General features: G+C 39.4%; 1 protein-coding gene and 1 pseudogene across 1 annotated transcript; one reads left to right on the plus strand and one right to left on the minus strand.

Annotated features, from left to right (window-relative positions):
• Positions 1–1,698: 1,698 nt before the first annotated feature.
• On the minus strand, positions 1,699–28,456 carry LOC140230047 (uncharacterized). Its single transcript, XM_072310254.1, has 4 exons — positions 28,215–28,456; positions 5,442–5,729; positions 4,257–4,514; positions 1,699–3,916 (listed from the first exon to the last, which is right to left on the minus strand). Exons 2-4 carry the CDS (start codon positions 5,704–5,706, stop codon positions 3,609–3,611), a joined length of 831 nt encoding a protein of 276 aa, XP_072166355.1. The 5' UTR covers positions 5,707–5,729; positions 28,215–28,456; the 3' UTR covers positions 1,699–3,608.
• LOC140229672 (uncharacterized) lies at positions 21,572–22,826 on the plus strand (annotated as a pseudogene).
• Positions 28,457–60,138: the final 31,682 nt, after the last annotated feature.

The following is a 60,138-nucleotide window of genomic DNA, read 5'->3' on the forward strand; positions in this document are numbered from 1 at the left end:
TCAGCTCTGGTGTGTCAGGCCCCGAAGTGAAACGTGTGGAGGAGCAGGAACAAAAACGGCAGCGACGGAAAAGCAGGGCGACCTCTCAGCTTGGCGTACCTCCGGCATTTCCATGTCCACACTGCACCAGGCATTTTAGGGCGAGGATCGGACTGATAAGCCATCTTCGCACTCACGGAGTGTAGTGTTACTAGAAGTTGTGGTCGTCTTCGCCAGCGAAGGATGAACATCATCACTAATGGATATTGCAGCATACCTTTGTCCAAAAATTATTTATTTTTAGGGGGTGAATTTTTGTGTGCGGCCTTTGACAGAAGTGGGTACTTTCTTTTGCTGTCCAGTGTTATGTATATATATGTATACAGATACTGTATATATATATATATATATATATATATATATATATATATATCGTGTGTGTGCGTGTGTGTGTGTACGAACATACATACATATGGCAACATTCTTGCACATTTTCTAAGAACAAAGAACCTATCAGTTGTCAGTAGTGGTAATGCAATGGCTGGTCTTGGTTGGGTGTAGACTGTCAAAAGCTCAGTATCGCTCCTATATGTCAAGCTTTACCAGAAGAGCGAACTGGAGAGGGCTCTCTCTTTCAGCCCCGGTCAGAGCCTTCTATTACAGAGTTTGGCCAGTTTAAACACAGGCGCCATTTTGTGCCCACCTAACTGCGCGCACGCACAGCACGCGCGCGGTCGCCCTATCTCTAAAAAGTAAAAAGTAAAAAGTAAAAAAGGAAAAGTAAAAAGAATAAAGTTACACATAGAAAACTGCCATTTATTAAAATAAAATCAGCCATGAACGAAAGGTTATCATGCATATTTTGAAAGAGTGTTTTATCCTAAAACATTTGGTGGGATTTTTGTATAACAGAGATTCACGCTTGGATGAACCTGAGGCTTTGTTTTTAAGAGTGCAAAATTCGACATGTGCAAAAGCATTTGCTTTTCTGAAGCTAAATCATCCACACATCTGACAGTGCGAATTCAAGGACATGTGTCTGTATGTGTGAAGGTAATTGTGTGTGTGTGTGTGTGTGTGTGTGTGTGTGACTGCTTGGTGTGACTCTGTGTGTGTTCAATGTGTGGCATGATTGATTTTATTAGGAATGTTATTTGGAACTGCGAAGGTCGAATTAGTACCCAAATCCCAATTGTTTTATTCGAACATCTCTCTCGTTGCATTGTAACAGACATACACATACACAAACACACACACATACTGGTACACACACTCACACACATTCTTCATCTCTCCCTCTCTCTCCCCTCTCTCTACTCTCTCCTCTGTAGCTACTACATGTACTTCCTTTCCTCTTTCTTTCTTCTCGATTTTCTCTTCCTCACTTTCTCACTTATATTTGCATCATTCTCACCATGCTCACTGCAAGATCTCTCTCTTCGCCCTCCCCTTTTTTTCTGCCTCTACTCTCCTTCTTGTTCTGCACCGTTGTGGGCATCCCCACGCCGAACAGCACGGCATTTTTATCTTAAAACTCCAAATATTAACCTACAAGAATTGATCAGCAGTCAGCAACGTTTCAACGTGTACTTCTATGGCGGCTCTGCTGTAACAGACGCCGAACCGTCGAACAAGTGGGCACACAATGGCGTCCGTAAATCACGTAACCACGAAAAAACTCATAACATGGTTGGCCAAACTCTGTAATAGAAGGCTCTGGCCCCGGTGCAGGTTAATCAGCCAATGTTTTATTCAGGACACCGCGTGTCGAAGTTGTGTCGCATGACAAGAACAAAACCCATCGATACTTCATCTTGAAACACCAACCAACATAAATACCTGTGTATCAAGTGATGACGAATGTACCGTTCAAGATACTGTGCAAAACTAATGTATGTTTATCCCGAATGAGGATATCTTTCACCTTAAATTGACTGCCTCTCATAAACAAAATGCTCGCTATGATTGTTACAGTGAACAGGAGCTATTGTACAAATTGTAGTCAATACAGCGTAAAACAGTAAAAACCAATTTTTGTTAATATCATCTTGATATTTACAGGCTGTGTTTGCTTGGCTATGCAATCTCCTATAACCATGTAATCACAATGTTCAAAACACAGACTGACACACGTAATCTTATGTTCCACATCTAAGAATTGTGTGGTTGCTTGACTTTATGTTTCTCGACTTAACAGGAGTAAAACACGAAACTGGTAGTGCCTGTCATTCTGAAGAAAATGCTTTCAAAATTAGTTCAATGTTTACAGGAAAGACCGAAAAAAAAAAAAGCAATGGGAAGCAAAATTGAAGAGCAGGAACACGTATCACTCATGATTTCGGTCATAATTTCAGGTATCATGCGATTGTATGTGGATCATTTAAAGGCCAAATGTGACCAACAGCAGAAACGGAATTATGCTAGGGACAGCGAAATCTACGTATATTCAGAAAAGGAACACAACGTAGATATTTAAAGCGACAAAATTTTGTTACAAGCATTTGCAGAGACTTGCAATCGTTGCGATGGGAAACTCTTGCGATATCCAAAGAAGGTGAAGAGAGGCTCCTTATCTGATCCGTAATTATTGTCGACGGCCCTGGCGCTGTTGAAGTTCGCACATTCCTTACGTGTAGTATATTTATATTCGTTAGAATAGATCGACATTTGCAAGTAATGACGAATCGGGGGGGGGGGGGAAGAATATGATACCCCCGTTCGGCGACAGATGCATCCTTCTAGCACTTCGTATATAACATGAAGAAGTTACATAAAAGGCCAAGGCTCGTAGATATACGTCATAGTAGATAGGGCTAATTAGATGATTTTAACCTACCCAAATTTGGTCACAATATTCGTCAGGTTGATCGACACAAGTGTCTCGGTTTATCTGTCCGGTCCCAAACAGGACGTGAGTTGACGACAAGAGGCTGTCAAATCCGTCACAACCGGCTTCCGAGAGCCTACTTTTTGAACTCTTTGGATTATTAGAAGGACAAGAGATGATCAAGGCTGAATGTACTATTGGAACATATTCGTAATGTAGTATTAATAATAATATCCAGAAAAAGCAAAATTGATGAGGATACTACGTACATTGTACTCGGCGCGAGATTCGCCACTGGTCTATTCAACGCGGCGCTACGCGCCTTGTTGAGTAGACCAGTGGCCTATCTCGCGCCTCGTGCGATATTCGTGCCCCATGCACTCACAACTCATAAATTATTCGTATAATATTAAATGGGTTAGTCAAATACCGGTTAGTGATTGGCTAAACACAGTCACGTGATTCAACACACTGATTAACAGTTACTGTACTTTTATTAACCATTATCTGATGTAGTAAAAGACAAAGCGAAAACCCAAAACGAATAATTCATTTTATAATATACAATTATTGTAAAACGAATAATTCGTTTTGTAATATACAATTATTGTATATTGACTAAATATTCATCATTGCGTTTCTTAACTGCAAAATATATATTGAATATGATTATAATATTTCAAGAAATTCAAGGAAGTTCCCCTTACACTTCAAAACGAATATTGTAGAACAGATTCTCGCACTACCAATCCCCTCACAAAATATGCGTATCACGACTTAAGACAATCTACACCCCGACTCATCATTTTTGGGATGGTGACCATTTTGACAATTGTGACAGTATATGGCTCTTCTCTTTTGAAGAGCTGGAGCAACTCAGGAGAATAAGCTCATGTGCCAAAGCCGAAAATCCCTCATTGGACAGTGTGTCTACCATCACGTTCCACTGTAACCTGAACCGTTCTTCGTCTCTCATTAGTATTTCCAGATCTGCAGTCTTGAGGCCACTGATACACAAAATGTCTGCTACTCTCTTTACCTCTGCTTTTGACATGTTGCTGTAGATATCGTTGATGACGTTCCGGTTTGGACCTCCCGGCTCATTCTTTCCTGCTCGAAACAAATAACACACACACAAAGAATAAGTAATGTATTTTTTTTTTTTGGGTTGTCTAATCATGATGCACTTTTCATTCAACTAATCAAAATCTTGATTACAATGGAATTATACACCCTGCCGGATTTCGTGAACCGGTAACATGCAATAACTGTCGGGCAAGCTGTATTTGTACCAGTAATAGGCCTACAGTATCATGCTGAATGTTCAATGAACAATCATCACCGCCCAAAACAAGGCGTTGTCATCACCTTACGTTACTATCTCACAAGGCAAACCGTAACTTTTGACGGTATAAGACGGAGTCTAGTCTTTGGGAGATAATTTCCATACCTAACAAAACCCTTTGTCCATGTTCTGCCAGGTTGTCCATAGACTTCAATGCCATGGCTAGCTCCAGACGGTAATGATAGAGTGGGGGATGGATCTTCCTCTTCCAAAGCTTTAGCAACTCGATCTTGATGTCATAACTGTCGTGACATGAATTTATGTCATCTTTCTTTAAACCGAGGCGAGAGGCAACAAGAGTAACTTCTCCATCATTCAGGTCTGGTAATTCGGCCAACAAGTCTTTTGTGCTCTCCTCAGCATCTGGAAGGAGAGTTGTACAAAATATGAAAAAAAAAAAAATAACTTACCGTCTTTTCATATGTACACCCATGATTTGAGACGCAGGGTTTAAATCAAGCAAGTGTTGGATGAAGTGCCTACAACACCTTGTTCTAATGTGTGGATTCATAACTGTGTAGAACTGACGATAGTTCAAGCCTGAGTCAATAAGAAGACAAAAATAAATTGCAACAAAGATTGCACCACCTCAAAATATACAATTCAAGACACTGTTTTGAAAGGTACCCGGAGACATCCCTTTTTAACAGAGGACACAGAGTGAGCACTATCAGCAAACGCATGCCCACTTCTTCAGAAGACACGTGATTAAACCAACAAACCAACAAGACAGTTCTTTCAATTCCCTGTCGACTTTGAAATGCATGGATTTTTTTCTAAACAGAGGAGAGTTTCATAAAAAAAGCATAAAACTCTAGGAGTGTACTTCTATGTAACTGCATATTTACAAATCAGACAATGGATGTTTACTAAAAAAAGGTCTGCTTACTAATTTCTTTATGATTTTGAAAGCTCAGATGCCGTTTATATGGAAGCAATTTAAACAAAAATATCTTATGTTAGGTCTTGATGGATGAGAGTGTAAGTAAAAATAGAATCTCACAAATGATCGACACTCACAGTGATGTAACGATAATTTCACAGGAAATTCATCGAAACTAATATACATGTACGGTATATCTTCTTTCTCCCCTACATGCACATTATCATAACTCGCGTATTCTCTTCACAACCCCCTTCTGCACATTTACGTTCTCATCATAGACGATCTGCATCATCCAACGGCCCCTAAAACTTTTTGTTGTGTCTGTTTTCCGTTCTTAATTTTGTGTTCCGTTCAACACTTTAATTAGAAACTACGTTAGACGCATGATAACTTTTGTTCCTTACGTGTTATATCATGTTCAACAGAAGGAACTGCGTTATCCTCCAACACCAAGCGCAGAGCTTCGTCAAGCATTTCTGCATAGTTATACGACGCAGGATGAAGCCTGTTACGCCACAGGCCAATTAGATGAATTCTAGGAGTTTGTCCTAGTGACGATGACCATGTTTTTTGCTTCGTCGCTGAGTTATAGTCCGCATCGCTGAGACCAAGACTTGATGTGAGTTTCTTTAGTTGTTCATCGGAGAGACGGGCCACAGAAAAATACATGTCCACAACATCCTTTTTGATATCTGTAAAAGTGCAAAAACATTTTGTTATGGTTCGAACCATACAATTACTTGCATAAAATTGAAAAGTTCTAGGAGAAATGAAATCATATTCCGTGGGGACTGCCATAAGTCCCTCTTTTAGAGGATCTGGTGCTCCTCCTCCATAAGTTTTAACAAGTGAGCTGTATTTATAACATTGTCTCGCATATCATCAAAAATAAAAAAAATTATTCAAATCTAGAAATTTGAAATCACAGTGAATACACTATTAAAATGCAGCGTTTTGTGGTGGTTAGACCCTTTTTGAGCACACCTAATACACCACGATTGTTCATAGATACAGTATGCCTTAACATGTTATTTTGATTCATATGTCACTACAGACTGATGTTGTTACGAACATGATATTTCCTGTATTGATTTGTATGTTAAACTCTCTCTCTCTCTCTTTTGCATACTCTGTTTTCATTTGTAATTGTATTTGGAAAAAGAAAATGAAAATAAACCAAACCAAACCAAGCCAAACCAAACCAAACAATAAGTACTCTTTTACAAGTAATGACTTTACGATTTCCGAATACTAATGCCTTTTCATGTCTTTTTTGGCCAAATTTGCAATGCTCATAACCTATAAGATTACAAATGAATCATCATTGACTATGAAAAATCATCAATTATTGTGCTCGAGTAGAAGTCGTTTCATAGTTTTTACTCCTGACAGTGTTAACATTTTTTTTTATTGTCACTCATGTTCTTAATGGAGCAAACTATTGAACCGTTTCTGCTAGATAATTTTCTTCTTTACAATTCCATTGGATGCAAAGTTTGACATGAGTTAGTAATGACACCATCAGAAAGTCTCCAGAGTATTTCCTTTCTGCGTGAAAGCATGAATTATCAAAAGTTAAATTACATCATTAGGGAAATCAGCAAAGAACACTGTCAGTGACTGTAAAAGGAAATTAAGAGGATAAAGTCGTCTTAAGGATGAAATACAACTAATAATGATAAGGCTATTCTTCAAAGTGAATGCTACGGAAGCTTTAAAGTGCCATTCGACTTGGAGACTTGGCGAGATAATTTATCTTGTCAAGTCAACATAATAGCTCTATCATGTCGACTTATCAACTTTATAAGTTGACATGGAGACAAAAATTATCATGCCAAGTCGATTTCTAAAAATTTAAATGTTGTCATGGCAACATAACATATCTTGCCAAGTCGACATCTAAAAAGTTACATGTCGTCATGGTGACATAATGTATCTTGCCAAGTCGACATCTGAAAAGTTACATGTCATCATGGTGACATAAGTTGTCTATCCAAGCTGATATCTAAAAAATTACGTCACTTTTAGGTCGTCTTGCCTCTCCTAACAAACTAACCTAGTCGCCGCCCCTGCTAGATGGGCACATGAAGTAATTGTATATGGTATCGAAAAGAAAGAGATAACGGACTGTAATGTCTTTTTTAAAGTATAATGACGAAAAATGCAAGGCAATCAATACCATACAGTATAGGCCTATGGGCCTATCAGCAAAATGAACAAACACTTTTGATAATACATAATATCCTACTAAATTAAAATATAAAATTATATAGGCCTAAATATAAAAAATGAGAAGAACAGGCTCGATTTTACTCGAGGAAATTTTTGCTTCAGCTGGACTTGGCCTATTTATAAAGCTTACGTCACATCATCCCAGACAGGGGCGGCGCCAGGGTATTTTCATGGGGGGGGGGGGGCAAAACGAACTATAGATGGCCTTAATTTTTTTTTTTTAAATTGAATAAGAGGGGTAATAGATAATGATGATGATAATAATAATGATAATCATAGTCATAATCATAATCACAATAATAATAATGATAATAATAGTAATAATAATAATAATGATAATAATGATAATAATAATAATAATAATAATAATAATAATAATAATAATAATAATGATAATAATAATCGGATTTATAAAGTGTCTTTCCAGCGCTGAATCATTTTTGCCCCAGCTTAGCACGAACTTCTGTTTTCAGGCATGGGTCGAGCGCAGCACAATGTACAGTATATACTAATCTTTCTTCTTCCTCACTTTTCTTCCTCTTATTTTTTTTTTCCCCTCTCTCTTTTCTCCTCTTTTTTTCTTTGCTATTTGAAAAATCATAAGGGCACTGCCCCTCACCCCGGAACCCGTATGGTTTGTAAAGTTCTGTCTGTTGTCTGTTTTCGTACAGAGCACTTCTTACGAACATGGACAAAACGTCTGATTTTACAAGCCGCAAGGGCCCCGGAGTGATTTGTAACCAGTGCTTAAGGATGGTTAGTCAACTCAGCAAGGAATCGAACAATCTTACCGCCCCCGCTAAATAATGTTTTAGGGATTTTATTCGATGAAATGTAAATTTCGTCAGTCCATAGGGTTTCGACGGTGCAAATGAACCGGGAAAATGAACGGACACATTTACCGACAGAATTTTGGTCATTAACCACCGGAATTGAGAAAATGACATTTCTGACTTATGTAGGAACATTGTCATTTCCTCCGTTCGCACCCTGAGAGAGGGGGATAGGAAATTATCAAGAGCAAGTAAAAAATGGTTCAGATTTTTTCTCGTTTTTTACCTAATCGCCCCCATGCAAATTCGCCTAAAGCTAAATGAATGAATGCAACTCATGCAACTAAAATGTTAAATCAACATTTAAAAGGGTCGAGGAGTGACCACACTTTCAAAATGTTAGATTAACACTTTGAATATGCTAAAGTCAATATAAACTAATCCAACATTTTGAAAGTGTGGCCACTCCTCGGTATGGGCGGCGGAACGAGAGGACAACACAATGGTGTGTGTGTGTGTGTGTGGGGGGGGGGGCAAAGCATTGTCCGGATACAATGCTTTGCCCCCACCCCCAACTCCATTGTTCGTCCGCTCGTTCCGCCGCCAATGCTCCTCGGCCTTTTAAATGTTAATTGAACATTTTAGTTTTAAAGAGTGAACGAACGCACAAGTGAATGAATAAATAATAAATTAATAAGAAAATAGGCCTACATAGATAAACAAAAGGAGAAAATACAACTTCAAATTACACTGACTACTTCATTGTGGTTATAGAACTCGTACTAATGTAAATTTCCGCAAAATTCTGCGCTTTTATTTTGTCATGTCTGATCTATGTTTAAATAAAAACTCTCATAAGCTCGAAGTGGTTGAAAGAGCGTTGTATTGAATAAAAACATAACATTTGTACAGTTACTAGCTCTACAAATATGAACGAAATGCAGATCAAAACATCCTCTTTCCTGTTAACTTTTTGGAGAAGTCTGCACATCACTGCACATAGGTTTAACCTTTGTAGGCTATGCCTATCAATACCAAGACCCCAAAACATTAAATAAGGCTATGCCTATCAATACCAAGACCCCAAAACATTGAAGGCCCGCTGTTGTTAACTGCATGGAAGATTAGAAATTATCAACCCCATCAAAAAATGTTGATAAGACAATGTAGCATTTCTGTGGCTTCTTCATGAGACTTTGGCATTGCGAAATTATCCAAATTGTTTCCAAGTCCATGAACAAAAGTTGGGGAGCATCCTTACTTGAAGCTCACTGCAATACACCCGCTTCACTTTTTCAATATCATAATCAGAAAATTGCAGTGGAAATTTGTTGTCCCTTGATCCATAAGTACGGAAGCTTTAAAGTGCCATTCGACTTGGAGACTTGGCGAGATAATTTATCTTGTCAAGTCAACATAATAGCTCTATCATGTCGACTTATCAACTTTATATGTTGACATGGAGACAAAAATTATCATGTCAAGTCCATTTCTAAAAATTTTAATGTCGTCATGGTGTGATAATGTATCTTGCCAAGTCGACATCTAAAAGTTACATGTCGCCATGGTGACATAATGTATCTTGCCAATTCGACATCTAAAAAGTTACATGTCATCATGGTGCATAAGATATCTTGCCAAGTCGACATCTGAAAAAGTTACATGTCGTCATGCCTACATAACGTAGCTTGCCAAGTCGACATCTGAAAAGTTACATGTCATCATGGTGACATAAGTTATCTATCCAAGCTGATATCTAAAAAGTAACGTGTCGTTATGGTGCCATAAGGTTTTCTTTCTTGTTTTGCTTAAAAAGAGAAAAATCAAATGTACTGGATCAGAAATTTAAGTGTAGAAATAGGAATCTTCTCTGCTGCACATACCCACCACACATTATACTGAGTGCCCTCCCTAGGGGTGCCTGAGGCATTACTTTATTTTTTTTTTATTTATATATATATATTTTTTTTTTGGGGGGGGGGGAGGGGAGTCGTCGATCTTTCTGTTCATTTGTCCTGTCTTTTGTAGTTGCGATAACTAAAGAAATGTGTTTGGATGGATCAACTTCAGACTTGGGTCCTGTGTGCATTTAGGAATAATGATTTGATCAGGTTTCTGGATTTGGTGATTCCATGTCAATTCACCCAATGGGTTAAATCGCACCATTTCAGAATTTGTTCAAATTTGGTATGTAGGTTATTTGTAATGGCCCAATGAAACATAATTGTTTTGAGCGCAGTCCGATGCACAGTTTTCGCGTGAGGACACACCCATTTGGGGTAATTTCAGCGAAAATGGGCATGACATCCCAGTTTTAAATGACCACAGCTCAGTATTAAACCAATGGGCCAAATTCAATAAAAATGGTATCATTGGAAAGGGAATAGAATGAACTTTCAGAAAAATATGTTATTTTTGATGATGGGGCAATTTAACGAGTGATGACCTTTTGACGTTTGCTTCAACCTTTAATTTCACCTTGTGGATCACGCGACCTTGAGTCAATTTTTAAATATGTGGATTCCTGACATTATTTCTACAAAATATTAAAAGACTGGAGGTGTATTTTTTTCTAGCCCCTATCAAATACCTACAGCAGAAATTTTCAATGCAGTCTCACAATAGCTAACTGTGTATTGTGATTATGTATTCATGTGTATACTAGGTGCTAAAAAAACATTTGACACTTTTGTTTGATAATAACTCAAAAGTTATAACTCGTATTGGACTGAGGTTTGGAAGTCGACATCCTAAAAGTTACATGTCGTCATGGTGACATAATGTATCTTGCCAAGTCGACGGACGGACGGACGGACAGACGCCGCAGACGATCCCTTAGTCACCCCTCACCTCCAGTGGGGTCGACAAAAACTGGAGATGTATTAATTTTTGTTTGTTTTCTAGCCCCTATAAAACTTGGTATACCTTCAGCAAAAAATTATCATTGCCGTCCCACACATAGCTAACTGTGTATATTGATTATGTAGTCATGCTTATACAACATAATGTCTACAGATGTTTACTATAGATTTATGATGTACTAGGTGTCAAAAAAAGATAACTCAAAAGTGTTAACTTGTATCCAGCTGGGGTTTTGAAATTGTAAAATTGAAAGATATATTTATTTGGAATAAGTTTTGTGAAATTTACTTCATTAATGTCTTAAAATAATGCTCGGAATATTTAATTAGGATTGCACTTTTTGAAAAAAGAGACCACAAAATCTGTGTGTTTCTGTGATTCATTCAAAACACAACAATTGCCACTGTGTATTGCAACCGTCATTTTCTGCCAACCTTTTGCTATCCAGTGTCATTAATGATTCATGACTGCGCTAAAAGAGGTGCTCTGGAATTTTAGCTGCAGTGCACAATGGCCATTGTTGTGCTCTGAATTACTGACTCACACAGATTTTTTGGCCTTGATTTTATAAAAAGTGAAAATCTAATTAAATATTCAGAACATTATTTCAAGAATATTAAAAAAGTAAACTTTACAAAACTTATTCCAAATAAATTTGACATCCTTCAGTTTTACACTTTGAAAACCTCAGTCCAATACGAGTTATAACTTTTGAGTTATAACAAACAAAAGTGTCAAATGTTTTTTTAACACCTAGTATACACATGAATACATGATCACAATACACAATTAGCTATTGTGAGACTGCATTGAAAATTTCTGCTGTAGGTATTTGATAGGAGCTAGAAAAAAAATACACCTCCAGTCTTTTAATATTTTGTAGAAATGATGTCAGGGATCCACATATTTAAAAATTGACTCAAGGTCGCGTGATCCACAAGGTGAAATTAAAGGTTGAAGCAAACGTCAAAGGGTCATCACTCGTTAAATTGCCCCTACATCAAAAATAACATATTTTTCTGAAAGTTCATTCTATTCCCTTTCCAATGATACCATTTTTATTGAATTTGGCCCATTGGTTTAATACTGAGCTGTGGTCATTTAAAACTGGGATGTCATGCCCATTTTCGCTGAAATTGCCCAAAATGGGTGTGTCCTCACGCGAAAACTGTGCATCGGACTGCGCTCAAAAAAATTATGTTGCATTGGGACATTACAAATAACCTACATACCAAATTTGAACAAATTCTGAAATGGTGCGATTTAACCCATTGGGTGAATTGACATGGAATCACCCAAACCAGAAACCTGATCAGATCATTATTCCTAAATGCATACAGGACCCAAGTCTGAAGTTGATCCATCCAAACACATTTCTTTAGTTATCACAACTACAAAAGACATGACAAATGAACAGAAAGATCGACGACCCCCCCCCCCTCCCCCCCCCAAAAAAAATAGATAAATAAAAAAAAAATAAAGTAATGCCTCAGGCACCCCTAGGGAGGGCACTCAGTATAATGTGTGGTGGGTATGTGCAGCAGAGAAGATCCCTATTTCTACACTTGAATTTCTGATCCAGTACATTTAATTTTTCTCTTTTTAAGCAAAACAAGAAAGAAAACCTTATGTCACCATGACGACATGTAACTTTTTAGATATCAGCTTGGATAGATAACTTATGTCACCATGATGACATGTAACTTTTCAGATGTCGACTTGGCAAGATACGTTATGTAGGCATGACGACATGTAACTTTTTCAGATGTCGACTTGGCAAGATACCTTATGCACCATGATGACATGTAACTTTTTAGATGTCGACTTGGCGAGATAGATTATGTCACCATGATGACATGTAACTTTTAGATGTCGACTTGGCAAGATACATTATCACACCATGACGACATGTAACTTTTTAGATGTCGATTTGGCAAGATATGTTATGTTGCCATGACGACATTTACATTTTTAGAAATTGACTTGACATGATAATTTTTGTCTCCATGTCAACTTATAAAGTTGATAAGTCGACATGATAGAGCTATTGTTGACTTGACAAGATAAATTATCTCGCCAAGTCTCCAAGTCGAATGGCACTGTAAAGCTTCCGTACATATGCTTTTTGTAAGTCAACTTGGCAAGATACCTTATGTCACCATGACGACATGTAACTTCTTAGATGTTGACTTGGCAAGATACCTTTTGTCACCATGACGACATGTAACTTTTTCAGATGTCGACTTGGCAAGATACCTTATGCACCATGACGACATGTAACTTTTTTCGATGTTGACTTGGCAAGATACCTTGTCTCACCATGACGACATGTAACTTTTTAGATGTCGACTTGACATGATAATTTTTGTCTCCATGTCACCCTATAAAGTTGATAAGTCGACATGATAGAGCTATTATGTTGACTTGACAAGATAAATTATCTCGCCAAGTCTCCAAATCGAATGGCACTTTAGAGCTTCCGTAGAATGCATCTGTTGCGACGTAAATTGTCGCCCCGTCAAAAATTGTCGCCCTTTGAAACAGGCGACAATTTGTGACGGATTTGGCGGCTTTAATTGCCGCCCCGTCATAAATTGTCGTCTGGCGACAATTTATGATGAGGGCTGACGGCAAAACCTCTCGCCCGCCCTCGAAGCGCATTTTTTGGGGTTATATCATTCTTGTCATAGTCATTAAAATACCAAAACATAACTAATATGGCTACATCCATGCAAACAAGGCATGTAAAAAGTCACGGTGAAGTTTCAAGGAAGTGATGTGCGCGCGCACACGATAATTGAGTGTCCGTTTTTTTTTTTTGTGTGTGTGTGTTATTATAATGGAAGAATGCGGTTATTATGTGTTTTGGCTGCGCGTTGGGAGGGGTAAGCTGTTGCTGGCATAAACGTTATTTTGATTTTATCAGCAGCTTTGAGTTTGATGAGTTTGTTTGACGGATGTTGCGACATAAATTGTCGCCCCGTCAAAAATTGTCGCCCCTTGAAGCAGGCGACAATTTTTGACGGGAGTTGGCTGCTTAAATTGTCGCCCCGTCATAAATTGTCGTCTGGCAACAATTTATGATGAGGGCTGACAGGCAAAAATTGTCGCCCGCCCTCGAAGCACATTTTGGGGGGTAATATCATTCTTAACATAGTCATTGAAATACGAAATCATAACCTACATGGCTACATCTTTTCAAAAACAAGCCATGTAAAAAGTCACGGTTTCAAGGAAGTGTGTGGGCGCGCGCACATGATAATTGAGTGTCAGTTCACGTGTGTGTGTGTGTGTTATTGTATATTATGGAAGAATGTGTTTATTATGTGTTTTGGCTGCGCGTGGGGAGGGGTAAGCTGTTGCTGGCATTAAAGCTATATTGATTATTTATCAGCAAATTTGAGTTTGATGAGTTTGTTTGACAGATTTGTATTTGAAGAGTTGCTTTGCAAAAACCGATAAGTCCATATTTGCCAAATGGAGATGTTTGCGATTAAAGGTCAAGAAAAATAAAGAGAATAATAAGTGTTTTTTTTTGCTTCTTGTGACCATAACTTCAAAAATGTACCTTTATATGTAATGACCAATATATCATTTAAAAGGTATTATTTCGTACTTTATGACAGAGACCGTACTTCAAAATCTTCAAAAATGGACTCCTCGGTTTTTGCGAACAAACTCTTCATTTGAATTCGGAGTGGTGCTTGCGTGCGGGCGGATGCTGCTTTTGTGCATACGGTCCATTATCATGATTATGTCTTACATATCAACACTGGGAAGTCGTTTCATAAGGAAAGAAGGTGGTATCGGTTCGTGTGTGTGTGTGTGTGTGTGTATGTGGGTTGGTGAATGTGGGTGTGGGATGATTTAGGTTTTGGTTAATCGGGGGTTGGTGGGATAGAGATTTGATTTGGAGAAGGATATAGTTATAAATGGTAGGAGAGATATTAGTAGGATTTAATATTTATGATAGATGTAGATTATGTTTCGGTTGGGAGGGGAAGGGTTGGTCGCTTTTTTATGAATGATTTCATTCTAGATTTGCATAGTGTATTTGTTTTGTTTTGTTTTTTATGTATATGCCCTTGCAAGTGAGAAGGAGTTACATGATCCAATATATTCAAGGGATATAGATTTGGTACATGTCAAAATTTTCTCGTGAAGAAATTGTTAGTAGGGTTGATTCATAATCGAGTTATCTATGTTGAAGTGAGGTTTTTGTAGTATAAATTGACTAATGGATTTGTTTGTGGTTTGAATTGCATTTGTACCGTTTTTGTTTATGTTACACCAAGAATGGGTTGATTTATGAATGATTTGAATGAAATCATTAAATATCGAGGAAAAAAAAAAGTGTTGAGGTGGTTTATATGCATTATGAGGATTTGTTTGAGTGTTTGTTGGTGTTTGTTTATAAATTCGTATGTATTTGCGGTGTGCATATGGCAGTTCGTTTGTGCTAAAGTCAACTAACGATCGAGAAATTATTTACGGCGTGTCGAAATTATTCGCTCATGCATAAAGCATGCCAAACTTATTCTGGGACAAAGAATAGTGATATGGAAGTTGAAGTTAAGACTGATGGAAGAATATGACTGCAGTGAAAAAAATGAACAAAGACAGATAACATTTAGAGAGGGTACCTCCCTCGTATGCCTTTTCTCTCGGTCTCCCTCTCCTAGCCGCCTCACAGCTAAAATTGACACACCCATACTATTTTGTATTCAACGCCGTTGTGAACTCTATAAACACGTCTCATACACGTTGAAGACATTTTCATTGCGACAGTAGTGCCTGCTACTGCCCAAAAAATTCGTTCGCACAAACATCAAAACACAAACAGACACACGTATGCATACAGATACACGTATACACACAGACAAACAAACCACTACCACTATACAAACACCCCACATGCACAGTTTACACATATTGTATTGTATTATTATACTCCAAACACACACACACACACACACACACACACACACACACACACACACACAGCTATACGCAAACGCATACACAAGTCACATAATACGCACCTACAAATCATACACAGCACATACCATGCAGCCCCCCCCCCCCAACGGCGTAAATCCATACTGAGGAGTGGGGGGGGGGGGGGGGGGATGATCGGCGATAGTCACCATCACTACGATTACAAGCCCATAACCGAACCGGCGCAGCCTTGAGGGGGACGGGGGGTGAGAGAAGCTTGATAACCCCCCCCCCCCCACACACACACACACTTTACAGGGATCGGATGTCTCACTCTTTTGCATGAAATATAAAGTGGGAGGAGAGTGATATATTTCTGACAAACTGTTACAAGCGAGCTTGAAAATTGTGACATTTTACAGTCCCAAAACTGCAGTTTGTGACTGTATTTTGTCCGCTTTGGAAATTAAGGGGGGGGGGGCACCGGGTGAAACTGCTGGCAAATACTACTGACAGCAACATCAAGAGAATGGCATAACAATTAAATGCGAGCGAGCGAAGCGAGCGAGCTTGAAAATTTTGACATTTTACAGTAAAAAAAAAACAAAACTGCCGTTTTGGGCTGTATGTTTTTCGCTTTGGAAATTAAGGGGGGCGCACAGGGCGCAACTGCTGGCAGTTCGTACTGGCAGCAACATCAGGAGAATGGCATAACGATTAAATGCGAGCGAGCGAAGCGAGTGAGCTTGAAAATTTTGACATTTTACAGTCCCAAAACTGCCGTTTGTAGCTTTATTTTTAGCTTTGGAAATTAAGGGGGAGCACCGGGCGAAAACTGGTGGCAATTACTGGCAGCAACATCATGAGAATGGCATAATGATTAAATGCGAGTGTGCGAAGCGAGCGAGCTTGAAAATTTTGACATCTTACAGTCCCCAAAACTGCCATTTGTAGTTATATTTTTCGCTTTGGAAATTAAAGGGGAGCACCGGGCGAAAACTGGTGGCAATTACTGGCAGCAACATCATGAGAATGGCATAATGATTAAATGCGAGCGAGCGAAGCGAGCGAGTTTCAAAATTTTGACTTATTACAGTCCCAAAACTGCCGTTTGTAGCTATAGTTTTCGCTTTGGAAATTAAGGGGAGGGGGAGCACCGGGCGAAAACTGCTGGCAATAACTGGCAGCAAAATCAGGAGAATTGCATAATGATTAAATGCGAGCGAGCGAAGCGAGCGAGCTTCAAAATTTTGACTTATTACAGTCCCAAAACTGCCGTTTGTAGCTATATTTTTCGCTTTGGAAATTAAGGGGGGGGGGGGAGCACCGGGCGAAAACTGCTGGCAATAACTGGCAGCAACACCAGGAGAATGGCATAATGATTAAATGCGAGTGAGTGAAGCGAGCTTCAAAATTTTGACATCTTACAGTCCCAAAACTGCCGTTTGTAGCTATGTTTTTCGCTGTGGAGATTAAGGGGGGAGCACCGGGCGAAAACTGCTGGCAATTACTGGCAGCAACATCATGAGAATGGCATAATGATTAAATGCGAGTGTGCGAAGCGAGCGAGCTTGAAAATTTTGACATCTTACAGTCCCCAAAACTGGCATTTGTAGCTATATTTTTCGCTTTGGAAATTAAAGGGGACGCACCGGGCACAACTGCTGTCACTCACTGGCAGCAACATCAGGAGAATGCCATAGCGATTAAATGCGAGCGAGCGGAGCAAGCGAGCCTTAAAATTTTGACATTTTGCAATCCCAGAAAATGTCGTTTGTAGCTGTGTTTTTTCGCTTTGGAAATTAAGGGGAGGCACACCTGCGAAAACTGCTGGCAATTACTGGCAGCAACATCAGGAGAATGGCATAATGATTAAATCCGAGCGAGCGGAGCGAGCGAGCTTCAAAATTTCGACTTATTACAGTCCCAAAACTGCCGTTTGTAGCTTTATTTTTAGCTTTGGGGGAGCACCGGGCGAAAACTGCTGGCAATTTATGGCAGCAACATCATGAGAATGGCATAATGATTAAATGCGAGTGTGCGAAGCGAGCGAGCTTGAAAATTGTTTGACATCTTACAGTCCCCCAAACTGCCATTTGTAGCTATATTTTTTGCTTTGGAGATTAGGGGGGGGGGGGGGCGCACCGGGCGCAACTGCTGTCAATCACTGGTAGCAACATAAGGGGAATAGCTTAGCGCTTAAATGCGAGAGAGCGGAGCGAGCGAGCTTTAAAATTTTGACATTTTACACCCCAAAAACTGCCGTTTTTAGCTATATTTTTGCGATTTGGTTTGTCCCACTTTTATGGGGGAACCATCCCCCCCCCTCTGCATATGAGGGACCTTTTGTTAAGTGAAAGATATGCTGCACACTCTTTGACAAATTAGGGAAATATACGTAAATCTCAACAGTGTACTTATCGAAAGGGATCCAGTATAGCGGAGCTTTTGCATGTTTATGATTGCAATTCAACGATTTGGTGCATAGTTCCGGCGGTATTTGGACAATAATTCCATTAAGAAAGTTCGAAATTTGTCCTCATCTCGGAAATTGCTTGGGGGATAAATGATTTGCCTGCCTAAACACTTTCGTAGGGGCGGGGCAAATGCCCTTTGACCCCCCCCCCCCCGAGATATTTTCGACGCCCCTGATCTTCCCTGGGTATACCCATAGATGTATCTTGACTGAATTATCAGTCACTGTCGTTCCTCATGAATGATTCAGGAAATGGAGGGGGTCCAATTATGGCAATATAGTTTTGTTATTGTTTGTTTGTTTGTTTTCGTACATATTTTGCAGATGGTCCCAAGTTACTCTCGTCTTAGCATGTTTATATGTAGGCCTACACTATTTGACGTTGTCAACGTCTTAGCCATACCTTACAGTGTATGTCCATGTCCGCGAGCGAGCGAAGCGAGCGAGCGCTTGAGAAAATTATGCATTCGATTTCCTACAAGATAGAATACTGTTCAGCTCTGTTACCTGTCTGAAGGCCGGCGTACAAACGTCATGCAATATGCCAAAATTGATACAATCACATTTCTGCTTCCTCCATTTTTTTTTTCTTCAAAATTCAGGGGGGATGATTGTACAGGCCATCCCCCCCTCCTCCATTTCAGGGGGGATATATCCCCCCATCCCCCCCGGGATTTACGCCCATGCCCCCCACACACACATAACTTACCAGTCATAGCCACCCCACCAAAGCATAACTCTGGAGCAATTACACCACCCCAACCACCGCCCCGAGCCGGGGGCGACAATTTTTGACGGGGCGACAATTTATGTCGCAACAATTGTTTTTGCCATCAAAAATTGTCGCCATCGAGGTCAAAAATTGGGGACTGCACAAGCATAAAAAGATTGTCGCCAGACAACAATTTTTGACGGGGCGACAATTTATGCCGCCAACTCGGTCACAAATTGTCGCCCCGAGCCGGGAGCGACAATTTTTGACGGGGCGACAATTTATATCGCAACATGCATCGCTGGTTTTTCCATTTTGAAGCTGGGTTCGAAGAGAATGAAAAAATGTTTCTACGTTTGATTATTTTGCTGAACTTTAAGGCTACGGTCACAACCCTCAAAATCAGCCTGCTCGGCGACCGGTGGGCGAGTTTTTAACCAATTTTGGTCGGACAACGACAGGTGATCGACCAGTGACTGACCAGGCAACACTGATTTTTAGGGCATTGGTCGGTCACCGCTGAAGTTTTAACGCGGATTTAAGATTTTAGCGGCGACCGACCAGTTTTCATTCGTTGCCCAAAATACGCTCGGTGTCCGAGCGGCAACCGCCAGGGCATTGACATAATCGAGCTGTCGCCGCCGAGCGATTTAAGGAACAAAAATAATAAAGAGACAAAAATGACAAAAGCACAAAAGAATTCCAAGGGAATAGATCGAGCGGTCACCGTCGAGCGATACAGGGAATAAATATAATAAAAATATAAATGACAGAAGCACTGAAGGAAACCAGGGACTCCATGGGGAAGAGAAGTCAGGGCAATTTGGAAGAAGCAGGGGGAGGGATAGAGCCAAGGAAACCCCACCGAAATCTCAGCATCTCAAAATCTCGGCAACCAACATGAGGGACATGAAAGACAGGGACAACCACTTTGGGGCAAAAAAGATGAAAGCTAAAAATTAGTGTCGATATGTAGACTTAGAAATCATTTATTAAGGACTATGGCATGTAGAAGTAATGAATGACAAGAGATGGGGAAATGAAAATATGAAATTAAATAGGAATAGAAAAATACTGTTGAATATAGAAGCAAACAGATATATTGGAAAATCCTAACCTATTCTAATTTTTGTTCCATCTTGGGTTTTCCTCCCTTTTGTTTGATTTCCTAATTTCTAGTTATTTGTGGTTTCACATAATTGAGGTTTGGTAGTTGGTAATTTACCTCTTAGATCTTTTGCCTCGAGGTTTATCTTAATTAATTCATTGATTATCACATCACAAATCACATAGGTACATGAATAAACAGTCAGACCGCAACACCCTGAAAAGCCTTCTCATTTATCGTACGCGTATGCATGGACCTTGCGGACATGAATACGTAATGAGCTGGAAGACCATATTTTTAGAGTCCCTGTAAATCTAAACGACATTACCAATCTTCCTGATTAATACATCGATAAAAAGCTGAAAAGTTGTACTGTGATGACATCCGACTACTTGAAAGGTTGTGACATATAAAATATACTGAACAAGGAAATTATAAAACATAAAATTTGCATATTTTTCATTTTTCTAAGCGGGTAAATTAGAACAATGAAACAAACGTGGACCAAAATCGAAGAGGTATGAAATGAAAGAGGAAATATCATACTAAGGAAATATGATGACTTCATGTGGACTGATTATTGGAACGGGTCAGGTGATCGAATAAATCATTGCGTTGTACAGTTAATTTTTGACGAGATTTCAGTTTGCCGCGAATACGCGTTTCTGATTGGTTATTTCTCTCTGAGTGGAGAGTTGAAACAGTTGGTCAGCGCGGAAGGACAGTAAACGTGTGCTGTACATACAGTAATACTCTGTGTGTAGATAAAAGTGTAGGACTCTATGGCCCGTATTCTACTGTAGACCAAGGTTTAAACCCATTTTAGACTCACCTACGGTTTAGCTAGACCCGAGGTTTAATTTTGTATTCTGCTAGCGAGGTTTAGTTAAACCCAAGTCTATTTCGGGTTTAAATTAAACCCGAAATAGTCTTTGGTCAAGCCACCATGGTGCCCTCTATGGAAGAAGAAATTCTCCCTCTCTGAGTACTTTTCTCTCCACAAATCCACTTACATTTATTATTGGCAGTGTATCAGCCACATGAGCGTGAATTTCTTGGATTTTGAATAGTTTTTACGGGTATTTATGTCGAATAAGGGCATGCTGTATTTTTGCTTGCGACGACTCGTGAAGCATTGTACATTGTACAGTTTGTGTACGTGTGCGACGCACATCACAGGATACAATGATAAGCGTATAGCGTAGCGCTATTTTATTTCGTAAGTCTCGACATCGAGACTACGCATTACTGCGTATGAGAATATAGGAGATCCCGCGCGCGTGCACGTGTTCAATTCGTGCGCAGCCGTGTTCTGGAAAGGAGCAGTGACGATACTGCTCCAGCGTGATTGGGAAATTCTACCCCTTTTTGCCGTTTCTCCGAGATTTCTGTTTCCGAATTGCTGAAGAATCGTTACGGAAAATACAAGAACTATGGAGAAGCAATCTCCACCCTCTAATTCACCGCTTGCTGCCTCGCGTTTCCGATCCAAAATGGCTCCTGCGCAGCGGGATGCCAGCAGTTGCAGTGGAGCTGCATCTGCCGTAACGGACAGTACCTGTACTAAGAAAAGTACGAAACCACAGGCTGACCGCGTAGCGGCGGCTGGAGGTGGTAGCGGGAAGAAAAAACCGAGCAGGGTGAAACCTTGCTCAGAGTCAGACGCTGGATCGCGATCTTCTACTGTCGGTACAAATTCGGATTTGGCAGAATTCTCCGGGAGGCTAAATAAACTCGAAAATCTTCTCTCCCGAGTCGTTGATGCTCTGCCCGGAGCATCGATGCACTACACGCAAGACGACTATGATATGCCAACTACGGTGATAACACGTGGGGGATTCAACCGTGATTTGAGCGGGCTCGCGGAGTCACGCGATGAACATCTGCCTACCGAGCGCGGTAGTATGCAGGGCGACGATCCAGATCAGGGCAAGGTGCCTGCCTTCGCAGCAAAATTCGCGGTGCCTTCAGAGATCGGGCAGGCTATCGACGAAGAGCTAGCAAACTCCGTGACTTATTTAATGACCAACAACCTGGAAGAGAAAACGCTCGAGGATACAGCTCACAAATACCCTTGCCCGGTAAACTGCCAGTTGATCGACTCGCCGCGTGTAAACCAGACAATCTGGGACAACCTCAGCACAACTACTCCCACTCGCGATGCTAGGATACGGAAAGTGCAAAGGTCATTAACTCGCGGTGTTAATGCGTTTCTCCACACACTCGACCCAGAGATAACTGAGGCCCAGCAAGATGCGCTTGCTCTCCTGTGCAACGCTAATTACGAATTGAATGCACTCCGAAAAGAACTGATTAGACCAGATCTGAACAGTAAGTTCACACACCTGTGCAAGGCCACTCACCCCGTGACCAAGTACCTCTTTGGAGATGACTTGGGGAAAAAGTCAGAGAGCTTCAGGACCAGCACAAGGCTGCTGCCGGGGTTATGAAAGCAGCAAAGCACTCGCGTCCACTGTACCATCCTTACAGACTTGCAGCCGAATCATCTCGCCGGCAGTTCAGAGATGCAGGTTGGATGAGATCACCAACTTCAGGCAACCCAAACAGGCCTTTTTAGGACCACGACCAGCTTGGCGGAAGCGATTTCAACCGCCACATACTTACACCCCGACTGCCTCCCGAGGGAGCCAGCTACCTGTTCAGAGGGCAGGCCAAGGGAGGAAGTAACTCCGACAGCAGAGACAGCAAAGGAGGTAAAGCCCACAAATAAATTGATCGGACCTGTTGGAGGCCGACTGAAGCTATTTCATAACATATGGGGCAAGATCACTTCAGACCCGTACATACTCAATGCAATACAAGGCTATGAGATTGAGTTTGAGCCAGATAAATTTCCACCAGTTAGAAGTTCACCCCTCCATCAATACAAGCACAATGAAGTTGACACAATGGCAATACAGGAGGAACTCCTGAACTTACAAGCCAAGAATGTTATAGAAACATGTGATCATGAAGAAGGGGAGTTCATATCAAACATTTTCACGAGGCCAAAGAAAAATGGTGGAATTCGATTGATTTTGGACTTGTCAGATCTAAATGAGTGTGTTGTCTATCAACATTTCAAAATGGATAGCTTGAAATCAGCCTTGCCTCTTATCTCGCCCAGCTGTTACTTAGCTTCAGTCGACCTCCAGGATGCTTACTATTCAGTACCTATTCACTCCAATTGCAGGAAATTTCTGAAGTGTATGTGGCTTGATCAATTGTGGCAGTTTAAAGCCCTCCCAAATGGACTTAGTTCAGCCCCTAGACTATTCACTAAACTGCTAAAACCAGTTTTCGCTTCCCTCAGAGAACAAGGGCACACAGTGATTGGGTATCTGGATGACACTCTGATCTTAGGCAAGTCAAAGGAGGATGTTCATTTGGCGGTAAATGCAACAACTGCACTACTGGCTGACCTGGGGTTCCTTATCCACCCACATAAATCTGTTCTGGTGCCAACTCAGAAATTATCTTTTCTTGGGTTCATTTTGGATACGGCAAACATGAAGATTGAATTGCCAAGAGAGAAAGCTACTGAAATCAGACAGATGTGTATAGAGTTGAAGCACATGGAAAGTCCTACAATTCGATTCGTTGCCAAAGTCATAGGCAAACTTGTAGCTTCATTCCCTGCAGTGCAATATGGGCCCCTCTACTACAGAGAACTAGAAAGAGACAAAATCTGGTCCCTTCGTAAAGAAAGAGGACATTCTGACAGAACCATGACCTTATCAGAGGGTGCTATATCAGAGTTAGAATGGTGGATACGTAGTGTTAATTCCCAGTACAGTCCCATTCAAAGGAAGGCACCAGAGATGGAACTGTGCACAGATGCAAGTGGGAAAGGATGGGGTGCTACTGATCAAGTCACAAAAACAGGGGGTCGTTGGAACCATTCAGAATTACATTTGGCTAGCAAGAACAAAATCAACTATCTGGAGATGTTAGCGGTGAGCATGGGACTGAAATCATTTTGCTCAAATCAACAAAATGTTCATGTTCTCGTTAGGGTAGATAACATGACTGCTGTGACTTACATCAACAATATGGGAGGCACCAAGTCTCCAGACTGCAATGAAATGGCTATCGCCATATGGGAATGGTGCATCAACAGAAATATTTGGGTAACTGCAGCACATCTACCCGATTCCGATAACATTGAGGCAGACCGTATGTCCCGTAAATTCTCAGATAGAACAGAATGGATGTTAAGCAGAGACAAATTTCAGAGCATTGTAAATAGATTTGGGAAACCAGACATTGATCTGTTCGCTTCCAGACTGAACAGACAAGTAGAGAACTATGTCTCATGGAAGCCAGACCCAGAAGCTAGTGCAGTTGATGCCTTTACCTTAAACTGGAAGACATTGAACTTTTACGCTTTCCCTCCATTCTGTCTTGTTTCTCGTTGTCTGCAAAAGATTCGTGCAGACCAGGCAGTAGGGCTATTACTCGTACCAAATTGGCCAACCCAGGCATGGTTTCCTCTATTACAAACGATGCTGCTAGAGGACCCCTTAATAATCAGAGACCAAAAGAAGCTTCTCACTCAACCGGTGTCAGGGGAACCACACCCCTTAAATAAACATCTTTCTCTTCTTTGCTGCAGGCTTGGAGGAGACCATATGAGCTGCAAGGATTCCCCAGCGAAACTGTAAATATTATAGCAGCATCGTGGAGAAAGTCTACTAAATCACAGTACAATGTATATATCAAGAAGTGGACTAAGTTCTGTGAGGAGAAGCATCTCGACTTTTTGTATCCTAGTGTTCAGACAGTTTTAGCCTTTTTAAGTAAGATGTTCTACGTAGATAAAGCCAGTTATAGTAGTCTTAATTCAGCAAGAAGTGCTCTTAGCTCGTTCATTACTTTGAAAGGTAGCAGTGACAACTTAGGGTCACATCCAGTGGTTTCCAGGTTTATGCGGGGTGTTTTCAACCTGCGCCCTCCAGTCCCGCGTTACTCATCTATTTGGAATGTAAAAACTGTCTTGGACCATTTGCACAGACTCTCGCCAGCCAAGGCACTGAACCTCCAGCAGCTAACAAAGAACGTGACTACGCTGCTTGCATTAATTTCTGCACAAAGAGTCCAATCGCTACATCATATTCGGATTGATAACATGAAAAGAACAAAATCATCAATCGAAGTCAATCTAGGTCATGTGATCAAGCAGAGCAGACCCGGACACTGTGGACGCAGCTTCACTTTGCAGGCCTACCCGCCAGACAGGAGACTTTGTATAATAAACTATCTTACCGAGTACCTCAACAGGACGCAAAAGTTGAGAGGCACAGAACAATTCCTCTTGTTGACTTTCAGAAAGCCACATCACCGTGCGTCATCACAAACAATCTCTCGCTGGCTGAAACAAGTATTGACTGATGCTGGTATAGACACGCACAGATACAAGTCACACTCTACGAAAGCTGCCGCAGCCTCGGCGGCAGAAAGCCTGCATGTCCCTGTTGCCGAGATATTATCCAGAGCGGGATGGACTTCTGAGAAAACATTCAGAAAGTTCTACAGAAAGCCACTTCTTGACACAGGGAAATTCGCGAAAGCTCTACTGGACCAATAGCGGATCCAGGACTAAAGAAAAGGTGAATGTGAAAGGTGTGTATTCTCTGGTATTGACTTATGAATGTTGACTACTAGACAGTCCCTTATGCCTATTCGGGCTTGTCATGTAGATTAAGTGCCCACAGAGCTTTAAAATCTCCTATATTCTCATACGCAGTAATGCGTAGTCTCGGTGTCGAGACTTACGAAATAAAATAGGAAGATTAAATGAGAACTTACCTGTTCGAAATTTGATCTTTATTTTATGAGTAAGGCGAAGAGGAGAGACTACGCACCCACCTCTCCCACCCTAAATGGCGCCTTACTCAATACATAATGGTAAGCTCTCAACCTTATCTTGGGTTCTGGAATCTGTGGACACTTAGTCACTTTAAAGATTGAACACGTGCACGCGCGCGGGATCTCCTATATTCTCATACGCAGTAATGCGTAGTCTCTCCTCTTCGCCTTACTCATAAAATAAAGATCAAATTTCGAACAGGTAAGTTCTCATTTAATCTTCCTATTATATTCCTGGCTAACTAGCTTTGAATGCTCAGTACCAGCAGAGCCATCGCGCCGCGCCGGCCGGCGGCACGGTTGCTGTGTGCGCTGGATGGGACATGGCTTTATATGTCGATTGAATCGTGAGTTCGGAATGAATTGGCGATTGATCAAACCAGGACTTTGAGGTAGGAAATAGAATAAAAGCTTTTCTCTTAAGATTGTCAGTTTATAAAAATGAAAACCATTCTAAAATTTAGAAATAGATCTAGGCCTATATCAACCCTGTCTCGATATTATTATTATTATTAGAAGTAGATTTTACCTACCGTACCACACTAACGAGTAACCTAACTTTTAATAGGTCTAACGTTAGTCCTAACGTTACAATAATGTACTCTAGCTATAGACCGTTTCTATTTCGATGGCCTATTCACCTACCGCCGCTAGCGGCGCTATAACGGCCGCCATAACTGGGGGCCAACCACAGAACTCTTTGTGTAAGAGTTCTGTGGGGCCAACGGGGGGCTCCCAGCGAGCTAGCTACCCAGCGAGTTGCACTTGCAGCTAGCAGCCCAGCGTACCCATCGCGCATAGTTAGCCGGGCGCGGCCGCATGCGCCGCCGCCGCTGGGTCGCAGCGCTAAAATTGTGATTGTTTTACTTACATATCCTGTGGAAAAGTCATTCAGCGGCATTTAATGCCTATCTTTTGGACAAATTGAGTAATTCAGACATATCGATCTTAAATGAAAGCTTCAAAGGATCAGAAAAAAAAAACACAAACATATTGTGCAGTTGTTTGGGTGCAAAAATAACAGGCGAAAAAACGGAAATGGAAGCTGCACGTCAGTATGTGAAATTTTGACGCATGATAAATCACTCAAGTGAAACACAGCGGTATAAAAATTGCACAGATTTTTGAAACAAACTTTGGCCTATGCCTAATAGATTCTCTATTTAATAAGGCTAAATCACTGCATATTCATATTCGTAAAATAAAGTTGTTCATTTTAGAAGACAGGTTCAGATCAAAGATTTTGAGAATTAATTAAATAGATATTTTTTTTAATGCTTGGTGCAATACTTACAAAAGTTAGAATACACTTCCTGGCTACTAGTATACTGTATGACAAACATTTTAAAGCCTACACTACAGCCAAATGAATGTTTCAAGATGTGTAAAAAAATCTTATAATCTTAGATTATTGTAGATTTTCACTTCTTCACTAAGCGTTCAGCATTAAATTGACCATAATCAATTTGGGCCTGGAACTCTGAATTTGAATTAATTTTTGATAAAGTGATACTTATACGAATGGTGGCAAACATCCGTTTCATAAGCATAATTCATATTAAGAAAGTTTGATTTGAAAATCACTTTTGTAGATTATAATTTTAGGCGTTATGCAAGGTTGCTTACAGTCTAGACCTTAAACAGTAGAATGTTTGGTTGTTGACATCAGGCGACGTAAATTAACTTCTTAAGTTTATACGGCTTAGAAACGCCTAGATTTGCCTTCAGTTTGCTTTACTTAGTTAGACTTACCGGATAGTGGCAACCGAAAATGATATAGGATGTAGCTATATGTTCTAGAAGTCAATAGGTCTAGACGGGTCGTGATCTAGTCTGGACTGTTGCCAGAATTCTAGACAAGATCTAAAAAACGTTAGACAGACTCTACCCCGCTGGTCCGAGAAAAGGCAAAAGCCTAAAAAGGTTTAAGTTAACTGATATTATTAGTTGCTTTGATAGCGCCATATCTATCTAGCTCAAGATTCTGATTCATTATTTGTATTTAATTATATCAGTAAACTGCTCAACAGTCTAGGCTTACTACATGTATCTAGACGTCTGTCTGCGCCTAGCCATAGTTCTCCCCAGGTGTTTTTTATCCTCATTACACAAATGTGAATAGATCTATAAGGGGCTTACACGCGAGTACCCAGGTCATCGCAAAAGAAATAGAGTCTACAAACACTCACGGATCGTACCGATATTTACCTTGAAGTTCAGGTTTTGGCTACAGCCGTATATGCCATCTAATACCCATTCGCTCACAGTCGGTATAAGTTGTTTAATGTTATTAATTAGCTAACGAAAAAAAAAAAAGTAGACTCTATAGTTGTCACAAATCCAGATGCGTCGATCGCTGCCAGCTCCAGAGATAGCTAGCTGGCCGGCTGGCGCCGGGTGGTAAAAGCACTGGCTGCCGCTGGCACCCTTGCCACGCACGCACGGCGCTTGCCGACCCGGCCTGTATAAGAGTGGCCCCCAGTTATGGCGTCGCCTTAAGAGGGCGCACTTCCATGAACAGTCACTTGAATCGGTCTATACGAATAGGTTCTACTAACGTTAGTAGGACCCTACTCCTAGTCCTAACGTTAGTCCTACGATCTAGGTTCTCGATCTAGTCTATCTAACGTTAACGTTATGCCAAATCGACCTCGGGCTCTACCCTCTAACGTTAGTCCTACATTGAGTTCTTGGTCTAGTCTTCAGGTTATTTTCATCGTAAAGTCTAGACTATATTAAACGTACACTTATTAGTACATAACTATACACAGCCCAGTCGCTGTACATGGTACGTCGCGACAGGGCTGTACGAGCGCGACCACTAACCACTAGGAGAGCGACGTAATCGTATCACGATAGCTTTGAATTTTGATACTTAACATCATTTTTGTCACTTCAAACTCATCGAGTATACTCTTCAATATTTACTCTACATCTGATGCTATCAGTATTCAAATGTACCGGTACGAAATGAAACTTACCGAAATTGATCATCATATCCAGCATGTCCACACGTTACACAATCTTTCACGCCAGGCCTAACTATACACAGCCCAGTCGCTGTACATGGTACGTCGCGACGTATGGTTGGGTGTTCATAATACCGGACACCTAACGTTTTGCTATCAATAGAAACGTGAAAAATCTCACAATTTGCCTGAAATTTTACTCACGTGTGGAGAAAATACTCCGGATTCACAAGCGCGCACTGAAAATGCGATCTGAGGTACGCGCTCTTAGATGGCGGCTTCGAACGCGTGGGGTGTCATTTTTTCCGCACTCAGTTCCCCAATAATATTTGAATATATTTTTAATCCTTCGATATTACTTTTGAAGGACTGTTTGATGAATTTGACTTGATTTTCATTAGGTACCTTTTCATCGTAATTGAAATAAATTAAATGAGTCGGTTTGTTTTTTCACATTCATTTCTCGTTTCTGCATCAACTCGTACGGTCGTAGCGGGCGACAAAATGTGTATGTCATGTGTATGTGTAACGTGTGTGCACGATCGTACAAGCGGCGGTGACAATTTTGCGGTCAAAATCGTCAAATTTATTACGAAAGGATACTCTACATCTAACAACGAGTCAGCAAAGGTATGCCTAGTTATATGTAGTTACACGATAAACCTTATTCGATTTTGCTAAATTTCGGTAATTTAGAGGGAATACTTAGTCGTTTTCACCACATTTTACTCGGTAGCGTTGCCCAGTGAAGAATCGAACACCGTTGCGCGTAGTCCCATGCGTACATTTTCTTTCAGTACGCGCAATGCCATTATAATGCGCGGTCGGTCGTTATGGACCCGGTCGGTGGGTTGAACACCTACCATACCATGTACAGCGACTGGGCTGTGTATAGTTAGGCCTGGCGTGAAAGATTGTGTACCGTGTGGACATGCTGGATATGATGATCAATTTCGGTAAGTTTCATTGCGTACATTTGAATACTGATAGCGTCAGATGTAGAGTAAATATTGAAGAGTATACTCGATGAGTTTGAGGTGACAAAAATGATGTTAAGTATCAAAATTCAAAACTATCGTGATACGATTACGTCGCTCTCCTAGTGGTTGGTGGTCGCGCTCGTACAGCCATGTCGCGACGTACCTTGTACCATGTACAGCGACTGGGCTGTGTATAGTTAATTAGTACAGGGAGTACTAGGACTAGTATTTCTAACATTTAGATCTCGAGTCTCTTCTAAGTGTACAAGTACTAGATCTAACGTTAGTACGTAGTCTCTTAGGCGTATCTCGTGTGTACACGCGTGTGGCCGGCAAGCTAGCTGCAGGCAGCTGCTGCTGTATCCAGCCAGCCACTCGTTTTGTGCCATTGGCATTGATCTGTGTGCTGGTACCTTTACCAGTCATCGTAGTACTAATAGACTCGATTTAAACTCGAAATAAACCTCCTCCTTGGTAGGTTTAATTTAAACCCTATTTAGACCACAGCTGGACTTAGCAGAATACCAATTAAACCTGGGTTTAAACCTGGGTCTAAACTGGTGGTTTAAACCCAGGTTTAAACCCCCAAAACCCACTTTAGACCCAGGCGTGGGTTTAAACTCGGGTCTAAGTTTTTAGCAGAATACGGGCCTATGAGTTCGAGTGTGTGTGTGCGCGCGCGCACGATGTATGTATACGCGCTCGGGCTAAGATCTCCACGTCAACAACAAGAACAACACTCCACTCTGATCGACAGCTCAACTTTGGCTTGGACTTTGTTTACTCAGCTAGCAGTAACTGTTGCATTAATGAATGGCTCATTATTAATCAATAATAAAAGATCTAAAACTTATTGTGCACACATAGTTTTTTGGGGATCTCTATTGTGAATTACAATAATTATTCCATCTGATTATACTAGTAACTAATGATACCCTGAGAGCACACGTCATGATCATGCATGTATCTCAAATTGCCAGTCCACGATTTTCACTCGACGAGACTTTCAATTTTTATAGTTTTCTAAGCGAGGGACCAATTCAGTTCTTAATGTGCTATTATAACAAGAATCTCTAGAACGTTTAATATCAGTAATGAGTTGATTCAACTTTGGAACGGGTCGGGTGATCAATAAATAGACAGCCTTGTCATAATATGTTCTAAGATCGTTTAAAAAAAATGTCAGTAGGATGCGGTGATAAGAATAACGGTATCATAAGTTCATTTGACATGATATAAGCATTAAAAGGTCTGATTAATATCAAATATTCACAAATCACGTCAATTAGTCACGGAGAGTAGATTTTCTTGTCGTCAATAAATGAATCTCGTAGACCATGCACTTTGTCTCTGAATTATCTCGCAAGATCTCGGGTGTTGAGAAGGACATGCGCAAAAACCTGCGCGTACGATAAATTTTAGATTTGAGCTCATTAACAGCAGCGTTGCGGTCTGACTGTAAACCAAGGTAACTCGTGAGAAATTTCCGGCAGAGACCGGCGGGCGGCCGCCGGTACGCAACGGGAAACAGGCAGATGACCTTTCGATCATACGTCGGTGCTGGGTGGTGCCAAAATCTCAGCTGCGACCGAGCAGGCTATAAATCGGTCTGTCGCCGCTCTGAGTTGTGACCACGGTGACCGTAGCCTAAGTCAATGTGGTAGTGCACAACTCGTGATAAAGAAATGGATGTTGCAGTTCTCTTATGATAACAAACAAATGACGTCAGATTAATTCGATCGGCACTTACTAAAATTAACATACTTCTAGGATGAAAATCATTGCTTAGGATCCAAGATGTAGATATGCCGATGGCGGATACCTCACTCGAAAGTTGCCCTTAAGCAATCTACCGTTGCGAAATACCGCCTAATAAAACTTATGTCATGAATATTATTCTGCAAGAAGCATATAAAGTTTATCGGGTGATGTTATACTGAAGATGCAATATTTCGAAACACTAGGCATATAACGACCCTTGGGAGTAATGAACCTTAATTTCTTTTTTGGAGTAGAGAGACTTCGGAATAACGAACTGTAATCATGATATCAAACCTTTCAGCATTTGTGTGGCAAATTCCTGGTGACGTGGGACATGTGTTAAAGCCTCTGCAAGCTCTTCCCTGTAATAGTAAGCTGGTGAATATTTCTTTTTTTTCCATCGTTTGATCACCTCCACAAGTTTTCGTTTTTCAGGGGTCTTCCTGCACGAATCAATGTCTTCTTGAGTAAGTCCTAGTTTTTCCATGAGAGATGACATTTGTTCCTCCTTGAGATTCGAAGCGATCACGTACATTTCGCTCAGGCTTTGTTGACCTGAAATGTGATCGCCAAAACCGTGATTACTTAGTTTTTGATACCATAATATACTTGCCTCAGGATATGTACACATTAATCTTTTACGATATTTCAACATTTGAATATGATTTTCATATTTATCAATCCGCCATTTTTATGTTTAAATACATCAACAATTTACTACCGATCTTTCATGATACTTTCATCTCAGATAGCAAAGTACACTCTTATCCTACTTGTCATTGCAAAGCCATTCATGGTCTCAATAACCCAAAGCTACTTGTCACTCGTATATAGATCTATCAGACGCCACGGACCGGATATATGGAATTCTCTTCCCCAACAAATTAAAGCATGCACATCTCATTTTCCTTGAAAAACAAACATGAAAAAGTACATTACACCAAGTTATGGGAATTAGCTGATATCTGACCTTTGTAATTAAAAAGTAAATCCAGAATAATTGTCAATATTTTGGTACCCCCTTCTCCGTACATCAAATTGTTCAATAAACATAATATTTAAGTTTTCTTTTCTTAATAAGGCGCCTAGTTTCGCGCGCCTGCTGGGCTCTTTCACTTGCACCAGCTCTCACCTCACTCACCTCATTCTCTGTGTATATAATGTCTATACAATTTTTGTTGTTGCAATGTGATGCCAGATGTTACTGTTTTTTTTTCTTGCTTTTTCTTTTCTTTTCGATAAGTATACAAGATGTATGTTTTGCTCATTTTCTTTTTTTCCTCTCTTTTAAGGCTGTCGTATCTTCAAGCTATATGCTCATTTGACGACAGTCTTCTGCATTTACACTCCCAATACATGTACCAAAATTCAGTCTGATCATTTGATTCACTTTATCCAGATTGGGTCCCAATTGACATGTTATCTTATTCTTTTCTTTAATCTGTACCCGTATATACCTCAGTTTTATTTTCGGATGTACACACTGTATGTTGTATTGTCTTGTTAACCATAAGAAATGACTCTATTACATTTGTAATATATATTCGATGCAGAACATTTCTAATAAATTCATTTGAATTTGAATTCGAAAGGATATTATCAGTGTCTGTGATCTGTCAAATTTTCATTTTGGGTTTCACTTGCTCCACTTTTAAAACAAAGACAGAAATAAATAGATAAACAAAACCAGTATTGATGTGTTTGATCTACAAAGGTTCCTGTGGAACAGTTAAAACTTTTGTTTGGTTATTTTTTTTTTCCGCGTCTCGCACTAATTCAAAGAACGATTCAAGGTACACATATTAAATCTCAGCATATCTCGATAAAGATTTTTTTTTTCAACAGAAATAGTTACCCCCCCCCCCCAAAAAAAAAAAGGCTAGTGGAGCATGACTGCGCGATTGTATCTATACTGTAATCGATAAGATGGGAAATCACTGGTCAGCACTACCGCATCTACAGACCCTATATTATAAGCTTGACGAGTGTGTTGGCCTGGCATGTGAGACATCTTAATAGCTAATTGGGTCTTCCTACCCACATTGGCGCGAGAAATCCACCTCGAAATTTGTCATTCTCAATCACTGTAAAAGCCAAGTAAATGAGTAAGTGATTGTTGCAATCTACCAAGAAATAGCATCCTTGCGATATCAGTGAATCCCGCCTTCATGAGACTTTCACATAGTATGGCTCGAGTGCTTCCTTTCTGTTCCCTAGCCTCTTTAACCAGCTGGCGGATCTCGGGTACGACACAACGTGCTGTGGGTGGTTTTCGGTACTTGTGCAGTCTAGCCGTGTCCAGACCAAGAGCCTCTGAAAACGGTAGGATGTCTTCCATCAGCATTGCAAACCCAATATCGGGGAGCTCGGCGTTGAAGACAAAGTCTCCCTTAGGCTGAGCAACACATTCTGATCAGAAAGAAAAACCATGTGATTTTGCTGAGTAAAAATCTTTATACAGATATACTACAGCAAGTCAATTGTTCGAGTGAGCTGTGATAAGTGATAAGTGGATAATGAAGGTTAGCACATTTGATAACTAGAAAAGCACTCTGAGAACGCAGACCTCCGCAAAGCAGCTACTTTCCACCGATGATCTTGCTCTTCCCAAAGAGATTTTTCTCCTCTCCACTACTGGCTTAAAGCTCTTCGGGCTGTTCCATGTGAAAGTTTCATAGAGATCAATTGATTCCACACCAATAGTTTTCCAAGCTGAAAAATCGGCCGATTTTCCAATATCATCGAAGCTTTTGTTACGTCATATACCCGCAGCTGCGCGGCGCTCCTCACCCAAGCAGAAACTATAGCCGGGTTCACACGTACACCAATTAGCGGGATACAAATCTCGAGATTTGCATCGCGATCGTCATCCCGAGTTTTTTGCACGTGTGGACAGAAAAAAACCCGAAAATTAGCGGGATAAGCATCGCGATGCTAATCCCAAGAAATCTTGCGCTGGTTCATCAATTAGCAGGATAATTGGCCCCGCGCTGGTACGTGTGAACGGTCGGGATTAGAATCTCGAGTTTTTTATATCCCATCATGCAATGCGCACATCACTACAGCCAGTGCCGTATATTAAGAGAGTCTGGCCAACTCGGTTTTTGGCTTATGTGTTTTGAAGCCTGTGATTGGTCAAAAGCTGGTCCCGTGATCTACAGGCGCCATGTTGTTACCAAAGTCAATCACGCGGGCGCGAGCAAAGCTCATACGCAGTGCCCATTGTTCATTGCGCGCAGCTACGCGCTAAGTTTGTTTGCCTTTGGGAAATCCCCAATATCAGTCACGGTGCAGCCGGGATAATGAATTGTCATTGCCGTTGTCTACTTCATTGAAGTAGAAGGTATATAATATAATATATTATTTTAATGTTATTTTGATATGTTTCTGTGAAAAACTGAAGATTTGTCATGCCTAAATTCCTGCCCAGCATGGCGTTGCTTGAACCACCTGACTCATGTGTAATGATGCACCGCTTTCCGACAGATCCAAAACGAAGGGGGAAAAAAAAATGGGAAATCAGTGTGCGACGGGAAAACTGTACGATATGTTTTCTTTGGATTCCTCACGGTGTCTTTCAGACTATCCAAGTTTTGATTTACATTTGTATGCCACCGCCATAACGTACGAAGTGTAGCCTGAGGCATTTGTTTTGGTCGTCCGTCCGTCCTTCTGTCTGTCCTTCATACCGTAATCATTTTTTGGACACCGTTTGTAATGAAACTGTTTGACATGATGCATGTGTGAGTGGACGAAGTTTTGTCTTTAGCTTATAAACTTTTGTGTAAACACGCTAAAAGTGAAAGGTCAAAATCATGTACGTAATGGTTAAATTCTTAAAACAATATTACTATTTCCCACATATCTACATGCAATTTTTGAAGGTAGAGTACATGTATTTCCAGACAAAACTTACTGCGGCGACTATGATTCTCTGGTGATTTATTTATTTATTCATTTATGAGGGGGGGGGGGGGGTTAGGGGTGGGGGTCATGGGAGGGGGCCAAAGGTCAAGGATCAATGCCAGGTAAAATGTTAAAATTCTAGTATCTGTTGTTAAAATACTGTTACCCAGTTCCTCCGTACCTTGGAGATTACCCACTGCAAAAACTTAAAACCAAACACGGTATTTGCATGCCGTCATACTACACAGTTACGCGTATATAATAGGGAAAGATTTTGGCCATGATGGTCAAAGGTCAAGTGAAAATAGTAAAATGACAAGATTTTCCACATATTTTTAAAATAACCACTCAAGGTATTGCCATGGAGTATAGATAGGTCGTCCCTCTGTGTCCCTCTCGACCCAGGTGTATAAATGGGTACCTGGCAACGCTAGGGTAATAATGATAGCAGGGCCCTCTGATAGAGCAGTGGCAACACTGAAGAGGCTACCCTGGGTAAATAAGACCTTATTATTATTACTATTATTATTATAGGTCAACTGACGAGTAAAAAATGCTCAAATTACTTAATACTTGCTCTCTTAAACAATAAAAGTCATCCATTCACACCTAGTTCAAGGAAAGTAAACACTCGACGTATTATATCTTATGACAAACATGCCATTTTTTCTGTCAATTATAGAAACTGACGTGTAACATTGTCAAGACGTACTCTACCGTATGTACCCCCCCAAAAAAATTACAACGGGACTCTCCGCATTGATATCTTTAAAAATAGTCAATCTATCTAAATACAAATGCAGGGTATGAAACTATAACTCATTGCCCACATTATTTACAGAAAACCCCATTCGATTTGCTTCAGTGGTCAAAGAGAAATTTGGGGTTTTGTAGAGGATGTCAGAAATCTCTTCCCTCCAAGTTCTGTTTATTGTATTCTTACACAAGAGCATCGTCTAAGAATCAGACTCATGACATGCTTTACAACAATCCACTTTTCTCTGTTACCGCTTTTACCAAATTGAGAGGTAAGATATTATATTTTAAGACTCTGAAGACGCATTTAAACAGTTTAATCCTATTGGGTGTTATCAATGGGAAAATCTGATTTATTTATTTTTTTTTTAGGGGGGGGGGGGAGACATACTATACACCTGCTAAGAGAACAATGTAATATGGCTGAGGTATATGCCGGTAGCCATTTGGACAATTTTATTTGTTTTTAAACTTATTCCATATCTATATATTAAATGGTCCTGATCGTATAGTTTATATTTGGTACGGATGTCACTGAGGATATCCCTCATCATCATATTATGTTATCTAGGTATTTGTGCTTTCGTTCAATTACAGGTATTTTAAAAAACTATTTCTAAACAATTTGAGATCATTTTACATACCTTAATACGCACTTGCCGATGACGTTTCATGTTGTACATTGTACATAGGCGTATTCCTTTTGGATTACATGCCAGTAGGCCTTCATGTCTGTTTCATACATAACTATATGGTACTAAATAGGATGGTAATTGATGGTTATTTACGTGCAAAACAGTACCTGTGGAATTCGTCTATTGCCTAGCTGTGCACTGCTAGAATTGTAAATTTATTTTTCATTTTGTTCTACAATATTCTTGTTCCCTGGACAGCTTGCTAAATACAATGTAGCATACAGTCTAGTGAAAGTGTATGACACGGCATACTGTGAATTCTTCTTTTATTTTTACAGCAAAAAAAATCATATTTATATTCAAGAATTATGTCCTTCAGACAGCTTCCCTATACCTGGGTGATTGTGTCTACAATGGTCTATTTGAATGTGTAAAAATGATTGACGATTGTTTGCTTTGTTCAACATGGATGGAATGAAAGAATGTCCCTCCCCCAACCTACACCCTTTCTCTCTCTCTCTGTCTCTCCCTCTCTCTCGATGAAAAAAAAAAGTCAAGCAACACAGTGCCTTGCGCCTTTGGGACGCCTGCGCGTAACGCTAATCCCCAAGCGCACATGCTAAAACCTTAAGCGTACTGTACGCTGGGTAACGACATGGCGTCCAATTCATGAGTTGGCCAGACTCTCTAAATATACGGCACTGACTACAGCGAGGCCTCTGCGAAGAGGTCCTTCACCTCTTTGGAGCACAACAACAACAGCGCGCGAACCACACCACTGACGCGTAAAAGACAATGGGCAAAGGTAAGTGCGCGCAGGCAGTGATAGAGAAGGGCGCTGTGTGACCCAGTTTGCAGGCTTTGCTGTTGTCTCTATCGGCAATTAGCGGGATAATTCGGTACGTGTGGACGCTCGCCAAATTAGCGGGATACCGATCGCGATCGCTATCCCGCTAATTTGGTACGTGTGGACGCTCGCAAAAAAAAAAAAAAGCTCGGGATGTGCATCGCGATCGTCATCCTGCTATTTTGTACGTGTGAACCCGGCTTATAAGCCGGGTTCACACGTACACCAATTAGCGGGACACAAATCTCGAGATTTGCATCGCGATCGTCATCCCGAGTTTTTCGCACGTGTGGACAGAAAAAACCCGAAAATTAGCGGGATAAGCATCCCGATGCTAATCCCAAGAAATCTTGCGCTGGTTCGCCAATTAGCGGGATAATTGGCCCCACGCTGGTACGTGTGAACGGTCGGGATTAGAATCTCGAGTTTTTACATCCCATCATGCAATACGCACATCACAACAGTGCGAAGAGGTCCTTCACCTCTTTGGAGTACAACAAGAACAGCGCGCGAACCACACCACTGACGCGTAAAAGACAATGGACAAAGGTAAGTGCGCACAGGCAGTGATAGAGAAGGGCGCTGCGTGACCCAGTTTGCAGGCTTTGCTGTTATCTCTATCGGCAATTAGCGGGATAATTTGGTACGTGCGGACGCTCGCCAAATTAGCGGGATACTGATCGCGATCGCTATCCCGCTAATTTGGTACGTGTGGACGCTCGAAAAAAAACTCGGGATGAGCATCGCGATCGTCATCCCGCTAATTTGTACGTGTGAACCCGGCTATAGAGAAGGGCGCTGTGTGACCCAGTTTGCAGGCTTTGCTGTTATCTCTATCGGCAATTAGCGGGATAATTCGGTACGTGTGGACGCTCGCCAAATTAGCGGGATACCGATCGCGATCGCTATCCCGCTAATTTGGTACGTGTGAACGCTCGCAAAAAAAACTCGGGATGTGCATCGCGATCGTCATCCCGCTATTTTGTACGTGTGAACCCGGCTTATAAAGCACGCACTTTAGTGCGCGTTTGAAAACCTCAAAAATACGCAGCTTGAATTCCCAAGTTCATTGACCCCACTTGTCAAAATATTAAAATATCCTTCATAAATTCCCCCCAAATTCTCATATCACTGCCAAAATTTAATTATTTGTTGCATGTGTCATTGTTGACCTTTCATGTAAGTTTCATCCAAATCGGTTTTCTACTTTTTTAGTTCTTCGCACACGGACAAACAAACCAACAAAAGAACGGTAAAGAAAACATAACCTCTTTGGCGGAGGTAACAAAGAGTTGAAATGAACGTTTGTGTCAGTGGTTGATTCACAATTCAACTTAGAGCTAGATCCTGTTGTGACAGACTCCAAGAGGTTAAACATGATAAATCAAGAATCTATTTGAACACTTAAATCAATTCGAAAACGAGTGTCTTATAAATAAACTTTGAGACCTGATACAGCTGTTCCCATAAGTCGATTTGAAACTGGCGTGTAGAAAAAGTGGAAAACGCTGGGATAATGGGGGCAATTTAACTCACAGGAAAAACAAATATAATACTTCCAATAAAACCCCCTCAAAACAAACAAACAAATAAACAAACAAACAAACAAACAAACTAATTTCTCTAGTCTTTTGGTCTTTGCTCAATTAGCACAGATTCATAGGTTTATTTCGAGAAGAGAGGCAAAGTATAAGCACGTTGTACTTGTACCTGGGCATGACGTGTCTAATAGTTTCCGAAGTGCTTTACGTTTTTCACTGCTCATGTGAGATGATGACTCCCTCCATTTTTGTAGTGCATCATACATGAAATCTTCGGTCAGCGATTCGTCTGGTGGTGGCTCCTTCAGTGAGACATCGAGGGACGTTATGAGTCTTTTACGCTCCTGTAATTTCAGATTGTCAGCTACCATATGCAGTTCGTCATCCGTTATGGCGAAGACTATAAATAATAATTGGATGAAAATAGAAAACTAAAATGTTATGGCTTTTATTAGCGCGTGGTGATGACGGTCTCGTATTAATCGTTTCCTAAGTCTTTTTCGTGTACTTCAACTTTAGCATCCGAAATAAGTTTATTATTTCAGTCAATGGATTACGTAAGCAGTAATGGTGTGATATTAAATAACACCCTCTGCTTCATCGAAGATCGCAACGTCTGATTTTAACCAACACATAGGGGAGAAAATTAACAAAGCTATGCAAACACTAGCCATCTATATCTACATCTACATGTATCTACATCAACTGTTTCTGGGCAATATCTCCCATTCCTCTTGTTATTCCAGTACAACATAAAACATGATAACATACGTGTTTGCTTCGAATATGCACTGATTCACAAATGTAATATAAATTAATTGTGGTTAAAATATTTTCCCATACAAAAGTGAAAGCTATAATGTTCCATGTCAAACATTAATGTTTTGAATATTGCGGGAAAACGGACTAAAAATGGCACGGATCGCCCTCAGAGCAGAAGACTGCAGCTCATATGGTTCTCCCATAGCTTTGATAAGAGATGTTACTGATTTTGTTTTATTATGCAACTGTTGATAGTTCTCATGGCTAATATCCCTCCCCCAACTGTTAAAAGCTCTCATGGCTAATATCCCTCCCCCGAAAATTACCATGAAAAAGATAAATTCGTTTAAAGCCATTGTGCGAGGATGAAATGCATAATATGCAATAAATATGACGATATACCTTGATAAAGCAGGCGCATTGTATTGGGACATTTTACGCATGTATTTCCATTGCCACTTGTTTAGTGCTTGAAGGGATGGTACAGTATTGGTGGAGATGAAAATTAGGCTTTTCTTTTTTCTTTTTTTTTGCGAGATACCAGGAAAACACGTATGATATAGTACAGGGCATACAATCTTAAGAGGAATTCAAAGTTTATTCGATGAAAATCAGGTTTGGACTGACTGAAACATCCAAAAACAAAGTAACACAAAGCGATTGTACTAAATAGTGGATCCCCCACTTTATTATAATTGCTCTTTTTGGATATCTCGGCCATTTCAAAACAATTTTCATCAAATTAACGTTGAATTCCTCACAGAATTACATGCTCTTTCATTTATTTTTCTCATTATCTCACCAAAAAATGTTAGAAACCTGACGGTCTCAAGAAAAACTACACGATCCCTTTAACCCTCTGTAATGTGTACTGTCTTTTTCATAAGAAAATCACAAACTTATCAAAATCTACATGATCAAGAATGTGTCGTTGAAACACGACCCCGATCCCCCGCCTCCCAGTCAGACGGTAAACCATACACATTGTATCCTCGTTTCAGATTCTTAAATATATTCCCTTTAAGGATGAAAATGGGTTAGATTTTAGATCATCTATCACTGGCTTTTGGAAGGGATGGCATCAAATCATCCCCTTCAATGGGCTTTTTGAAGAGAATCCAGGGACAGATCTAGCTTTTTTTTTCCAAGGAGGGGGTTTTAGGGGCTGAGCTGGGTATTGCGAGGGAGTGAAGCGAAGGGGGGGGGGGGGGTGGGTGGGTATCCCCCTCCCACAGTAGGGAGATTTTTCATTTTTAGGGTTGTCAGCTTGCGACTTGAAGCAAACTTACATGCTCTATTTTTTCTCCTTTTTCCCCCCCAAATAATGGGGGGGGGGGGGGGGCTGCAGCCCCACCCCCGCCCCAAGTGCGCCGGCCACGGAACACTTCTGGTTTTGGGGGTGGGGGTAATATCTCGACGGGGACACATTCATGTGACGGTATGTGACCGAGCCGGGGGGGGGGGGGGGATGTGGGAGGGTGATGTTGGGAGTTTTTGTTAAAACGGATCACAAAAGTCGCGTTTATAGAGCATTTAAAAGCAAATTTCTAGAGAATAAACAGTAGAAAGAATCATTGCGAAGGACTATGATTATACGGGGTACATTATTTTATGTGACGGTGTGAGATCCTCGGAAGGGGAGTGAAGCGACCGAGCGGGGGAGGGTATGGGAGGGCGATACCCCTTCCCACTGTAAGAATTTTTGTAAAAACAGAACATTAAAGTCGCGTTTATAGAGCATTTTAATCAAATTTGTAGGGAATTAAACATAGTAAAAGAATCACTACGAAGGACTATGATCATAAGTCATGCAAACTATTCATTTTACTATAAGTACGGACACAGCGAGCGAGCCATTCTCACTTTGCCGTTTGTCTGAAATGTATTCATTAAAAGCTAAAACGTAATCGTATTGTTCGAGCAATGAAAATTATTCTTATATTACTAGAAAGCATAGTAGAACCACCGGACACCCCGACGCCCCCCCCCCTCCCCCCCCCCCCTCCCCCCCCCCCCCAGATCCGCCACTGGAAGCCAGCAAAATTCCCTCCCAAGGAAGGATTTGGAAGGGAATAGAAAGCAAAAGAGCGTGATGTAGGTACAGGCATGTGAGGCGAAACAAAACCCTTGCTATACACAGTAACTTAGACATTATCACCTGCTTCGGAACAATCCTTATGAACCAGGTTACCCGCACTCTTGAGTTCCCCAAACAATGCAATGTCCTTGCCTTGGCACTCCAGCGCGTTGACAGCGTCGTACAACAGCTTTCGCAGCTCCACATCGGACGTAGACAGTTTCTTGTCTCGCCATTTGCAAAGCTTCCTCACAACATCCTCGTCTGTCATTTTCTCTGATGTCTCAATCTTTAGTTTCTCCAAGACCTGATGTTTGTTTTCGTGCTTCAAATATTTTATACTTTGCTCGATTTCATTCTCGGAAATGTAGTTTCCCTCTACAGAAAATACAAATACACATTGATTTAAGTCATAAGAAAGCAATACCGCGCGTGTTAGTCCCCATTCTTTGTCATTGTTTTTCTCCGAGAAGACCTTTTAATTGTCAAACTTTGGAATTAGGAATTTCGCATTGTCTTTTACCCACTTAATATAATTACACATATATCACACTAACATGATAACAGGACATATAAAAAGCAGGCAGAAATTTAAAAACTAAGTATGGACCTTTGTATTTCCATGCGCATGGGTATAGAGGTTGAAAAAAAATCATGTCACTCCTCATATCTTTCTCGAATTATATCATTGGACATATATGTCACAGCGCGTAGATTTCCACAAACATGACGCAATGCAATTAACACTTTAGAGTAATCTTCTAACTGTATACAGCATTCTCATGGACGTAAATACAGAAATGAAGTTAGTTTTGTTGACTACTTACGATATCTGCCCAATACTTCAAGTATGTTGTCACCCCATTTCATATTGTCGAGAAGATAGGGCTCACTGCCATCTAAAAACAAACACCAAGGAAATCAATTAAGATTTTGTGATACGCCCTGCATGAAATCCTTTCCTTAAATAAAATGAATGAATGTGCCTTCTGATCCACTGCAAGATTATATTCTTTCTTTCAAGATGCTCATCGAGGCTATCAACAAATTTGGATATTGAGGCCCAGGTATTGTTATTCATAATATTCTCAATCAGCTCTATTTTTTCATCTCGTGTATATCTCTCAGTTAAGGATGTCAATGCCAGACTTTTCGGACTGTCTTTTCCAAGCACCTGCCAAAAGAATATCATTTTGTCTAGTTCTTTCTCTGTAGACATGTTTTGCTCCCATACAGCTCTTAGAAGGTCACTCTGTCCATGAGATCCTAATTATTCGTCTATAAAGTAAATACTTTTCTCAACTTTCAACACGCTTAACCATGTTTGGTGTAAAGATGTTTCACTTCCATACATAAGCACTGGGTAGGATGTAAGGCTCTCACTGGCGGTGACCTAAGGCCACTAGAAATAGAAGTCGGAACATCAGTATAATATATATATATATAAATACATATTTCGGTGGCCCGATCCCTAAGTATGTGAATGTGCCTATACTATTTACATTCGATGTTTTTCTTATCCAGAAAAGGAGAGAACAACTCACGGTTCAATGCTGATAACTTGCTTGATACATTCAGATCGCTGAAGTCGTATTTGCTAAACTGAGTGTTTTTCATTTTGCCAATCTATTAGCTATGGAATAAAGGAGTAGGCATACCAATGTGATTAAAGTGTAATGCCTTCAATTTCATGGGAAAATCATGATTACGCCTCAATTTAAACGGATTGTATTGTTTTGATTGAGATCCAACACCAGGTTTACAACATTTTTTTGGTGCTATTTGAGAATGCATGTAAAAGTAATTTTCTTTTCATGAAAAAATGTTTTCTTTTGTTAAATAATCAATGGATAAGCATTTTCGTACACTCTCTGCAATCAATACATCCAGGAACCTATATGGAGGTCATCTTGAGATTCTAATGCGTATGCAATTTCATCATCGGAGTGCAGGTTTGTAATATTTTGGCCTCCAACTCTTATAACCCCTTTTCTTTTCTAGTTTCCAGAGGATGAGTTTGTTTTAATAATGAAAATAAAGCATTTGGCGATAAAATTCATACCCCTTGTCTTACTACTCTTTTTTACAATGTATACGTACTATACATTCTCTAGTTGCGATACATGATAATAGGTTCCAGGACAAACTTGTTGGTAGGTCCAACATTTTTATGAACAACAACACTTCATGATGTCTAATATTTTATATTATTAAAGGCTGTTGTTAAATAATGAATAGAACACGCGAACATCTCCCTCTTGTAATACAAATAAATACATAAGCTCATCCACCTATCATGTTTTAGTGGGTGAGAAGGTACACTCTTCTGATAACTCTATGATTCTTCCTCAAGAAGGAGACCTATTAGTCAATCATGTCACACGAAGACACTCACCAAAAACATCGAAGCACCCAGCTTTTATTGCAGCTTCCCAAAGTTTGCATCTGATATCATACTGACTCAACCCATTTTGCTCTGCAATCCAGTCCTCGATCATCTTGGGAGTGTCAAAAATGTTATCATCTACAGTCTTTCCTTTGTCCTCTTTGTCCTTGTCTTCGCTCTTTGTTCCTCCCTTATCGGTTGATAGCACGTAGTTTAGCCTCGTGCGGTGTCGCTGTGTTAGCTGAGAAGCGAACTTCCGTATTTCAGATGAAGTGATTTGCTTCTCCCACTTTTCTTAAAGTGTAAATTGATAGAAATAGACCAGACACATGTTAAGGACATGGCTTTGTCTAGTCAATGAGGTAGATATAATGACATAGATTGATTGAAGGATTGCGGAAAAAAAAAGAGAAATTGATATTACACGAACTGTAGTGAACATTATAGAACCTGTTCATCTCTTCATCACTAGGTCGTAAAAGTATTCGAGACGGGCAATAGAAAATTGAAAATGAATGAAATTCATTTTGCTTGTGTTGGATTGAATGAATGCAGCAAAATTTGTTTAAGGAAAATCAAACAATTCGTTGAAAAATGTATAGTTTTTACAGATTGTTATTGCTTTGGTTGCTATTGTTCAATATTTCACGTTATAGCAAATAAACCATAATATGGTTTATTTATATCATAAATGATGAGAAATTGAATGAGGGAATTTTCGAATACAAATAAGGGGATTAAAGGTCCTGCTTACCTTTTTACCTGTTTAGGTCAGTTGTATGACAAAACATCTTATGACACATTTTTTTTTTTTTTGCAAGAAAACTTAAAACATAAGGAGATATCACTGTTTTTCTCAATAAACAATAACTGTTTACGGTTTAGTCTGGACACATTTTTATTATAACTATCATTTAACATTTTGTATGTTTAACAATGCGTAACATCGATTATGCTGATTCAAATTTTAACATTGGTTATTTCCTTTCCTAACTCAAATGTTAAAACTATTTTGAAGCACGAATGGATTGGGTTTTGGGGTTTTTGTTTCGTCTGCAAATGGTAAATTATGCCTTGAAAACATGTGGAATACGACAAGTCTCATTTAATCATTTCTTATAGGACGCAGATTCCAATCCTGGAGAATTATTATGACATTTACAGTTGAAATGAATGACAAATTATGAAGAGGGAAAAGGCAAATGTCGGCGAACGTCGAGCAAAGAATGTATGGAAAAAAAGAAAAGAAAAGAAAAGAATGACCGCTACACTCGACTACAAATGAGTGTAGTGATAACAGCGAGGCGCGAGCCCGATACAATGACGAAAATGGACTGAGAAGTATTCGATTAGAAAGACAAGCAAGATAGAGGAGGTCGCTACAGATTAGAATATATAAGAAGAATTAGAGCTTATGCTTAAATGAAAGAGATTGCTGGATGAGAAGACTACTTCAGTTAGTGTCGTCACCAATGGACATCGATAAGGGGATAATATTGTAGGCTACAGGGTATAGATGTCTGTAGTTAAAATGATGATTAACATCATACGATATAACGCTATTATCCTGTCATCACTTTCATCTTATCTTTCAGTTGCAAAAGTTTCTGACTCTCCTCGTCCGAACCTTGGTGTTCAAGATATATAAAAAGAAACATATCAGGATGACGCATGGAGAACTTGGCCCCAGCTAAAACTCAGTGAGCACACCACATTCAGAGGTATCTATGAGCGTTCAGAATATGCTCAAAGATTGATTTATTTTTGCCTGTAGCGCTTACCAATTGGGATATTTCCTCATTTTCATGTAATTACTTCATTATTTAATACAAGAGTAAACATAATCCTTCATTTGAATATGAATTATATACATTAATTTTGAAAACTGGACATGATGATTGATCTCAAATTCAATCTACACGAGTTAACTCCAAAGGTAGTAGACCATATAGGGGAAATCCAGTCCAAATATTAGTTTGTCTGATAAGAAAGAATAAAATATTACGAGTTCAACTGTACAATTTTGATCGAAATCGGGTGAAAAATAAAGAAGTTACGACATTTCAAATTTTCGCTCATTTTTCAGGAAACAGTTCTTGAACAGTCACTAGGAATATGCAAATGGCAAAGTGAGCATGTCATTCCCTCACAACTTGCCATGAGGTTTGGATATAAGATTTTGAAATTTCCAGTTTTTCATTCAAACGCAATAATGCCCGAGGCTCAAATCCTGCTATATCGAACTGATCACTATTCTGAAATCGCTCAACCAGGAATGACATTAGGTTTCAGACTTCAATGACAAAGGCATTGAATTATCATCATTTTTTTTTTGTACACTATCAATGGAAAATTGTGAGGGTATGACGTGATTAGTTCACACATTTGCATATTCATATCCACTGTACAAGAACTGCTCTACAGAAATTAACAAAACTTCAAAATGTCATAACTTCCTTATTTTTCATCCGATTTCAGTCAAATTTTTATCATCGGACTCGTAAGATTTTATTCTTTTTTATTAGACTAACTTACATTTGGACTGGATTTTCTCTTTCAGTAAAACAAAAGAAAAAAGAAAGACAAAAACTAAAGCAAAGGCAAAATCAAAAAATAAAAGTCACAGCAACTCACCTTGCCCCTTTCTGGCTCTCCTTGTACTATGGAAACACACCACCATTGATGCGGCAACGGCGATTGTGATTATTGATCCCGCAACAGCAACAGCTGCTTGTGGAATGAAACCATCAGTGGTGTAGAAAGAGTTAGAAAATTTACAGCAGCAATAACAACAACAGCACACACTTAAGCTTTAGTCCTGTTGTATTAAGTACGTTAATATAATTGCTCGTCTGCAAAAGTTTGTATATCATTGCAGACGTGAACTGGAAGGACTGACTATTTTTTGACTGCTAATTTAAGCTCATTAGAGTCCGGAATGTATACAAGACTTGGTATAATCCAGAACAGTAAAAAAAAATAAAAAAACAAAAAAATAAAGAAATATCTAAGAATAGGCTTCCGTGTTGACTGGATTGTGTGTGTGTATGTGTGTGAATCTATTGGGCACACTCTTTGTTAGCATTTTGCTTTAGATTATGTAAGCTAAACTTGCTCTCAGAAATAGGTGCATAATTCAATGTGAAAATTTTAAGGAAAATATTGACCACTTGTGTTATTATGGGAGCGTAGATACATCCTATCCATTCAACACAGCAATAAGTTTTTTTTTTAATGAACCGTGTTTGAATGTTGAAGTAAATACTTTAACTGGCAAAGTTTGAGACAAAAGGGTGCCTTTCTCAAGGTCCCGCTCACTGCAGTAATTACCAGTGAAATGAGCGAAGGATTGGTTATGAGATACAGAATCAAGCCCATGGGCTACTAGTGTACAGGCAAGCCTCAGGGAGCAAATAGCGAGGGGTGACATGCTCGGATTCGATCAGTGATTAAGGAGGCTTAAACCCATGTGAACTGTATATCTGAATTTATGAAATGCTGCAATACTATCCATAGGACACATCGGCGAAATTCAAGGAAAACGTGACAATCCTTTCCAAAGTTATGATTTGCTAGTTAAAGTTTTTGGTGCAGCTGGATGAGAAGACTACAACACGTGGTGACTACATGTTAAATATTGAAAACTATATAAAGAAAATGTTCAGAAAAGTCAACATATTTGCTTTCCGAGCACCATGAATGAATGACATTATTCTTGAAATACATAAGTTACCCGTAAAGGGAAGCTAGCTATTCTTTGCATTAAAATTCAAATAGATTTTGTAGAATATTCGCTTCACATTTTCTCTAGGTGTCCTGCAATGACGTAAAGAAATGTAGTGGTCTCAATGGTGACACTAAAACTTTTAAAATGTATAATTTTGGAGGGATCGTCGGACTGAAATTCCTCAGACTTCGCACAAAGTTTTACTGGTGCATACACTAAAATTACAGATTTGTTCCCGTTAACATTAAAGGACAAGTTCACCTTCATATTCATGTGGATTGAGTGAAGGCAACAATATTAGTAGAACATATCTGAAAGTTTGGGGAAAATCCGACAATCCGTTCAAAAGTTATTAATTTTTAAAGTTTCTGTGCAATCATTGCTGGAGGAGAAGACTGCTACACTGTATGATGTCACATGCGTACAACAATAAGGAAAATAAAAAGAGAATTTCACAAAACTTTTCTTCGACATGTTACTGACTTATGTTAGGGGTAATATTATTTCCCCTGACTTCTGAAAGAGGGAAGTCGAGTGTTCTTTTATTATGTGAGAAGAGTTCAGAATATCTTGAATTTTCTTTATATTTTCTTTATATAGTTGTACTCATATGACATCACAAGCTATAGTAGTCTTCTCATCCAGCCGTGACTGAGCAGAAACCTCAAAAATTCATAACTTTTGAACGGTTTGTCTGATTTTCCTCAAATTCTTATTGACGTGTGCTACTAATATTACTGCATTCACTAAACCCACATGTCTATGAAGGTGAACTTATCCTTTAAACTTCGGCATTAAATTTTGAAATAAGGGTGAATGTAAGTTGCGCAAAGGTTCTTTGCGGATTACCAATTATAAGAGTCGTGTTAGGGGCCTTCCAGTCGATGTTACCACTAATCATGACTATAGCTGCTTTCGATCCGTCCATCCCAGGTATCCGAAACGCCTTGCACACATATGGCTCATCGCTGGGGGCAGCAAGCATTGTGATTTCCTTATTCCTAGTTCCATCACTGTTTGAAGTCTCCCTTGATGTCAGGGCCGCCACGATCTCTTGATCATGCAGGAAGACGAGTGTAATGTTTGGGAAGTAACTGTCTACGGAGCACGTGAGATTTACAGCCGAGGAAGACATGTGGGTACAGTTCTGTGTCGTCCCTTCTATCTTCGTCTTACACACATCTATGGTAGGAAACGGATCGATAGGTGAGCCTATGAAGGAAAGAAGAGACGTACGTCAATCTAGACTTCGCAATGGAAACAACGTAGTGATAAATGTTGTTGAAAGCAAATGGCGTTTTTAACGGATGTTTATTACATGAATCAATCAGAAACCTGTTACTAACTCAATTTTCAGGGGACAGGGCACCTTTATTAGCTTTTCCAATTGAGAAGTACATTTTGGATGATGTTTCTCCAGGAGCATGGACAATTCGAAGAATTTTGATATTCCCATAGAAACTCATTATTATGTAACTTTCTTCCTTTTGCCAAAGTATTATAGATTTGTAGCAAACATGAAAAATCTGACAAAAGGAAGCAAGTGAAAATCATAATATAATGGTGTGTTATACTTACTTCCTTTTAATAACAAACATAAAATATTGGCAAAAAGGAAACAAGTGACAATCATATCATGAGGATGTTACTTCCTCCCTTTTGCCAAAGTATTTTAGAGTGTGTGTAAGCATAAATGATTTAGCAAATGGAAGCAAGTCCAGTCACATCATGAGGTCCTAACTTGCTTCCTTTTGCCAATTTATTTTCAAGCAGTTTTGTGCACTTGCTTCTTTTGCCACCCGAATATCTCAGAAATTGGCCAAAATTGTAACTTTTGGATTTTTCAGTTAAATAGAGCATGCCTCAAATATGACAAATCGATAAAAAAGTCAACATCCATGGCAATGTAACTTGCTTCCTTTTGCCAAAGCAGGGCAGCATACAAAGCATGGACCCTACCAGGGTCCGTGGTAAAGTAATAATTTGGTTCCACATTGAAAAAGAAAGGAAGCTGCGTCGATTTGTCCACAACCAAACAGATAGCTTGCTCTGAGAATGAAGTAATCCTTCAAAACTGACCATACGACCATGTATGGACAATTCAGAATCGATTGATGGAGATACGAATACTTTGAATAAACCATGTAATATTATGCAGATATCACTACTGCAAGAAGGACGGGTAAATGTGTTTGTATTTTATAGGGCGGATTTCTGCACAGTGCTATGCCACAAGGGGAGTTCGAGGGGCATAGCACTATTGGGAAACCTCCGGAATGAACGCGATTTTGACTACTTCATCCGCATTATTTGGATGCGGATAATTGAACCGCGATTACCTGAAAGGGGTATTATGTACTACGTCCCTTCTTGGTGTAAGATATTTATGCTACAAATTTGTAAATCAAGGGGTCGGAATGAAATTGTTTTTTTTCCCGGAGAAATAATCATTTAAAGTATAATTTCATAACGCACAATATATAGATATGCGCGCAAGGTAAGAGAAATTGAAAAAAAAAGAACAACTGCTGACTGCAGGGCAGCATAACAAAAACTAGCAACTGCACCTTTGACCAATGAAAATTGAGCATTCATCAAAGGTATGTAATACAAAATGTTGAAATACGATGTCTGAGACAGGCAGAATGGTCAAACCTGAGGTTTTATATGCAAGGCCTACACTTCGCGAAAATATTACAGGTTCCAAGACGACTCTGGGATGCTTATAATCTCGTTCAGCAGAATTTCAACCCATTGAACTTATCGTTCAATGACAGTCATGATATTATTCAACTCTGTTACAAATAGGCTTACATAAAACGTTTGTAATTAAAATAAAAACAAGGGGTATATTCAAATCTTGTCATGAGAAGATTTATTATTGGAATATTGCATAAATATATTAGGCCAATATATGATACTCAACAGGTTATGCATACACAGGTACAGAAAGAAAAATCCCACCCTGTTACAAAATCATCATGAAAAAAAAGCAACCTACTACCAGCCTTGCGATTTTATAATGATAGCAGTTACTGATGTGAGGGGCATCTCCTTTACATATTTCTACTATTAAAGGAGCAAGACCAGCCGAACACTAAATTTGTCGCCAGGGACGTGCTTGATGTATGTAACTCGTCACGCCAATAATGAATCGTTACCAATTGATTCTCCTAAAAACTTCACATTTTCAAGTAATAAGATTGAATACTTCTTTATTCTATCATGATTGTCTGCTTCCATTAAAGAAGTCATGTGTTTTAATCCCTACGTGCTGAATTTTCTGTTGGCTTGCGATTTGTCCTCCCTCTCTGTTGCTTGTACTTTTCCTTGGTCTTTTATGATTTCTTTTGTTATGTTGTTCCCCATATTCTCCCTTCCGATTTTTTTTATGTTGAATGCTACTTAATCTTCCTATTGTGTATCAGCATTTTCTTTACTAATTGTTTAACATACCATAAACTTACTTTCTACAAGGACGTCTGTTGCACTGGAAGTAAACGTTCCACTGGAGTCGTCGAAAACTGTACAGAAGTATCGTCCCTCGTCCCCCACGTGGACGCCTGCTATAGTCAGCGCAGAATCATCTGTGACGTTGAAACGGTCAAGGAAATAGGTTCGCTTGCCCGGGTTGTATCTTGCATCCAACATCACCACGTACTCTTCTGCTGTCAATGTTCCTAGTTCCCCCTTTTGCCACTCCACGGAAGACACTTTGCCATCATATCCGCACGGAATAGACGTGGATGTTCCAACAAGAAGAGTGGTTACCGGCATGTTGATGACCTGCTGCGCTTCACCTGTGCGTTGAAAAAAAAAAAAATCATAGAGTCCTTAGAGTACAATCTTAATTTAATGGAGTAAAGCTCCGAGGAGTTCTAGTTTTACCAGGGATAAAATCTAGAGTAATGCAGCAGCAAGATTACTGTATGTTTTTTGCTTCATCTTGTCGGCATAACAAATCGTTTGGTTTCTTTTGTCCATCTGGCCTAACTAAATAATGTATTACTAAGACAATCACAGAAACGATGACAATGCAATGTACTATATGATGTTTAGTGTAAATCGAACGTATAAAACAAACCTATAACATTCATTAGTTCACGGAATGGAAAAAAAATTCTATATAGCAACTTATACTTACAGCATAATGGTGCGACTAATGAAACAGCGAGTGTCAAGAAGATGAAATGCAGGTCAGCCATCTTGAATCAAGTTAACAAGGAGTTGGTGGTGTGAAAATCAATGTATTATTGTGTATTATTGAACGCATGAAAGCAACGTAAGAAGGGTGACATGGAGCTTGTACCTTCCTATCTGCATGTTTCCTTTTTCAAAGGTAACTGTACAGTTAATCATTAGTGATATGTAAACATACTTTGAACTTTGAACATAATCTTCGCTTTTAATGTTCTCTGAGTACAGTATTACAGCGCTTTCCATAAAAGGCAAAGCCAATTGAAGTATGGGTGTAACACCAAGGGTGTGTATGGGTATTGAATGCCCAAGGAAGTAATATGACATTCAGTTTTCATTTTGCCCTTAAAGGGGAATTCAACCCGAAAATACTTTTTAATTGAGTGAATGGAACAGTAAAAGTAAAATATATCAGTAAAATTTTGAGCACAATTGGTTGAAAAGTTAAGAATTTTCGAAATTTGGTGACGAGATCACTCGATCAGAAGACTACTACAGATAAAGACATCCCATATGGACTACCATATAAAGAAAGCATACAGAAAATTTCGCAAAATATCACTACATATGAAAAGTACACATTCCCTGAACTTGTTACTGACATGTGTCAAGGGTGATATTATTTCCCCTGCTTTCTGGAAAAGGTAAGTCTACAGTTTGTAGTGCTCTTTCATTGGGCTAGAAAAGTGAAAAAAAAAACATTCAATTTTCTTCATAATTTTCTTTATATAGTCAAAATTTTACTGAGGTTTTCTACTTCCACATTGCTGCAGTTACTCAACCTACATGTATATTTGGGGTTAATACGCCGTTAACACCAGATCGCAATAATCATGAAAGATATGACATTATTTCCAGCAGCCTCATGATAAATTTTGTCTTTGCCTTCTACAAAACAGTACAACACGAAACTGCAGATGACAATGGCAATACAGCATTTCGATTTTGAACTTCAGACTGAAATTATCTGTCTCGAACTAACGGCTTACTCAAAGCAGATATTTCATATGTTATCTATCTTTCAAGTGTGTGTTAAATGACGGCTTGTTTATTTACATGCAAGAGTGCTATTTTCATTATTCGAAGCGCCTGTAATCGATTCTTCTTCTTCTTCTTCTGATTAAGTCTGCCTCCTTCAATAGACTGAAGATTCTTGCAGACTGGTGCTATTTACATTATAATACAATTTATTTACAGATATTTACAAGCACATAGAAAATATGACGAAAATAAGTAGCCACTGTGATCAACCGTTAGACGGTTTCGAAATGATCCCACAGATGGCGCTGAAACAATTGCTGACGACAGGGAATTCAAGTTACAGTTCTCGGGAAGAACGAATGGCGATGCGATTCAGTTCTCGAATATGGTACCTGATAGGAGTGTGGTTGCGAGGCTCTCGTCAACTGAGTAGCCTGTTTGATAATATAGTCCTGTGCTGAAAGAGGTGTAAGATTATTGTGTATTTTGTACATCATAATTAGCCTGTCATTTTCTCTGCGCTGTTCCAGAGTGGTCCAATTAAGTTCTTGTAGCATTTTGGTGACACTCGAGGTGTTATGATAGCGATTTAAAGTGAATCGCGCAGCTCTTCTCTGGACCATTTCCACTTGGTGGATTAGGTTCTTGGTAGATGGATCCCAAACAGTTGAAGCATACTCAACAATTGGTCGAACCAACGTTTTGTAAGCTGTGGCTTTAACATCAGAAGATTTTATGCGAAGATTGCGTCTTAGAAATGCAAGCACGTTATTGGCTTTATTGACAGTATTGTTGATGTGTTGGGTCCACTTCAAATCAGAAGTGATGGTTACACCCAAGTACTTCACGGATTCAACAGATTCAAGAGGGGCGTTATTTAGATGATACACGTGTTGCACCTTTCTTCTTTTCCTGGATATTGTCAAAACCTTACACTTATCTGTGTTCAAATCCATCATCCATTTTTTCGCCCAGTCACCAATTTTGTTTAAGTCCTCTTGAAGATTTTGCGTATGATGTTGATTGTCGATGGTCATGTAGGAAATTGCATCATCAGCAAAAAGCGAACCTTTGACGCGAGACCATCAGGCAAGTCATTGATGTAAAGCAGAAAGAGGCAAGGCCCAAGAACCGACCCTTAAGGCACTCCAGATCCCACCGCTATTGGAGAAGATTTAACACCATCCAAAACGACCCTAAACGATTGCAATGGACTTTAATTCAATATTATTTGGAGGAGATGAAAATGAAATTTCTTTTAGATTGTCATAGTTTCAGTAATTTGGCTTTGTGGTATAATGTTCATAATTATAAATAAATAATTGTATGCTTTGTATGTGGACAAAGTCATGACTTTCTATATCTTATTCATAGAAGGTACAGAGTGTGGAACGCTCTAACCAAATGCTACAGAACGTTTTTGAAAGGATGTATGCGCAATGATGACAAATCATGAAGTTGTGTAGGGTACAACTGCATGTGGTAAGAGAGTGAAATCAGAGCCATGATATACATGTAGGTGACTCGGTATTTACTGTCTCCGAGTCAAACTGTGGTAGGTCTAACGTGTTGGTGATTGTGTCTACATTTGTGAAGACACAGATATGTGATTTCAATGCTTATCTCTTCATAGTTGAATTCAGAATACACAGCCGTGCAATCATTGACAGTGTTGTTCGCGTAGGATGGTATACCTGTCCATTTGTCTTCCTTGGTAAACGTACAAGGTTATTGGAGTGCATTAAACATGTTTGAATAGCACTAAAGTCTCTTTTCGTTTTCATCAACATTTTCAAGTGTGATAAATGATGACCTAGGATATCGCGCAGGATTGAAGCCAGACACTCATGCCTGCCTATTATTAAGGCCTGGTCAGTCCGTACCAATAATATTGGACCGAATAATGAAGAAATGGACATAAGCGGAGATGTATGGTAAAGATACGTGGATAAAATATATAATTGACATGGTTTTAACATGATCCCTTTTCCTATGCCATACATCTCCGTATAATATGTATATTGCTATTTTATTCCATTTGTTTGGATAGGCTAAAAAAAGTGAGGAAAACATGAATGTCGAAAGCTTCTAAAAATTTGATCGTCGATCGTGCCACATACTTTGTCATCATTTATCGCAATTTTTATACTCTCCAAAGCTGACAAAAGCCAAAGGTACATAAAGTACACATACATAGACACCCCACAAAAGCACACCCACACACACGCATATATTACGGTGAAAGAAAATTGAGGCGGACGTTGCTCTCGATCTTGTTCTCCAGTCTAATCAATCCACTATATGCTACCCATAATGAGGCACCACGTACGTCATGTACGTTTGGGAAGGGCACTCTCTCCCTCTTTCTCTCTCTCCTCTCTGTATATATATATATATATATATATATATATATATATATATATATATATATACATATAAATATATCATATAGGTGTGACGGAGGAATACATATTTATATCGTCACAAAACTTAACAAAAATGGCTATGTTAATGTTGATGGCGATCTAACACAGAATCTCTATTAATCGAATTGTTATTTCCATTTTCTCTGATGATCAGAAAGATTATCTTTCCGCCACAAAAGAAATGCAATACCATAAACTCACAGGCATAGAACCAAACAACAAATCGTATAGGACTGCCTTTTTTTGTCATTCCCTCGTTCCTATACCGTCATCTCGTATATGGGGGGGGGGATGATTTTTATGCTTTATTTCCTGGTCCAAAGTCATTAGAGAATTACTAGACATCAAAGGCACCTAATAGATAGCTTCATGTAATGGCTAACAGTCACAAAATGTTTGAATTCATAAGCATCCTTTCAAAGGGCACCTTAATTTCTATCTTTTAGTATTAACGATTTTTATTTTTCAAATCTTGAATTTACTTCAATCAATACTGTTGTTACGCAGAATGTATGGGAAGAAGAAATTTCAAGTAGGGTCTGTGCAGTAAATAATCTGATTAGCATATTTGCATAAATTATTCCATTGGATAACAGTTTTCTTCTTGTTTAAAATGAAGGATGAGGACATGTTTTATTCTTTATCAAAGTCTCATACTGGGTAATCAAACCAATCCATGTTACACTTGTTCATCACCCGATAACCATTGCTCACTGCGCACTGAGACCCAAGACAATGAGATTAATTTGACACCAGATAAAAGTCACTGTGGATCATACGTAACCCCTCATAGAGCAGAACTTCAGGGCCCAATTTCATTAAAAAAAGTTGATACGATAGCAAATCTTGCTGGAATCGCAATTGTCATGGTAACGAGAACAATCCAGATTCCTGATTGGCTGCTGCTATTAGAAGTTGCCATTCCAGTAAGAGTTGCTATCCTAACGTGTTTTTATGAAATCTGGGCCCAGATTGCAAAGTGATGCGACTTGCCTGTCGTCCTCGTTGTCAGCCCTGGGTTGAGGGGAATGACACCAATTAATTATAATCGTATAATCATGTGTATCGAGTGAATGCGGCAGTAATATTATTAGAACACATCAGTAAGATCAAAAGTCGTGAATTTTGAAAGTTTCAGTGCCGCCCTCACTGATGGATGACTCCAACAGTTCGTGAGATTACTGCAGAACAACACTTATTAATAAAAAAAAATGATTATAAACATAATCCCACTTTTTTGTTTTTGTCTTGTGTGTGAAAAGCACACATTCCTTCTACTCGTAACCGACATGTCTTTTCTGATAAAGGAAATAATTCCCCTCGCCTTCTGAAAAATCAACTAAAGTGCATGCTCTTTCACGGATTTTCCTTGAGTTGTTACTTAGTACATACACGTAGTTATTCCCCCTGCTTTTTGAAAGGGCTAAGTCATACGCTCTTTCATTAGACATGCATTACCTAATAATGAAAGTAAGTTAAAATCTCTTTATATTTCCTTTTTATTGTTGTTCAGCAGGTACGCTAGCAGGTGCGTTACGAACTGTTACAGGCTTCTTATCAAGCGATGGCAGCACCAAAGCTTTAAATCTTCATAACTTTTGAACAGACTATCCGATTTTCCTCAAACTTTATAAATGTGTTTTGATATTGTTGCATTCTCTCTTTCCTAATATTTGGGTGGAATTCCCCCTTTAAAGGGATCGTATAGTTTTGGTTGAGACCTAACTTGAAGAACATTTTTGGTGAGATAATGAGAAATCCTTTATTAAATATGAAAGACATGTAATTACAAGAGGAATTCAACATTTATTTGATGTAAATTTGTCTTGAAATGTCTGCGGTAACCAAAACAGAGCGATCCTACTAAAAGATGGGATTCCTTTTATTACGATCGCTTTGTTTTACTTTTTTTTTTTTTTGGATGTCTCAACCATTCCAAAACCGATTTTCATCAAATAAACTTTGAATTCCTCTTAAAGAATGGTATGGTATGTACTATTTCAGAAGTGGTTTCTTGGTATCTCACAAAAAAAGTTAATAGCCCAATTCTCATCTCCACCAATACTATACCATCCTTTTAATAACTCCGTCAGCCGACAAAATTTGGGCAAACGGCACTACGCAACACGTATTCATACCCTTTAACATCTACATTAGTATTTCAACGCACTACCATGCAGCCCGTCTAGATTCATTAGTTCCCTTGGGCATTGGGCTTGGCGGGTTGGTTTGATGATTAAAAGAGTAGTTTGTAGAGGTCGATCCGCTAAATTGTACGGGGGTTATCCTTCCTGAAGTTATAATTCTCCTTTTGTTTGTTTGTTTGTTTGTTTTTTAATGGCTCACACGTGGCTCGCCAAGTTGCCGAACTATCAGTCACTCTGTATAACCTTATCCAGGTAATGTGTATGGTTTTGTATCTGTATTGCATTGTATACACAGCCATATTATGACAGACACACATCCACACACATACACGTGCTATACAGCTATAAGACTAGATTTCAAACTCTGACATTTCAGATATCACAGTTCCTACGGCAGGCACTGCAAGACCTGAAATTTGCACCCATTTGCAAACATCTATTCAACAATATTGCTTCCCTGTTTTTCTTTCTTTCCTTTTCGACTAAACTGCTCCAACAAAAGTTATACACAATGTAGCCAACAGCAAAAAGTCCACATTTCATCGCAATGTTCGGGCGGACAATCAAATTCATATACTTACACAATATTATGCGAGCGACTCTCATCAAATAAAGCATTTTTTTTTGCACAAAATCTTTACTTCAAAAGGTATTCACTGTTTATCTACTGCGAGGATTGTATCATACAGGCATGTACATTAAAACGGCTGAAAACGATAAAAAATGGTGATAGTACATTGATTTGATCGGCCTTCTCTCTCATCATGTGTTCGTAAGAAAAAATGGCAATCTGTGAGTGAAGAAAGAAAAATGTTTGAAAGACATTAGGGGAAACAAGAATCTTAATGTAAGTCACATGCTCATTTCAAACACATTAATGTCATAATACCATCAATCCAGAGACCACGTTGGCATTTTTGGTCGAAAGCAATATTTTTGTATTTCCATAGAATAGCTTTTTTTCCCCTCTGAATGGAATTTATGCATTTTGTTGCACTGCAAGTGGAAATATTCCACTCTGAGAACATTTCACGCAGATGATTTATTACCACGGCATTTGGCTCACAATGCCTTGATAGAAATAGTTTAATGTGATAAATACATCAATGGCACTGAATGTGATATGAAAATATCTAATATGTGTGGATATCACTGACTCGCTTGCATATTATAAATATCCTCAATACACAAAGTGGTTGAATTGTAACGAGTTAATAATAATGAGAAATTACTATATGAACGCGTAGCTGACAAATACAACAACGGTCGAATTAAAATGTTTCCATTAAAAGTATCTCAAATACATAAATGGTTGGGTATCAACAAGTTTTGTAATTGAGTATGTGAATATAAGAACGACCCAAGTCCATGGAAGACCATTTCGAACAAACTTAAAAAAAAATCATATCTTTTTTATTTGTCCAATAATATTCTATTTAACTGTGATGGGAAGGAAACATTGTATATACAAATTAGAACGTATATTATTATGACAATTAACATTTACATTAATTTTGGAGAGGCCATTTTGTGTGATGGACTTGGGTCGTTCTTTGAATCATATGGACTTGGGTCGTTCTTTGATTCATATACATGATATTCTGCTATAGAGATGAGAGGATGAGAGAGGGCGCTATAATATGAATGTAAGAATGACCCAAGTCCTTCATTCTTACATTCATATAAAATTTAACTCATTTCTTTAAGGCATTTCCGGGGGTAACTAGGATTTATGATTTATACGCAAGATGAGTCCATGCATAAGCTACAATTTCCCATGTCAAACTGAATTTGGCCAAAAAATGGACTTGGGTCGTTCTTATATTCAAGTCTTCAATTATGATGACATACTACTCTGGCGAAATGACGCTCACAGAAAATACACTAACATTTGAATTTGACACAACCTCTGCAGCATGTTGCAATTCACATTATGTTGATGACAGCAAGTCACAAACTTATAATTCATGTCGGCCTATTCATCATAGTGGCTGAGGAAATTAATGTTATGGTTAAAACCTATGAAAGTCTACT

Source organism: Diadema setosum, chromosome 6 (assembly GCF_964275005.1).
Source record: "Diadema setosum chromosome 6, eeDiaSeto1, whole genome shotgun sequence".
Classification (NCBI taxonomy): Eukaryota; Metazoa; Echinodermata; class Echinoidea; order Diadematoida; family Diadematidae; genus Diadema; species Diadema setosum.

Excerpts from the sequence above, each read along its gene's own strand:
- LOC140230047 (XM_072310254.1), bottom strand. The coding sequence starts at position 5,706 with ATGTATTTTTCTGTGGCCCGTCTCTCCGATGAACAACTAAAGAAACTC. Across the intron at positions 4,515-5,441 it reads TGTTGAACATGATATAACAC|ATGCTGAGGAGAGCACAAAA; the intron begins GTAAGGAACAAA and ends CTCTCCTTCCAG. Across the intron at positions 3,917-4,256 it reads TGGACAAAGGGTTTTGTTAG|GAAAGAATGAGCCGGGAGGT; the intron begins GTATGGAAATTA and ends TGTTTCGAGCAG.